This window comes from Saccopteryx bilineata, chromosome 3, assembly GCF_036850765.1.
Source record: "Saccopteryx bilineata isolate mSacBil1 chromosome 3, mSacBil1_pri_phased_curated, whole genome shotgun sequence".
NCBI classification, from domain to species: domain Eukaryota; kingdom Metazoa; phylum Chordata; class Mammalia; order Chiroptera; family Emballonuridae; genus Saccopteryx; species Saccopteryx bilineata.
This window is the reverse complement of record NC_089492.1, coordinates 233,813,390-233,885,478: the sequence shown is the minus strand read 5'-3', so window position 1 is coordinate 233,885,478 and position 72,089 is coordinate 233,813,390. Positions and strand designations below refer to the sequence as shown.

Here is a 72,089-nt window from a genome sequence, read left to right as displayed (position 1 = left end):
TTAAATGTCTTTTTATGTGCTATTGAACATTTTTGTATCTTTTTTTGGAGAATGTCTATTTAGATCACTTTCTATTTCCTAACTGGTATATTTATCTCTTTTTTGTTACATTCTAGAGTCAAGTGCCTTATCAGTTACATGATTTGAAATATTTTATCCCATTCTGTGGGCTGACTTTCTACTTTCTTGATTATATCCTTTGAGGTATAAAAGCTTTAATTTTGATGTGGTCTTTTGTAATTAAGTCCAGTTTGTGTATTTTTCTTGTCACTTGTGCTTTTGTCGTATCTAACAAGACTTTGCCTAACCCAAGATCACAAAGATTTACTTCTGTGTTTTCCTCAAAAGTTTTATATATTTTAAAATAGTTTTAACTTGCCTTGGCTGGATAGGTTGGTTGGCCAGAGCATTATCCTGAAGCCAGTTTGATCCCTGGTCAAGGCACGTACAGGAACTGATATTTCTATCTCTCTCTACTCTCTTTCTCTTTCTAAAATCAATAAAATAAAAATTAAAATAGTTTTAAGTCTTACATTTAGGCCTATAATCCATTTAAAGTTAAATTTGTGTTCAATATATTCCCCTTCTTTTAACTTAATTTGGAATATGTCATACCAAAAAGAAAAACTTTAAAAAGAAAAAAGATACTGCTATTATTCAACTTACTCTTGTTTTAAAAACATTTTATTTTGGATATTCCATAAATAGCAGTTTAAATACATCCAATGAAATTCCAAATGCATCTATGTAAACCCCTTTGAAAATAGGAAATATATATCACACTTAATACTATTTAAATATTTATTTTGATAAACATTGAATCCAACAGCTATTTATTGAACATCCACCTGTGTGTCAAGCGCTGTTTTGAGCCCTGAGGATTTTGTGGTGAATGAAACTCCATTTTTATGAAGTTTACATTATGGTGGAAAGAAACAAAGAATAAACAAGTGACTAAATATATCACCAAGATCATTTTCAGAGAGTGGTAAGCACTATGAGAGTATAATGTGTGGGACAACTCTTTTGGCTGGTGTGGTCAGAAAGCCTTCTGAGCTGAAGTCTAAATGATGAGACGGCACCAGCCTTTTAAAGATTTAAAGAAAAATCAGAAGAAACAGCAAGCAAGGAAACATGAAGTAGTAAAGAGCTTGTAAATCCCAAGACAAATAAACAAAAGCAGTCTGACCTGTGGCAGCACAGTGGATAAAACATTGACTGAATGCTGAGGTCACCGGTTCGAGGCCCAGGGCTTGCCTGGTCAGGGCACACATGAGAAGCAACTACCAGTTGCTTCCCATTCCTCCCCCTTTCTCTCTCTCTGTCCTTTCTCTAAAATAAATAAACAATCTCTTAAAAAACATAAAACACGTAAAAAAAACAACAACAAAATCTCTGAGTGCTTTTAGCCAAATGAGCTAAAAGTTGAGTTTGGGTTGGCAAATTAGAAGTCAGATCCTGTAGTGAATAGAAGGTAATTAAATCTGGGTGTGTTTTCAGGTTGCTTCTAGTTTCCTTCTTCAAGAAGAATCCCTCAACTAACATGGTATTAAGGTCTAAATTTTAAACCAGGAAAATATTCTGTAGTCAGAATTCTCATTTGGTATTCTAAAGAGGCCAGCTTAATGCATTCTTGAAGTTCTAACCTGATAGTTTAGGCATTGAGAGGGCAAAGACATTCCTTCTTGATCCAATGGGAGTTCAAACATTGCTCTTTTTCACTAAGAGAATAGTTCCCTCTCTACACTCCAACTGTTCTTGGCTTCTGTGAAGTGAATTAGAGGCAACAATTCCTAACAAAGGTTGTAGGCAAGAGCTTTCTTCATGCTGATATCCTGTCATTTACCAGGAGCTACCAGAGAGCTCATACAGAACAGGTCCCGGTGATATTCCTAAACTTGAAAAATTTAAGAGACAATTATAAGCACAATGCTCAGGCATAATAACACTGAATAACCATTATTTCAATAGCTTGAACCAATCTTCAGAGATGCTTTTGATTGCTAGCTGGAATCTGTTGGCCTTCTGCTGCTCCCAGAGGAAACAGATAACAAATAGTAAAGGTGAAGGAAAGGGAGCCTCCATGGCTGAAGATGATATGTAGAAACTTTGCAGCACTGTGTGTGTGCGCGTGCACCTGCGCAGAGATCTCAGCTCAGGGAGGTACAGGAGAGGGCTACAAGGGCTGGTTGCCCACCACCCCCGTGGGGAGTTTCTCTAGTGCCAACTTTGTAGAGATTGGGTATTCCTTTTAAATTTTAACCTGGGGGTCTGATTTCCTTGACATTGCACACAAAATTTTGCATATTGCCTAGGTAGAAACTACTATGATCAGATCTCCTGAAATACTTAAGAGCAAATCTCCAAAACCAAAGGCAGACTATTGGCTGCCTAAGGCTGTGGAGGGATAGTAGGAAGAATTTCTTTTAAGGATGAATAAATTGTTCTAAATTTAGATTGTGCTGGTGGTTGTACTATTGTGAATATACTAAAAAAAAAAAGAATTATAAACTTTAAATGGGTAAATTGATGGTATGTGAATTATATCCCAATAATTTTTTTTTAAATAAAAAGCATCTTTGACAGCCAAAAGACTAAGGAACATGGTTGTCTGGCATGAACCTTTGATCATATCCTATATTCTAATCCCAGTATACTCACTACTCTTGTGTACTGACTGCTTACAACGTGTCAGGCACTGTACTAGATTCTTCACATGTATTACCATGTTATTATATAACAAACTTTGAGGTAGGATGATTATCCTCACTAAACATGAAACCAACAAATGGGTAGCGACTGGATTTGAATTCAATTCCATTCAGCTCCAGAAACTCACATTCTTCCCAATATGCCACCAGTACTTCTCAAACTTTTCCAACTAAGTCCCTTTAATAGCTATTAGGATACCACTTTTCAGGGCAACATAGGGTCTTACTGCTCTTCCATTCTGCTCTAGTCAGTCATTACAGTTTATTAATTCTTCCTTCTATCTCCCAAACATTTCCTCTGCTGGATCCCCATGGCTAGGACTCCAATGCAGGCCTTTATTTCTCTCCGAGAGTATCACTGTAACTGTTGGCCCAGACTTAAAATCTCATCTGGTCTGGATTATCTGATCATATCACTCCTAGACTTGACAGCTTTTCATGGCTCTCCATTATGTAATCTGGTGCCATCTTCTCCCCAGCCTTCTTCTTTGTTTCCCACCCTATACGCCTAACCCTCAAACCATGTCTGACTACTCACTCAACCGTATGCCATGCATATGCTCCATGTTCTTCATGCACCTTAAAATTCATATCTTGTTCTAGTAATTCATGTTGCTAATTCCTTCTCATCCACCAAGTCTTAACCTTGAGTTCACTTCCTATAAGAAGGCCCCCCTGACCCTCAAACATCATGCCCTCTGTCCCCTCATGTGTCTAAAATTACCTATTTCTACCCCATTTGCAGTACTTATTACACTGAATTGTCATTGTTTATTTACCTCTTCTAGTAGTTTGTAAATATATATTTGCAGTGAGGGTGTTTTGTTTAGCTGTTTGCCCCCAGTACCTGGTGCTTAGCACATAAGTGGATCTATTGAAGGAATGTGCTTTGTATTTCCCAATAGATTACAAGTCCTTTTCTTTCCAGTGCCTAGCATACTTCTATTTTCTAAATACTTGTTTCATGATACTTTATGCTTAGCATTTACTTCATTCCAGGCACAGTTCTAAGTATATATTTAATACTCATTTAAAACTCATAATAAGTGTGTGAGGTCAGTGTTATCAATAACCCATTTTACATAAGGGAACTGAGGCACAGAAAGTTTCAGTAACAAGCTGTGTGACTCTGAGCACATAAACGGCAAAGCTACAATGAAAAACATGGTTCCAGTGCCTGCGCTCTGACGCTGTGCCATCTTGCCTGTGTGTGAGTGTCAAGTGAGGCAATGAATAAATAGAATCCCTTCCGACCCCTACAGGAGTAAAAGCCCAGGAGCTCTGAGCCTATTGAACAAGGTGGGATAGCAAGTGTATTAGGGACTGGAACACAATTTCTCATGGGCACAAAGTCATGGATTTCATTGGGAATAGTTGAAATACATACATTGAGACCTCAAGCACTTTATAGGCAGTATAAGCTATTGTGAGTTGGGGGTGGCAGAGCCTGATCTCAGCTGTGTGAAATTGACTCTGTTGGGCTGCCATGGAATAAAGCCCCCTCTCCCAACAAACCATGACCCCATTTAATCACCATGTGACCTGGACTCATTTCTTAACTTCTCTAAGCCTGTTTCCTTATCTGCTAAATAGGGATGTAATTGTTAGGGATCTTTTAGGATTGTGTGGATTCAATGAGTTCATCCATGTAAAACATTTAAAACAGAGCAGGACTTATAGTTAAGTTCTCAAAAAAAAATTAAGCAGGAAAAAGTGTTTCCCCTTGGGGAGAATCACTAAAGCCAGGTGATCATTTCTGTTGTTCATGAAGAGCTACCTGCACCTTTTCTAAATGAGTAGAAGAGGGAAGAGAACAGATCCAAATTTAAGCCAATTCTATGACTTTTCATCAAATTTAGGAATTAAGTGTTAGGGAGGAGAAGGCCATTGTGAATGTTTGCTGAAAGGAAATGGGGACACAATACAAATAATAAATAATCGCCTTAGTGATTCTCCGTGGCTCGTTGAGAGGTTCATGGCCATACTTTTATACTTAGAGAACACCTCTCTTTTGAGGAATTTAAGCAGCTTTTAAAACTAGAACCTTTCTAGCTCAAGGGGATTTTGAATTCTGTTAATAGTTTCCTTCTTTCCCTCAATCATCTTTTTTCCCTTGCCACTCTAACTACACACTTCCCACAGCACAGCTTTGAAATGCATTTCCACTAGTAAAATCCCTGAATCCATTTTTGTTTATATTGAGAGGAAATGGTTAAGGATGAAAGTAAAAGAAAACAGAGAAATACTCGGTCCCTTTGGCTGCCTACCATGAAAAATGCCAAGTGGCAGAGGCCTTGCTGAAAGCGACCCAGCCACAAGCACGAGGTTGGCCCACCACGAGATAATAATGCTTCCAGGGAATTTATACCAACAGCCTAAACTAAATGACCTTAGAAACTTTTCCCAAAGAAGGTCTTGCTTACAATCAGGGTTAGTTAAAATATTAGGGTTTTAAGCTCCCAAATCAGTCATCAAACAAGAGTCTGCGATCTCAGTTCACATGCGAAGGAGTCAGATATGTGAATAGTTTCAAGGAGTCAGATATGTGAATAGTTTCATTTATCTGGGAGGCTATATATAGCAGGATTATGAAGCACACTGGGGCTGAAGAGACCTCAGTTTGGATCCTGGCCCACTACTTACCACCCTAGTGATTTTGCACAAATTGCTTATTCTTGCCAAATTACTCTTTCTTTATCTTTAATATTAGGAATAAAGCGGTACCTACCTCATAGGGTTGTAGTGAGGATTAAGTGACAAGGTTTTTTTTTTGTTGTTTGTTTTTTTTTTTTTTTGTATTTTTCTGAAGCTGGAAATGGGGAGAGACAGACAGACTCCCGCATGCGCCCTACCGGGATCCACCCGGCACGCCCACCAGGGGCGACGCTCTGCCCACCAGGGGGCGATGCTCTGCCCCTCTGGGGTGTTGCTCTGTTGCGACCAGAGCCACTCTAGCGCCTGGGGCAGAGGCCAAGGAGCCATCCCCAGCGCCCGGACCATCTTTGCTCCAATGGAGCCTTGGCTGCGGGAGGGGAAGAGAGAGACAGAGAGGAAGGAGAGGGGGAGGGGTGGAGAAGCAGATGGACGCTTCTCCTGTGTGCCCTGGCCGGGAATCGAACCCGGGACTTCTGCATGCCAGGCTGACGCTCTACCACTGAGCCAACCGGCCAGGGCCTAAGTGACAAGTTTTTAACACATTTAAGTAACCTGCTCCGTAAATGTTAATTACCACTACTAGTTTTGCCAGCCCTCAACATTGACAGATGGGAACCAACACCTCACACAGCACTGTCTAGTACAGAGGCTGCAGGGCCATGCCATTTTTAGGTTATTTTCATTATGTCTGTACCATTAGGTCACCTCAGAGGATCTAGGCAGATCTAAGAACTCAACCATGACTGTCCAGGGCAAAGGAAGCCTAAAAGGGAATGACTTGAATCAAAGACAGTGATATACTACAAACAACAGTACCTATTAATAATACCTAGTATATTATCCTACTTAATCGTCACAATAGTCTTAATGGGAGTATCATTAGTCTCACTTTATAAATAAAGAAACTGAAACTCTCAGAGGTTTATCGGCCTGGTAAGTGGTGGAATTGGTATTTATTTCAGGATTATCAAACACTGAGCATTCTCTTTCATCTCTATCCTCAGGTCTTGGATCTGAAGGCTTCGGGCTTTAGCGATGTAATGTAGAAAAGCTCAGTATTTTTATTCAACATGAACTGTGGCAAAAGCTCAAAAGGTCGTTGCTCCCAGCAGCCCTTTACTCCACCTTAATTTAAGATCAGAATCCTCCTTAAGCACACTTCTCATAGACACATGCTTGGTTTGAAGAGATTCTGAGCAAGACCCATTTTAATTATATTAAAAAGACACCAAAAAGGCAGGACTAATACCCAAAAGTGTCTTGTCTATCCACACTTGGTGACAAATGCCTACCCAGCAGGGCAGAGCTTGCAGGGAAGCCTGAGAGGGGCAGAGCACCAAGCAAAGCAATGACGTGTCCCAAATAGCTCTGTGGCAGAATGTGTTTCCCAAAGGTGAACACAACAACATCTCATCCCACACACTCTTCTGCAATGTGGTCTTACAGCTCCCATCAAGAGGTGGAGCCCGTTGCACTTACCCTTCAATCTGGGCTGGTCTTAATGACTAGCTTGACCAACCAAATGTGTTGCAAGTGACAAGATATTCTGGGTGTTTCAAGGCAGAGTCATAAGCATTTCAGCTCCTGCTTGCAACTGTTGGACCACTCACCCTAAAATTCTTTGAGAAGCCCAGGCCACACAGAGAAATCATACATGGGGACTCCAGGTGACATCCTCAGTGGATTTCCCAGTCAGCAGCCAGCATCATCTGTTAGCTTTATGAGTGAGCATTTTGGATATCCGGCCTAGTCAAAGTCTTCAGTTGACTGCAGCCTTAGCCAAAACTGGCTCCATAATTTGTAGGACCCAGTAAAAAATGAATATTTTGGGCTCCCTGTTCAAAAAGTATTAAGAGATTAAAGATAGCAACAGCAGATATTGAACCCAGCCTGAGGCCCTTCTAATCATAAGGTCCAGCATGACTACACGGGTCACATGCCAGGAAGCCTGCTCTGGGCATGGTGTACTCTCTGCAACCATCTGAGAGACCCCCAAATTAGAACTTCCCTACTGAGCCTGTCAACAGCATGGAACTATGAGATACAGTGATAAATTGTTATTTTAATTCACTAAGCCTTGGGGTGGTTTGTTATTCAGCAATAGAAAGAACAATTCCACAAAACAGCTGCAGTAACCTTAAACAGAAAAGTGCTGTTTTGTACTCACAGGAGCTTGACTTTATACAATAAAACATATAAATCCCAGATCCAAGAGTAAGGCTTCCCTGGAGTCAGAGAGATATTTCTCATTTGGGCAGACCCTGGGAAAAGAAAGCAGTCAGTATAGTTGCCTCAGTAATAACTAAGAAGAAGAGGCATTACCAGTAAAATTAAACAGTTAAACAAAATATTCATACAGTTGTACTCTACAATTAGATTTGTTGGAAGGATGGAAAGAAGTTAAAGATGAGGGAGCTGAACCACTTTAGTTATCTCTCTGAGGTATCAGGGAGAATGAGAGTTTCCTGAAGATGTATAAATAGTTTTATTTCTAAAAAAATGAAAAAGCTGGATTCTGCAAACTTATAGTTACTTCAATGTGCATCCTAGGCTAGATTCTTGGAATAGCAGGTTAATGGAATGGTTTATGAATTACTAAGAAGAATTGATCACTAGGATCCCATATCAGTTCACTTGGAATAAATCATGGTAGCCAGAGGGCTTGGTACACAATAGGTAATCAAGAACACAATTTATGCCTGACCAGGGGGTGGCACAGTGTATAGAGCAGGGGTCCCCAAACTTTTTACACAGGGGGCCAGTTCACCGTCCCTCAGACCGTTGGAGGGCCGGACTACAAAAAAAACTATGAACAAATCCCTATGCACACTGCACATATCTTATTTTAAAGTAAAAAAACAAAACGGGAAGAAATACAATATTTAAAATAACAAACAAGTAAATTTAAATCAACAAACTGACCAGTATTTCAATGGGAACTATGCTCCTCCACTGACCACCTATGAAAGAGGTGCCCCTTCCAGAAGTGCGGCGGGGGCCAGATAAATGGCCTCAGGAGGCCGCATGTGGCCCGCGGGCCGTAGTTTGGGGACCCCTGGTATAGAGTGTCGGACTGGGACACAAATGACCCAGGTTCGAAACCCCGAGGTTGCCAGTTTGAGCACTGGCTCATCTGGCTTGAGTGCGGGCTCACCATCTTGAGCACAGGGTTGCTGATTTGATCAGAGACATGACCCCAAAGTCACTGGCTTGAGCTCAAAGGTCACTCGCTCTGCTGTAGCCCCCACCCCCATCAATGCACATATGAGAAAACAATCAATGAACAACTAATGTGTCGCAACTAAGGGTTGATGCTTCTCATCTCTCTCCCTTCCTGTCTGTCTGCCCCTATCTGTCCTCTCTCTCTCACACACACACACACAAAATAAAGAACATCATTCATAACTTGCGTTAGGAATTAATCTTATTTTTTTATGGACTTACTATGCTTTTCATAAAGAATTCAAGGCACTTAGAAAAGCATTTTATGGATTCCTTGAGGGAAAGAGAGAGAAATGTGGGCCACAGAATAACAGAGTTAAGTAACATGTAACTGATTCAACAATGATTTACAAATGTTTTATAAAAATCAGATGGAAGAGACCACTGGCCTATCTAGCATAATGGAAGATAGCATGGATTTTCATGTCATTGCTGTGCCATCTGCTAGCAATAAGACCTTGGCAAATACAGAACTCTGAACCTCAGTCTCCTTGCCTGCACGGAGTGAATGATGACCCGTATGAGATAGACTTGAAATAGTTAAAGAGAAAAACCCAGGTCAGTGGACTATGTTCAGCCCCCAGAGAACCTGAGCAGGTGGTTCCTCTGCCAGAGAGACAATTACAGTGAGAGGCAGGAAACAACCAAAGAGGAAAAGGGTTTTGAGCAAGAGGAGAGTCTTCCGGGCAGTACTTGGCTCAGAAGACAGCCTTTTTTTCAATAGACTGTAGACTGAGAAGGGTCACTGACATTCTAGAAGCCTCCAGAGGGATTTTAACTGGAGGGAGAGTCATGGCTCCTGATATATGGGGATCTTTTCTATAACTATTAGGTGTAGAAATAAAACATAATAATATAAATTCACCAACAGAGATATATGCTTGAAAGACCCAATTTTGGGCAGATTCAGAGAAACACAGGGCCTGGGCCTTGTGTTCAAGGCCCTTCAGTATAGACTTTGATGTTTGTTGTTTTTTTTTACTCAGTGGGAGGAGGGGAGGCAGAGACAGACTCCTGCATGCCCTCTTACCCCCCATTGGGATCCACCAGGCAAGCCCACTAAGGGGCTATGCTCTGCCCGTCTGGGGTGTTGTTCTGTTGTTCAGCAACCAAGCTCTTTTAGAACATGAGGTGGAGGCCATGGAGCCATCCTCAGCACCTGAGGCCAACTAACTCCAGTCAAGCCATGACTGCAGGAGGAGAAGAGAGAGAGAGAAAGAAAGAGAAAGAGAAGAGGAGGGGGAGGCAGAGGAAGCTGGTGAGTGCTTCTCCAGTGTGCCCTGACTGGGAATTGAACCTGGGATATCTACATACTGGGCCAAATGTCCAGGGAGACTTTTGATGTTATCTCCAAATAAGGTTATATATAGTTGGCTCTCTTAGAGATACACTTACAGACTTGAAAGAAGATAATGTTCATTATACAATTTTATTTTATTAAAATTATTTTTATTTATTTTTTATTTTAGAGGAGAGAGAGTGAGAGAGAGAGAAGGGGGGAGGAGCAGAAAACTTCAACTCCCATATGTGCCTTGACCGGGCAAAGCCCAGGGTTTTGAACCAGCAACCTCAGCATTCCAGGTCAACGCTTTATCCACTGCGCCACCACAGGTCAGGCACATTATACAATTTTAAATGTGCTTTTCACTGCTGGACAATACTGCCTATAATGTTTTATCAATTAATATTTTTAATAATATTAATAAATTTAGTAAGATAATCCTGTAATTATTTTGCACATAGCAAAACTATGTTGCTTTTACTATATGTTAATGAAACTGTTATTAAAAACCTTTTAATGTAAGAATGACCACAATTTTTGTAACCATATTTTAACCTTTTTAAAAAACATACCAAGATTCTCAAAAATTGTGCATGGCCTGTGCTTCTCTAAGCCTCTGGGAGAAGATAGGTGAAATCCAGGTTCAGAATCAGGACACAGAAAGCGGAGGATTCAGGCCAGGACAGCATAGGTGCCACTCCCTGGCTGAATTTGTCCAGAATCAGCGATGTGATTTGGCAATACCGGTCCTAGCTTTATGAGGTACCATTTGTGTGTTTGGAAGGAGTGCCTCTTTAGACACTAGTCTTCACCTTTTAAAAAGGAGGAGATACTGGACTCAGTGATCTCTAAGATATTTTTCTTCTTTAACATTTTGTGCAGTACCTGAATCGAGAAAGATGGCCCTCAATTTCTTATCCCAAACCTGTGGAACCAGAGGTTTTCAGGATTCAGAACTTTTCAGATTTGAGAAAAACATGCACATATAAAGTATAAGGTCTACCAGAAAGTTCTGTCCGTTTCTATCACAACAAGTTTCGACACGTAAGCACATGTTTATTTGGCGCATGTGTGCCTCTCTATTTTTATCACTTAATGTATACATACTGATGTAGCAAATTAACTAAAACAAAGTTGATTCAAGTTAGTCTTGCAGGGGTCCCCAAACTTTTTACACAGGGGGCCAGTTCACTGTCCTTCAGACCGTTGGAGGGCTGCCACATACAGTGCTCCTCTCAATGACCACCAGTGAAAGAGGTGCCCCTTCCGGAAGTGCGGCGGGGGCCAGATAAATGGCCTCAGGGTGGACGCATGCGGCCTCCGGTCCGTAGTTTGGGGACGCCTGGAAGACTCTTATGTGTGAAGCCATAGTGTACCCATGGCTACTGATAAAGTTCATTTACGCCACTGTATTGTATATGAATTTCAACAAGGAAGAAATGCTACAGAAGCATGTAGAAATTTATTGAAAGTGTTTGGTGAAGGTACAGTTTCTGATAGGACATGAGAAGATGGTTTGAAAAATTCGAAACAGGTGATTTCAACCTTTCTGATAAGCCACGTTCTGGGCTACCATCTTTGATTGATGACGATGTTGTTAAGACCATGTTGGAGCAAGATCCTTTTCTGACAACATCAGAGATCGCAGAAAGGCTTAATTCAGCTCAGCAAACCATTTCGGACCATGTTCGGAAGTTAGGATTGGTGTGGAAATATTCAAGATGGGTGCCACATGAATTAAGTCAGAAGAATTTGTATTTTGTTTTAGTCCAAAAACGGACAGAACTTTTCAGTAGACCTTATATATTTTATAACACTTTGGTGGGGTAGACAGCAAGACCCATAATTGTAATTAAACATTATTTCTACAGCAAAACATGTGAATATTCATACTGAGTTGGAAATACAGACTACAAATAGCCATACAACATCTAAGCTTGGTTCAGGTTTTGCAACTAAATGAATTCAGGTCAGATTAGATCTTATAAGAAATAAGTTACAAAACAAAACAAACAAAATAAAAACACCACAAACTTTTAGCTTTTAGAGCATTTCAAAAGATGTCTGAGTTATGTAACTAGCCCCAGAATCATTCTAAAGGTGTGTCTTTATAGTAAATGAAATTTATGCATATCTAAATATGTTTTAATAATTCTTAAACTGTCAATTGTTCATTTTAGAATACACCTTGCTCTTTGCATTTTTATCATTAATTTCTTTTTTCTGTAAGTTTTCAAGGTAAAAGAAATCCTTTAGGTATGGAAAAAGAAAGATAGCTGGTAATTACAAAACTAGTTTTCCATATACAAGGATACCATGCTGTTTTTAAATACCAAAACACCAGTCTATTTGTTGGTATTTAGAGAAAATAAAAAACTTCCAGTTTTTAAATTCTCGGTTTTTTGGGTTGTAGCCAAAGAATTATAGACTGCTTTAAAATATCAAGTCAAACAAAGGTGCATGTTTTAAAAATGTTCTGACCACATTCCCTCCCCTGTTTAAAATCTCTTCCAAGGTCTGTTAGCTTTGTTTTCAATTTCCATTGCCCGAGTTCCCAGAGTGGTTGTCAGCTTTTCTTATGCTTATTAGGCATTTGTAGTTCCCCCAGAGCCTGTTTTCATCAGAGGGGTACTTTTATAAGGCAAGGTGGGAGTTAGAGAGGGGTGGGAGGTGGGTGGGCGTAGGGATGGTGAGAGGCGGCACAGAAAGTGTGTAAGATGTGCTCAAGGGAATGGGGTAGGAAGCAGTTAAGATGGGAAGAAAATAGAGGGAAGTGTCAGGTTCAATCCAGTCCTGTCCCTGGAGCATAACCACCTTTCCTTTTTCAGGGCTACCTTCCCTCAACATTCTTTCCTTTTTATCTTCCAGATTAAGATCCATTTTCTCACAGCCTGACTTTACCACACTCCTAGGATAATCTATTTTTAACCAGGATTATCTTTCCCAGAAATAAGCATCCTACCTAGAGAGAGTAAAGGCTCAAGGGTACAGAATGCCTAGCCCTGGACCCTGGTCTTTCCCACATAGAAGAACATCCAAGGACCAAGTGTAGAGGACAACGAGGACATAGCTCAACCAAGTATGGCGGTACCAATCTTGCCATTTTGCACTGAGGGTGCCATCCCTGCGATCCTGAGTGTCCATCATACTCAATAACTGGTATTTGTCATTGATCTCCTAGTAGACTAAATGAGATCTTAGTCAAAAAATCCCAATGGGTTTACTCCAGTTTCTGTCTTCATTAATTTATATCAGTGGTGTCAACCTGGTCCCTACCACTCACTAGTGGGCATTCCAGCTTTCATGGTGGGCAGTAGCGGAGCAACCAAAGTATAAATAAAAAGATAGATTTAAACTGGTGGGCAGTTAGAAAATTTTACTACTAACAGATACAAAAGTGGCCGGTAGGTATAAAAAGGTTGACTACCCCTGATTTATATAGATATAGAACATGAGCTTTGAAGTCAGGCTGAGACACCTTGGAGTAAATATTTAGCTTCCTTGAGCTCAGTTTTCTCAACTATAAATGTGGATTTAAAATACCCACTGCCTATAAATTGGTGTGTAGTAGAGAAAAAGAGCATAGCATGCCAGCAGTGACAATGCATTTTAAATGCTTAATAAATGTTATTTTTTCCCTGTTTTTTCTTATAGAAACTTGTGGCTCCAGAAAACTGAGAGAGAATATAAAAGGTAGACAAGGGAAAGGAGATGTGGGGCCCCTGAAACTACAGGTCTTCTTAGCTGGGCCTGAAGAAAAAGTTGACTTTTTCAGGTAAAAAGGTGTTAGAAGGAGAGAAAGAGACAATCTACTGGACTCTAATTATTCCCCCTTCCCTCTGTTTATCTGACACTTTAGACATATCCTTGGCCTTTCTCTCATTTCTATTGCCCACATGACTCTTCTGACAGAAACATGCCACAGCAATAAAGTATCACCTTTGTGACTGTCCTCGAAGGCAGCGGGGCATGCAGTCAATAGTTAGCGATCATACTAGAGTCAAGTTGACTTTGTTTCCAGTCTCAGCTCTGCCATTTATTGTAGCCATGAGCAAGTCTTGAAGCCTCTGTTTCATCATCAGTAAAAGAGTATAATCTTACCTAACTCACAAGGTCATTAATTTGCACACAAATATTTCTTGAGCACCCATTCTTGTGTCAGGCCCTGTATTAAATTATTATTATTATTATTATTATTTATTTATTTATTTATTTATTTTAGAGAAGAGAGACAGAGAGAGAGAGAATTGGGGGAGGAGCAGGAAGCATCAACTCCCATATGTGCCTTGACAAGGCAAGCCCAGGGTTTTGAACCGGCGACCTCGGCATTCCAGGTTGACGCTTGATCCACTGTGCCACCACAGGTCAGGCTCAGGCCCTGTATTAGATGTTGGGGATAGAGTTCACAAAACAATATCATGTCCTTACATACCTTGCATCCTTTTGGGAGAGACAAAGAATATACCAAGAAACATAATTATGTCAAATGATGACTAGTCAGATGGTTGACTGGAGAAAAATAAAGCCATGTAGAAGGATGAGGTAGAGGGTGAAGGATCAGGTTACTCTTTTATATAGGTCTGAAAAACTTCCTTAATAGGTGCCTTTTGAGTAGAGACTAAAGAAAGTAAGAGAGCCAAGTGTGTTCCAGGCTCTTGTAAAATTTAAATGACATAATGCAGATAAACTCTTAGCCCTGTCCCTGGAATACAGTGGGTACTATATTACTGTTAGCTGTTTATATTATTAAAGAAGGGTTGTGTTATAGTCAGAGCTATAAGTAGGTGAAAATCTTTCTAGTTCCACTCAAGACACATCCAAGGAACCCCTCTAACCAGTGTGAAAGAGAGAGGTGATGGCTCAGGGGACTTGGTAGACACAATTTTTTTGCTGGCAATAAAATGCCAATTCTACAAGCAAAAGTACTTCTGTGGTAGTGAGATCGTTTAAGCCAGCAAAACAAGAGTGGGGAAAGACATGCTTCATAGGAGAGTCTTCAGGTTCCCATTCCTTGTTACAAATATTCTCAACTCTGAAGTTTGCATGTGTGAGTGATTCCCTGTCATCAACAATAATAATGGTAGTAATGACATTTAATTATGCCATTTATAGGTTTATAAAAGCTCTTCTTTCAAAGATCTTGAGCGTTTTTATGGACATGACCTAATTCACCTTCACAACTTCCTAAGGACTGGTCTAGCCCCATTTAATAGATGAGGAAACTGAAGTATATGGAAGCTAAGTAACTTCTTCAAGGTCAAACAATTACCTAGACAACTCCAGTCTGGATCCCAGACTTATTTCAGGTCAGTTCTCTTTTGACTCTTCATCTCTGGATGACACGGTGGGTGCAATGAAAGGAAGCCATGATGTTAGATGTCAAATTGCCCACCCTCTGCTTATCATATAGTCAGTGATCAGTAAATTTTTGTTTTGTTTTGTGTTTAGCAAGTGAGAGAGAGGAATAGACAGGGACAGACAGACAGGAAAGGAGAGAGATGAGAAGCATCAACTCATAGTTGCAACACCTTAGTTGTTCATTGATTGCTTTCTTATATGTGCCTTGACCTTGAGACTCCAGCTGAGCCAGTGACCCCTTGTTCAAGCCAGCAACCTTGGGCTTCAAGCTAGTGACCTTTGGGCTCAAGCCAGTCACCATGGGGTCATATCTATGACCCCATGCTCAAGCCGATGACCTCGGGGTTTCAAACCTGAGTCCTCAGCATCTCAGGCCAACACTCTATCAGGCAGTAAATGTGTGTGTGTGTGTGTGTGTGTGTGTTTGTTTGTTTGTTTTTCTTAAGCTGGAAACGGGGAGAGACAGACTCCCGCATGCACCCGACCAGGATCCGCCCGACCGGGATCCACCCGGCACGCCCACCAGGGGGCGACGCTCTGCCCACCAGGGGGCGATGCTCTGCCCCTCCAGGGAGTCACTCTGCCAGAGACCAGAGCCACTCTAGCGCCTCTGCTGGGGCAGAGACCAAGGAGCCATCCCCAGCACCCGGGCCATCTTTGCGCCAATGGAGCCTCGCTGCGGGAGGGGAAGAGAGAGACAGAGAGGAAGGAGAGGGGGAGGGGTGGAGAAGCAGATGGGTGCCTCTCCTGTGTGCCCTGGCCAGGAATCGAACCCAGGACTTCTGCACGCCAGGCCGACGCTCTACCACTGAGCCAACCAGCCAGGGCCAATGTGTGTGTGTTTTTAAGCTCTTTAAGCATTCTTCTTGAATGCTACCAGAATATTAAAAACCTAGCATATCTTTCTGTTCTCTGATAGCAACCTTGTACTTATATGTCAGGATAGTGTCAACAAATACAAAGCTCAGTTGATGCAAGAAGCCTAGTTTGGTAATTCATACACTTACATACAATTATTTGATTTTTCTCTATGAAAATAAGGACATAGCAAGGGAACTCATTTTTATTGATCACTTTCTCCAGGCTAGGCCTTTTACATACATTATATGTTATTTAATCCTCACAAACTTTTGCAGGAAAAGTGATTGACCACCCTTTACAAATTAAAAAACAAGGTATCCAAAAAGTTAAATACTTTATTAATGTCACATGGCTTGTAAATAGCAAAGCTGCGATTCAACTCTACATCTCTCACACCCAAATCGTAAATGTTGTAAAGCCAAACTGCCAATTCATATTGCCACACTCAAAGTACCTGCAGCTTGATGACCCAAAATGAGTCCTTTATGACCCTTTTCTCCTTTTATATTAAATATTAGCAAAAGAATAAATTTTTGAAATTTGAGTAATACAATTTTTAAGTTTCCTCTTGAAAGTTTAACAGGTTGTCATATAAAGCTAAAATTTGTAATTTTGCAAGTTCAATCTGGATTTTAATTATCTAGTCTATTCCTTTGCTCATCAACATGGACAATTAGTATCTTTCTAGGTAACATTTTAGTGAACTTCTTTTTCCTATGGAGGTGACAGCCTGGGTTTTATAGGCAGGTACCTCTGAGACATGAGGAAGGTCTGAAATATGGACTTCAATGACATCAAGAGCTTACTAGGTACCAGAGGAAATGTGTTGTAGTTAAATGTTGCAGACTTTGGAAAGAATTTCACTTATAATTCAATCACTCATAACATTCACATTGGTAAAGTGATAATACCAGTAGATAAATTATGTGTATATAATACCTTAACCACTAAAAGGCTATACAAAAAATATTATACTAAAAAAATTGCTACAGATAATAAAAATGAAATAAATTGGCCCTGGCCGTTTGGCTCAGTAGTAGAATGTCAGCCGGCATGTAAAAGTCCCAGGTTCGATTCCAAGTCAGGGCACATAGGAGAAACACCCATCTGCTTCTCCACCCATACCCCTTTCGCTTCTCTCTCACTCTTTGTCTCTCTCTTCCCCTCCTGCAGCCGTGGCTCAATTGGAGTGAATTGGCCCCAGGTGCTGAGGATGGCTCCATGGCCTCCACCTCAGGCGCTAAGATCTCAGTTGCTCAGCAACAGAACAACACCCCAGATGGGCAGAGAATTGCCCCCTAGTAGGCATGCTGGGTGGATCCCAGTCGGAGCACGTGAGGGATTCTGTCTCTCTGCTTTCCTTCCTCTTACTGAGTTAAAAAAAAAAAAAAGAATAAATTGACAAGTAACTGAATGAAAGCATTAAAAATGAAACCAGAGAAATGAAACAGAATGAATAGAAAATAAAAATAAAATGGCAAGTTATGACCTCACATATTAATGATTACATTACATGTAAATGGTCTAAATACACCAGTCAAATGACATGTTGTCTATAAGAAACTCACTTCAAATATAAAAGTATAGGCAGGTAGAAAGTAGAGATAGAAAAGATATGCCAACATTAATCAAAAGAAAACATGCATTTCCATACTAGTATCAGATAAAGTCGACTCAAGTAAAAATAAAACTGTGAAAGACAGCGAGAGACAATATGAAATGATAAAAGGTACACGTTTTGCGAGTGCCCATGGATCATACACCAAGCCCATATCCTGGGCCGTAGAAACAAACTTCAACAAAACCACAATGAAACCAAATTAGAATAACAGAAAGACTACAGAAAAATCTTCAAGCTCATGGAAACTAAACAAAAATTATCTAAATAATCCCTGGGTTACTTTTAAACATACCTTCAGTTTCTCCAGAAGCTGAGCCTCCTGGAGCTGGTAAACAGGACTTTGAGGAGGCGGGCAGACACAAGGCACTGCACAGCCCTGCCGACCGAGCCGTGCTCCACAGTCGGCAGGTGTCAAGGCTATGAAGAGACATTTACAGTGGTCCCTCGTCTATCGTGGGGGGTTAGGTTCCAGAACCCCCGCAATAGGCGAAAATCTGTGAAATAGCGACCTTATATTTATTGTATTATTTACATATATTTTAAGGCTTTATAAGCCCTCCCCACACTCTTATAAACCTTTCCCATACCTACTTTGCTTATTTTACCACAAAAATAAGTAAAATAATAAATATATAAAAATACCTATATACTGCAAAATCCTGCGATATAGTGAAAAATCCGCAATACAAAATTAGATATATACAATTTAAAAATCTGTGATACAGTGAGACCGCGAAAAGTGAACCGCGATATGGTGAGGGACGACTCTATTCATATCATTTTAAAGTCATTATAGTATTGATGATGTAAGCAAAAATCAATGGCTGTGTGTTATAGTGATTTTTAAGAAATATATGTTTACTTTTCATCAACAGAGGCTCCTAAAGCTGTTGGAATTTCCCATGATGAGAGCACTAAAGTGAAAATAAATAAATAAATAAATAAATAATTTTGGGGTTGAAAAGAAAGTCTCAAGAGAAATTTAAAAAGCACATTGAAATAGCTGACCAGGCGGTGGCGCAGTGGATAGAATGTCGGACTGCAATGTGGAGGAACCAGATTCGAAACTGAGGTCATTGGCTTGAGTACAGACTCATCTGGTTTGAGCAAGGCTCACCAGCTTGAGCTCAAGGTTGTGGGCTTGAGCAAGGGGTCACTCGGTTTGCTGTAGCCCCCCTCCCTGGGTCAAGGCACATATGAAAAAGCAATCAATGAACAACTAAGGTGTCACAATGAAGAATTGATGCTTTTCATCTATCTCCCTTCCTGTCTGTCTGTCCCTATCTGTCCCTCTCTCTGTCTGTCACAAAAAAAAGGTACATTGAAATAAATGCAAAGTCAGCCTTGGCCAGTGGCTAAGTAGATAGAGAGTTGGCCTAGCATATGGACATTCCAGATTCTATTCCCTGCTCGGGGCCCACAGAAGTGATCATCTGCTTCTCCCTCTCCTTTTTTCCTCTTCCCTTCCAACAGCCAGTGGCTTGATTGGCTCATGGCTAGGTTGCTGAGGATGGCTCTGTGGAGCGTGACAGCCTCAGGCCCTAAAAATAGCTTGGTACTCCAGCATTGGCCCAAGACATGGTTGCCAGGTGGATCACAGTCAGGGTGCATGCAGGATGGGTGTATGCGGAATCACAGTCAGGGTCTCCTTCCTTTTACAAAACTCAAAACTTTCTGTTTTGAAACCATCCTTTCTACCTCTTTCTTCTTCCCTAAACTATGAGTGGATAATATTTACTTATTTTTCTATGCCAACATCTAGCTTAGTGTTCAATAAAAGTTGTTTGAACAAACAAATGACTGGAGAGAGCAAGCTATTTTGCTGAATGAAATTGAGGTCAAACCAATTTTGGCCTGGGATCAGAAAGTGTTTAAGGTGATCCAGCACAAGGTGCCCAGGCCCTTCCCTAGAGGAGGACACTGCACAGGCACAGGTCTGAGCAGCTGCCTCGTTTGTCTCATAGGAGAGCCTCCCTGTATTTACGGCTGCCAAAAGTGGTGTTTGCTTATGAACATGAAAGGAGATAAAACTCCACACATATAATTCCATATTTCTGTACTCAGTAAAAATAATTTCTCTAGTTCATTAAATCAAATCAGTCTTCCCCTTATCCTTTGTCTCAGCTATCCAACTTTTCCTACCCTTTGCTTCATTCCCCCATTAATCGATTCAAACGACTGTAGAATCAGAGTGCGGAAGGACCATAAAGGTCATCTAGCACAGCTTCCCATTCAGTGGCTGGACACGCTAGAGTGAGTGCAGGAGTGAGCTGCCAGTGTTTCCCCCACAAGAGACTCAGCTCAGAACTCAGAGAACAACACGGTTAAGAAACAAAACGTAAGGCATAATCTGAGTAACTAAGGAAATGACATAAGAGAGAGTCGTAAACTCCCCCCCCCCTTGTTTTAATTTCATTTGTTGATTTTAGTGAGAGAGAAATGGAAAGAGAGAGAGAGAGAGGAACATTGATCTGCTCCTGTATGTGCCCTGACCGGGGATCAAGCCGTCAACATCTATGCTTCAGAATGATGCCACCCAGCCAGGGCTAAATTCGCCCCTTCTAAAACAAGCATTTCTACTAACCACATAAAGGTGGACCTATTGAAAACTAGTTAAAGTCAAAAGTTGAAAACACGTTTCAAAAGGTAAGTGTGATGAGGCTGGGTCTATTCCTAGAAAACTGAAAGTATGATAAAAGCCTTAGGTATACAGTCTTGACAATGTATGTCCAGGATTCTGCAGTTATGTTTCAATCTCTGTGTTTTTCCCCCTCACAGTTGATAACACAGTGAATTGGTTGACATGTCCAATATGCTGTCTAGTTATATTTCTCAGTGGGAAGGAGTAAGTGGATCTTTAGTTTCCATATACATGTCTCTCATGAGCATGCTAAATTAGTCTCTCAGCATTTCATTATATCTTGATGTACTTGTAATTCAGTTTATGACCCTTTAAAGGGGACAACCCTTCCTGGAAAATCTGATGACTGGACTTAATTAGTGCCACCATCTGGTTAAACTCTCTAGATAATTAACGAGCTTGAGTTGCCCAGGTCACAACTGACTTTACCCCAGGCCTTTCCATTCAGATGACAACATCCTAACAAAAGATCACACTGCCTGAACAGATGCTCTTCAGATTTACAAAGTCCCGATAACCCCACTGAAAATTGAAAATATCATTAAGTCGAAAATGTACTTAATAGACCTAACCTACAAAACATTATAGCTTAACTTAGCCTACCTTCGATGTACTCAACCCAATATCCAGAAGATGCCGGGAGGACAGCACCCTGCCAAGTATGGGTTGTTTATTCTCGTGATGGAGTGGCTGACTAGGAGCTGTGGGCTTGCTGCTTGGCTTTTGCTACGGAGAGGCAACACTAGTAACGAGGCTTCTTTTCTAGTCTTTGCTTGGTGCCTTTAGCAGTGCTAAAACCTGCCTTCTTTCCCTTTACTTTTCCTTGGTGCTTGTTCTATCCCTTTGAAGTATGCTGAGAAAATTTAAACTTTGTTTTAGTTAAGCCAACATTAAATAACTGAAATGGGAAAGTAAAATTAAATAAAAGAACCAAGTAGCAGCAACAATATTATCTCTACACTCTTAAGATCCTTTTGTGATGGTGACAAAGAACAAGCTGTACAGGTGCAGCAATCATCACCCCCACTGCAAACCGCACTGGAGGGGCAACCCCAGGGCGGGGAGCCGCTGAGGACCTAAAGCTGCTTGTGAGCGGCAATTAGCCTCCCACTCAGAAGTCAGCAGGGCCAGGCTGACTGTGCTCACCGGCCTCATTTAGATGCATAAGAACCCGCATCAGGACAGCCTACTTAATAGCCCTAATAGTGCGTGCTATCTGTCAGGATGCTGGATTAGGAAGGGAAAAACAAGTGGGACCTGTTTGTCAAGGTCCTAAATTGGGAATTTTCCTGGTTAATACACACAACATTGAGTACCAGCAATATTACTAGTGGCAAGAGTGACAGGATCAAAAGCTTGACTCTTGATCTGCTATTAATTATTAGATCATGTATTCCCAAAGTAGGCTGGCAGAATTCACATTTCTAATTTAGAAACAGTCTTCATTTTAGAAAGTCTTCATCTTACCTAACCATTAAGCTGTGTGTTTGGCTCAAATTACATTTTGTTGAAGCTAATTTTGCATTAATTAGAGAATGTTTAAACCTTGAGAAGGTTATGGGTATGTTTATAGAAAATGTAGATTCCAGAACTAAAATGTTCTGGGCGATTGCTTGGAGGTGATAATTGAAAATGTTAGATTCTTCAAATAGGTGAGTCAGTCTTTTCTACGGTCTTCATGGGGAATACTAAACAGCACATCTGGAAGGCTAACTGAAGGCTTTTGAGCATCTATAACAGGGGTAGTCAACCTTTTTATACCTATCGCCCACTTTTGTATCTCTGTTAGTAGTAAAATTTTCTAACCGCCCACCAATTCCACAGTAATGGTGATTTATAAAGTAGGGAAGTAACTTTACTTTATAAAATTTATAAAGCAGAGTTACAGCAAGTTAAAGCATATAATAATAATTACTTACCAAGTACTTTATGTCAGATTTTTGCTAAGTTTGGCAGAATAAATCTGTATAAAACAACTTACTATAGTTAAATCTATCTTTTTATTTATACTTTGGTTGCTCCGCTACCACCCACCATGAAAGCTGGAACACCCACTAGTGGGCGGTAGGGACCAGGTTGACTACCACTGGTCTATAACCATGGCTTCTAGAAGGATGATAATTGATATAAGGTGACCACCAAGGCCTAACAGACTAAACATCTTTGCTTATTCTTTTCTTCAGCCTGAGATCCACCCTGGGTCATACCATGAGATACCTTCCTTCCAATCACCCAGGCTGAAAGACAGGCTAATTTTCTTCACCTTCCTCTTTTCCCACCTTCTGATGATTTTGCTTTGAAATTTTTCTATGTTTGTTTCTGTCTCCTCCTCGCCAAACATACCTACTGTCAGTACTCTACCATTCCCATTAATCATTACAAGAGCCTCCGAACTAAAAAACTCAACAACTGTTGATAGTTGTTATCTCTGGGCTAGAGAGTTAGAGGCACTTTTCCATTCTAGATACACATTTATACAGTCTTTGAAACTTGTATCTGGTACAAAATACTTTTGTAATTAGAAAAAAATGTGTTTAATTATAAAAGGACCTGGGAGAGGGAGATGTTACTCAGAGAGGGTTTTCTGATGTGATGGGCAGGAGTGGTAGGAACATTTGAGAACAAGCACATTTCTGTAAGTTTTTCATGCGTAACATAACCCGGAACAAAACTTTAGTTCCTGCAGCCGCTAAAGCAGCACAACTGTCTTTTATAAATAGAAAAACTCAAGTCTGGATTCTTATATAATATCATCTGCAGATGGGATAGAATAGGCATGTTAGTCGGGGGCCTTAGAACCAGGCAGGTTAGAAAGAAAGGGGAGTGAGGAACGAGGAACAGAAAGTCCTAAACAACTCATTTGTTCTTGAAGGGACCCTCAGCGTTAGACCTTATAACAGGAATTATCTTGTTTCCAACACTCATCATTTAGACTCACTGGTTTATGATCACCAAGGAGGGTGAGCATGTTTTCCTGACCCACCTCCCCTTTCACGCGTCACAGGTGCTATTTATGGAGCTGCCCCGGTGAGCCGCCTGACCCAGCGTCCAACCCCAAGGAGGCATTGTGTACTTTGTGACATCCTCTCTCTAATCTTGGACAGTTTTCAAGACTAGCCAACAGCTGCTACTAGTTTTTAAGAAAAAAAAAATGCTTAACAGGAGAAGGGAGACAACAACTCAGAAGACTTGGGGGGGGGGTCTTTACCTGGTTTCCTCACCTCCTATTAGACTCAGGCTGGAAAAGCAGCACACCATTCTCACAGCCCAAACAAAGCCTGAAGGCTGAGGTTGTCCTTGGGCTGTGTGTCAATATCCTCTTAACTCCTCTTCTCTGCAATTAGTGCTTATGGGGACTCTGGAATTAGGCCATAGGCTTGTGTTTACTGAGGTATAGAGAGGTATCTGAAAGCCTTTACCAAGCATGCCTTCATTAATGAGTGCTTACAATGAGCTCCAGTAAGTACTGCCTGGAGTAGTTACAATGAGAAAACAAGACATCCTCTTGTTTCAACAAATGTTTGTTCATTCAACAAATGTTTGTTGAATGACTAGTAGACCATCATGGTCAAAAGCATTAGTGCTGGAGGCTTCACTGGGATTCAAGTCCTACTTAGCTGTGGGAGCTTTGCAAAACTCTTATTGAAAACATCTGATTTTTAGGCCAGACCCCCTAATAACAATGTGCTTGATCAAGCCATTTTACTTCTCCAACTCTCAGTTTTCTCATCCATAAAGTGGGATAATTATACCTGTCTTGTCTACCTTACAGGGTTGTCAGTGGGATCAAATGAGATAATGTCATAAAGGCACTTTGTAAATTAGACTATACTATACAAATGCAAGCTATTATTATAGTTAATTCTAGTGACTACAGAAGAACAAACTGGTAGAACCAACAATCCCATTGTCACCAACCTGAATCTTACAAAGCAACTTCCCAAATCTACCCACTCTACCTTCTAGGCACTTCTACCTACCTCCTCCCATGACTTTAGTAAAAGACAAGAGGAAGAGGGTAATAATTTTCCTAATTAACTTTCTCAATTAGAGTTCTATGAAAATGTATCCAAAAGAAAAGGGGAATGGTAGCAGAGTGTGTGCTGTTTTGTTTAGGCCAGCTCTTTATTCCCCAGCTAATTTTGATTTTATTTCTGTGTTCTGAGTCTAAGGTGACTTTACACTGTCATTTGAGTGTACATCAGCAGGCTAGGATCTGGTCTCCTGTTTGCCACAGTTGGCCAGGTGAGCATGCACGAATTACAGTTCCCTAGTGCCCTTACTGTCTCCCATCTGTAAATTTAGGAGTTATAGTAGATCACCCTTCCAGTCCTTAGGGTCAATAATTCATCTGGAATTGGGTTCCCTGACGCTGCTGCCCACTTATAACTACTTTCTTTAAACTTTTTGGTAGTGGGCATGTGCAATTTATGCTGAGATGAGATAAAGAGCCAAGAAAAAGCCACAAAAACAGTAATCACAGGTACCTGCTAAGCTTCTTCCCAAATCCTCTTCCCATCCCCTCTTCTCTGGAGTGGGTTCAAAAGGCACTTTTAAGCCTGACCAGGCGGTGGTGCAGTGGATGGAGTGTCAGACTGGGACGCAGGAGGACCCAGGTTCGAGACCCCAAGGTCACCAGTTTGAGTGCAGGCTCATCTGGTTTGAGCAAAAGCTCACCAGCTTGGACCCAAGGTCACTGGCTCGAGCAAGGGGTTACTCAGTCTGCTGAAGGCCCGTGGTCAAGGCACATATGAGAAAGCAATCAATGAACAACTAAGGTGTCACAACAAAAAACTAATGATTGATGCTTCTCATCTCTCTCCGTTCCTGTCTGTCTGTCCCTATCTATCCCTCTCTCTGACTCTCTCTTTGTCCCTGTAAAAAAAAAAGGCACTTTTAAAAGATGTAGAACATTGGAGGGAGTTGGGAGTTTGGAGTAGATTTGGAGTATTAGCTCCTCATCCCCCTTTATATTTTCTGCAACATGGGCAAGCTAATTAGCTCCAGTCTCAGTTTTCTCATCTTTAAAATGCGGCTAACATTTGCCTTACTTTATAGGCTGTTGTTGGGAGTAAACTGCAAATGTCAAAGTGCTTTGTTGTTATCATTTACATTATAACAAAGGTTGATTCTGGAATCTGAGGGCATGACTAGGCATTTAGATCCATGCCTGCTGAAACCCCAGAATAGAATCATAATTGCCCAAAACCTAAAATAAAAAGCATTTCCAGTTGCCTATCCACCCTTTCCCTCTCCACAGCAGTTTTTTCCTAGGACCTGTGTAACGAGTTGGCTGTCAAATATTCCCATTCTTAGATGATTCAGGCTTACTTTCTTTAAAGTGCCTCAGATGTCTAACACATAACTACCGCTGTATTTAGAAACTGCTGAGCAGAGCCTGGAATTTAGAACTGCTTCCTGCAGCCAAGCTCCATAGGTGCAAGGCACAACTGCCAGCCACTTCTCATTGCAAATCAGCTTGATCCAATTGCACTGACAGCAGCAGGCTGCATATAGGTCTGTAGCGGGAGTTCATATGGACTGTGCTAAGTGAGTTCACATGTTTGAGGAGGACTAGCTAGCTAAGTCGTATCGCCACTTAGCCTAATTGCCCTCAATGGGTTTAGGCCTGCCCAACTGGAGGAAGAAAACTTCTTCCAAAAATTCTGTGAATAAATTTTCCTCTTAGCACTCCTCACTCTCTCCCCTGTGCGATCTCCTTCATTCTTAATGACTTCTAAATCGCTGTCTTCAACCTAGATGTTTTACCTGAGGTTTAAGCTACCATCTGTTTACCGCTCATCTCACTTAAATATCCCGCTGGCACCCCAAACTCGACAGGTGCCAGGCTGAGGTTCTCACCCATGCATTCACAAACCAGCTGCTCCTCTCCCGGTGCACCACCTCTACTGCCAGGAAGCCCTGTCTTAGTCAGTGACACTCCATCCACCCAACTGTCTAAAACTCCAAGACAAAGGGATGGCCCTTGACATGTCCTTCCCACTGTCAATCTTCCCTCAAGCCCTAGCAGTTCTACTTTCTAAATATCTCCACAAATCATCTACTTTGTTTCTGCTGCCACTCACCTAATTCAGGTGGTGATTATCTTTTTTTGCCTGACTTATTGCAAGAGCCTCATAACTGGTTTTCTTCTATTCCTGCCCCCTTCTAATTCATGTTCCGCAGCAGAGATGTTCTGAAGCCTGCAAGTCTAAGCATGCCACTTGTTCCCTTGCTTAAATGTTTAAATAGCTTCCCAGTGCTCAGGGAAGAGAACTCAAGCTCCCTTGACACGGTCTTCCAGGTCCTGCACGATCTGGCCACGCCCACCTCTCTAGCCTTACCTCTCACCATGCCCTCCCTTTCATTCCATGTTCTGGTCCAGTGGCTATCAGCCCTGGCTACATGTTAAAGTCACCTGGGAAGCTTTTAAAATAGACCCAAGGCTGGGCTCTCTCCAAGACCAATTAAATTAGAACCTCTGGCAGGGGAGCCCTGCCCAACTGTTCCTCCCGCAGAGCACCATGTCCTCTCCCATCTTCTCCCTTTTGCGCATGCCCTTGGCTTTGCCTGAAATACTTTCCTTGAACCTTTCCTGCCCTCCTGACTCCTGGCTGACTCGTTCACCCTTCAAGCCTCACCTGGGGCATCATGTTGTCCACCTGCCAAGAAGTCTTCTCCAAGCCTGGTGCTTCAGGTCTGGGTTAAGTGTCCTCTCCTATGTGCTTCCAGATCAGTGACCTTGTCCTTTCCCTCTGGCAGTAGCACCTGTCACACTGTCATCCTCACCTGTACACGCTGACTTTGGGCTCTAGGAGGGCAGGGACAGGGCCTGCCTTGCTTACCCTTTATCCCCAGCATCTAGTACAGTATCTGGCACAGTGACTATATAAAGTTACCCTGGTTGTTCAGGACTTGCCCAGCTCTCACAGCAGCAGGGGCTCTAGTCATACCCATTTCTGAGTTCCTTTATTTAGTCATTCACAAAGTTTTCCAGCAAATATTTGAGAATCTGATAGGTGATTGGCATTCATCACCCTGAAGTAAACTGGATTTCCTCAAATAAAAATTCCCCACGACTGGATTCTGAGATATATCTGAGGAGCGGCAAGGAAAGGGTTTCATAATTTCAGTCTGTGTGGGTCACAGAACCGCAGTCAGAGGACCGAGGCAGCCTCCTCTGTTTGCACTCACTCCACCCCTCTTCCACCCGGAACCAGGCCAGGACTCACTCTCGATCCCTTTTAGGGATTGCTTCTCCGGATGCCTGAGACCTTGAATGAGAAAGACTAAAATAATTAAGGGCTTATAGTAAACTCTGAGCTGATGACCCCAATGATAAAAACTGACTTCTTAAGCATCTAATAAGTAAAAACACGGTGACTATCACTCAAACCCACCCAGCTCAGGTGGCCTCTGTTCCCTACCCACCAGCGCTTTAGACACCCACAAGTAGACAGCAGACAGTCAGAGCCCAAAGCCCATAAGCTGGTGTGCAAGGTTCCCAGGCAGCCTGTAAAGCTCTCAGCTCCTCTCCAGCTTGCTCTGAGCTGGTTCTATCCAGTCAGAACTCCATTCCACCACCAAGAAGACCTGGCAAAATTCCAACTTCCTCTCATATAAATGAGCCAAGGCGAGTAAAAACTAATCAAATGGGAGTGAGAGAGGACGGAGAGAAGAAAGAGCAGGGGGCAAAGGCAAAGAGAAACTTTAATTATAATAGTGAGAGTAATGAGATTGGATAAAAATGTGTCAGTGTTTTTAATGTGCCGGGCACAGTGCTGAAGTAATTTAATCCTCAGAAAAACACCTTAAATCCTAGTCACTGGTGTGATAGCAACCCCCCCCTCCCCCCGCCCCGTGTTCTTAGCCACGATGCCAAAAAATCTGTGCAGGGAGTCAAGTTGAAAGGAAGCTAACGGGCTTGGGCACTTATGAAAGGTTGAGTAATTGGATTACCTACCTTACTGGGGGTGGGGCAAAGGAGGCTTTGAAGGTATAAAGCAGGGGTCTCCAAACTACGGGCCCCTGGGCCGCATGCACCCCCTACGCACCCTGAGGCCATTTATCCACCCCCGCCGCACTTCCGAAGGGGCACCTCTTTCATTGGTGGTCAGTGAGAGGAGCACATTGACCATCTCATTAGCCAAAAGCAGGCCCATAGTTCCCATTGAAATACTGGTCAGTTTGTTGATTTAAATTTACTTGTTCTTGATTTTAAATATTGTATTTGTTGGCCCTGGCTGGTTGGCTCAGCGGTAGAGCGTCGGCCTGGCGTGCGGGGGACCTGGGTTCGATTCCCGGCCAGGGCACATAGGAGAAGCGCCCATTTGCTTCTCCACCCCCCCCCCTCCTTCCTCTCTGTCTCTCTCTTCCCCTCCCGCAGCCAAGGCTCCATTGGAGCAAAGATGGCCCGGGCACTGGGGATGGCTCCTTGGCCTCTGCCCCAGGTGCTAGAGTGGCTCTGGTCGCAGCAGAGCGACGCCCTGGAGGGGCAGAGCATCACCCCCTAGTGGGCAGAGCGTCGCCCCTGGTGGGTGTGCCGGGTGGATCCCGGTCGGGCGCATGCGGGAGTCTCTCTGTCTCTCCCCGTTTCCAGCTTCAGAAAAATACACACACAAAAAAAATTGTATTTGTTCCCGTTTTGTTTTTTTACTTTTTTTTTTTGTATTTTTCTGAAGTTGGAATCGAGTAGGCAGTCAGACAGACTCCTGCATGCGCCCGACTGGGATCCACCCAGCATGCCCACCAGGGGGCGATGCTCTGCCCATCTGGGGCATTGCTCTGTTGCGACCAGGGCCATTCTAGCGCCTGAGGCAGAGGCCACAGAGCCATCCTCAGTGCCCGGGCCAACTTTGCTCCAGTGGAGCCTTGGCTGCGGGAGGGGAAGAGAGAGACAGAGAAGAAGGAGAGGGGGAGGGGTGGAGAAGCAGATGGGCGCTGCTCCTGTGTGCCCCGGCCAGGAATCAAACCCGGGACTCTTGCACACCATGCCGACACTCTACCACTGAGCCAACTGGCTAGGGCCTGTTTTTTTACTTTAAAATAAGATATGTGCAGCGTGCATAGGGATTTGTTCATAGTTTTGTTTTTTTTTATATTCTGGCCCTCCAACAGTCTGAGGGACAGTGAACTGGCCCCCTGTGTAAAAAGTTTGGGGACCCCTGGCATAAAGGTTTGAAGAGAAAAGAGTGGTCCCAAGCTGGAGATGTTTGAGTGGGAGCCGCAGAGTATAATGATGGAGGCTAAACTATGGCTCTGCTGGTATCTGGGTGGTATAGTGGGGAAGCGAGGAGGAATTAGGTTTCATCAAAGTAGGTGATCAAGTCATCAAAGATGACAATGGGGGAAGGAGTAGGGAGGTATGAGCTTCTACAAGTAGGTATTGAGCTCTGCTACGTCTTAGGTAGACTTTAGACTCTGTGGAAACAGTAGTGAACAGGACAGCTAAGCCTTGTGATCATGGAGCTTATGTCCCTGTAGGAGTGACAACACAAGTACACAAGAAAAATGCCAGAAAGTGATACATACTGATGAGTGATGGAGGGGCTACTTCAGGCTGGGTGAATGGACAAGGTCTCCTTGAGAAAGTGGCATTTGAGTGGGATGTGAAAGGCAAGAAGGACTAAGCCATGCAGAAATCATGGGGGAGAGCGTTTTGAACTCAGAGAACAACCGGTGCAAAGGCCTTAAGTGGGAACAAGCCTGGAAGAAGAGTGAGGCCAGGGTATCTAGAACATAAGGAACAGCCAGAGAGTTGTAAGGAATGAGGTCTGAGAGGTGGGCAGGCCTGGCTCATGTGCGACATTATCATACACAGTTTGCTGTTTGAATTTTAATCTTGGAACAGTAGGACAGCAGTGAAGGTTTTTAATTAGAAGAGGGATGATCTGATGTGTGTGTGTGTGGTGTGTGTGTGGGTGTGTTTATTTAAGTTATCTTAACAGGGGAGTGGCAGTGGATTAGTGAGGAGAAAACAGGGGCCCCAGCGGAAATAAACCATCTTTCACAAGAGGTTGTTGGTTTTGATTTTGTTTTTGTTTTTCTCAAAACTTGAAGTAGAGCTCATTTCTACGGGTCAACTCCCAAGGTCAAGAGTAATATGAGAAGTCTGTCTGCTCCCTGTGGTTGTTTGTGAAGAAGTCAGAGAGAGGCACAGACCAAACCTCTTATTATGGAGGAGAGGGTGAGTGTGTTTTTCCTTCCCACTGAAAAACAGACAGAGGAGAAGCGGATTTGTTTGAATCTCTCCCTGCTGAGGATGTGCCTCCCACTGTACCTCCTCCCAAGGTACCTGGAAATCCTTTCCCAGTGTCTTTATTCTTCCAACAGTTTAACAAATTAAGCCCTGCACAATTTCCTAAGCTGATTCTCCCAGGGCTCCTGCTTGGGGAGTTCCCTTTCCTGTCATAGGAACCAGCACTCACTTGTTTTCCTTTCCTGCCCCCAACAGCAGGGCAATAGAGGTGGGAGTCACTTCCCTGTGTCCACACTGCCTCCTTAAGCTTCAGACTGTCTCTCTGCAGCCTCTATTCCTCCTGCTCCTCTGGTGGTGCAGACTCCTCGTTTTCATCACATTTCACTTGGACAGCATGCTGGAAGGAGGGAAGGGGTGATCTGGGTGAGGGCATCCCCCAAAAATGTCTTTTGCACCGACAGCCGTTGTCCTAACTTTCCAAGCCCAGAGCAGTAGGCAAATGTGCCGTGTCCCAGTCTGGGTTCCAGAAATAACCTATCATGAAGTTTCCAGCAGGGCCCCAGTAAATGTGGGTGATTCAGAGCAGGGAGCCCACTTTTTGGACTCCTTCTTTAGTTCTGGTTGCCATGGCACCGCACTGGAAGCCATTATACAAGAGTGGCTTATGCTGAGTGAGGATATACTATGTGCCTGGCTCTGTGCTAAGACATTTTCTTTTTAAGCCCATCTTATAAGATCCACATCATCTTCCTACAGAGAAAGAATCTTTATCTCCATTTTTTTTTTTTTTTTTATTACTGAAAAGGGGGTGAGAAGCAGGAATATAGAGAGATGAGAAGCATCAACTCGTAGTTGTGGCATTTTTAGTTGTTCATTTATTGCTTCTTACATATGCCTTTGACCAGGGGTGGGGGGCTCTAGCCAATCCAGTGACCCCCTTGCTGAAGCTGGCAAGCCTGCGCTCAAGCTCATCCCACAAGCTCAGGGTTTCAAACCTGGGACCTCAATGTCCCAGGTCAATGCTCTATCCACTGTACCACCACTGCGCAGGCTTTATCTCCATTTTTATAGAGGAGGCTCTGAAGTTTGACTAACCTGCTTGCTTAAAATAACAGAGACAGGATTCTAACCCAGATAGCCAGTGGTGGGATTCAAGTAATTTAACAACTGGTTCTCTGCCCTACTGACCATTTTAAGCATTACAAAACAATATACTGAAAGGTAGTTTATTATTTCATGCATTTAATACTTAAATAAGAACAATAAAAGAGGAACAGAAAACTAGATTATGTTATAAGAAACAGTTCTAAAATATTAATGAAAAAATATTAAATAATACCTGACAAAAAACAATAAAATTGTTATTTAAGATATTTCCATATTGCTTCTTGATTGGTGCACTCACTTGCAATTTTTTCCACCTATAGATGGAATGAACATTACTATGGGCACTTAGAATACACTGTTGCACAGATGAATGTTAAAAAAGAGTAAGGAATGTAAATTTGTAATCTCCACATTGGGCGGCTGCCCAGGCGCCCACCTTAGAGAGAACAAGTGCCATTTTAACAACCGGTTCACTGAATTCAACAAAAAATTAGGTATTGGTTCTGTCAAGCTGGTGCAACTGGCTGAATCCCACCACTGCAGGTAGCCAGGTTTCAAAGCACCAAGGAACTTTCCCATGACACGCATACCATGGCCTCAACTTTTGTTTTGCCCTCACCATGATTTTAATCTCAGGGTGACATTCTGATGAAGTGTACTTTCAGAATTTCGATTCCAAAATTTTCCCACCATGGACTCAGCTACACTAAGATGCTTTCTCAGTGTGGGCTCTAGGATGTTGTGGAGGACATTCTCGCGGACGATGTCAAATCTCATGTTCCCAATTTCTCACAAATAATCTTGTGTTCTCAATTAATGGATTTTTTTTTAAGTGAGAGACAGAGAGAGGGACAGAGGGACAGGTAGGGACAGACATACAGGAAGGGAGAAAGATAAGAAGCATCAATTCTTCGTTGCAGCACCTTAGTTGTTCATTGATTGTTTTCTCATCTGTGCCTTGACCAGGGGGCCTACAGCAGAGTGAGTGACCCCTTGCTCAAACCAGTGACCTTAGGCTCAAGCCAGCAACTTTGGGCTTCAAGTCAGTGACCTTTGGGCTCAAGCCAGCGACCTTTGAGATCAAGACCAGTGACCATGGAGTCATAGACATGACCCCACGCTCAAGCCAGCAACTCCTCGCTCAAGCTGGTGAGCCCGTGCTCAAGTGGCGACCTCGGGGCTTAGAACCTGGGTCCTCAGCATCCCAGGCCGACGCTTTATTCACTGCACCACCACCTGGTCAGGCTCAATTAATGGATTTTTAAGTACCACACTTGGAAATGTTACCAATGGTTAGAATACAGATGTAATATTGACACTTAACTGTTCTATCTAGATTTTTGTCTGTTTGTTTTAAACATGTATTTATTTTACTATCAGGAAGGAAGAAAAGAAGGACTAGTTGGACATAAAACAACAATGGAATACAGAGAAAAAAAACAAGAAGAAGAAAAGAAAAAAATGATTTAGACTTGTCTCCAGTCATCTAAGCTAATAAGCGCCCTGTGCAGAGGATCTCAGTACAGTCACACAGACCACCCTTAGACTTGAGTTCTTGCCGATTTAAGACCACAACTTCCTATCTGTAGTGCATGGTCAGCTTATCAAAGATTAGTGGGTTGAATTAAATGTGGTCTAGGATACACAAAAAGTACTGATGTTTGGCTACTGTGAGGTTAACCGTCCCACAGATTTATTCCCTGTTGAGGTGTGAGATAATTTTTAGTGAGACTTTGACTTTAGACACTTGAGAAGAAAACTGATGTCATGATTCTCTGAGTTCCTGAGGAAACATATGGAATTTTTTGGCTATATCTTCTTGGCTTTTTGGTTCATTTGGCATATCTCCATGCTAAATTTGAAAGCAATGTCAAACATAATTATTATATATGTAGAAATTCATCTCCCAGGGACTTGTATTTCTCATCTAGAAAATGAGGGGGTAGACCAGATGTTCACACAGGGTTTTCAAGCATTTGTGCTCTCTAGTTTATGTATTTTGGATATTGTATTTCATGTTCTGTTTACTATAAACTGAAAAAAGTGAAAAAGAATAATATCCAGCCTTCAATTTCCCAACCACCTTACAGTTGACCAACAAATTGCATGTCTAAAGGATTGTGTTACATTGAAGAAATAAAAGGAACAGGTCAGCATTCTGAGAAGATGCCTGGATTATGGCCTTCTCATTGACCCTCATGCCCAGGCATTTACAATGACAGCCCTATGTCAAAAGGATTCTTCTGTGCCTTTTGAATGTATATGTAAGAGGGGATTAAAATAAGGTACTAAACCAGAGAAAACTGTGGTAGTCAAGCTTCATTTGTGTGTTCACCCAGAATGGGTTTTTTATTTTTTTCTGTGTTTTCTTTTTTTAAAAAGAGACCTATAAATGACAGTTACACAGGCCTCTTTTGTTTTTAAAGTCATACGATATTGCAAATAAACTTTCCAATGCTCAAGCGTGTGTGAGGTGATGTTTAGTGATAAAACTATGTACTGGTTAAGAACAGAAGTCTTAGATCTCTGTTTTGCCATTTAATTAGCTGTGTGACCTTAAGGAAGTTATTTAACCTCTCTGAGTCCTCATCTATGAAAAAGAGAATATTAATAGTTTCTTCTTCTTTCCTTTTTTCTTTCCTCCCTTCCTTTATTTTTTCCTTTCTCCTATCTTTCTTTCAGTAAATACTTTTTTGAGCACTTGCAATGCATGACTGAAAGCTCTGGGAATAAATGCAGCAGTGAACAAACATAACGTTTTTTTTTTCTTATGTTCCAAAGGTTCTAGGTGAGTGAAATAGATAATGAATAAATATGAATGTCAGGTGCAATGAGCAGAGTAAGGGATATGAAGGATGGAGGGAAGATATTTAAAAGGAGTGGTCAAGAAGGGTCCCTCAGAGGTGGTGACATCTGAGCTGAGATATGAACTCAGTATAAAGAAGAAAATTTCAGGTGGGGGAAACAGCAGTTGCAGTGACCCTAAGGTGGGAGGTATACTTTGAGTGACTAAGGAAGAGTAAGGTCAAGTTGGCTGGAACATTATCCTGTGCCAAGCCTTTAGATTTTACTCTAAGTAGTTGGGAAGCCACTGGGAAGTTTTAAGTAGAAGAGTAGTAACACGATCTGATGTATGTGAAAAGGATCAACTTTCCAGATGTTTTAACATTTGATTTGACTGTGTATTTAAAGATTGACTTCTCAGGCATGCAGTAAGATTGACATGAGTTTATGAGGCACTGTATGTGAATTGCCTAGCTGAGTGTTTGGCAGTAGATTCAAGAGGTAACTCTTATTATTTATACTATTAGTGAAATTAATTAATCATTACTAAGGTTCTACACAGATGATGATAGAGCATCTATCTGGGGCCTAGAGAAACAGGAAGATAAAAACCAATGTGTCTCAAGCACTCACTCTGCCTGTACTTGTTTAGCCCAGATAAAGTATAGAACAAAGCAGCAGGCTTTGAGTAAGGGAAAGCAATGACATTGGATTCAAAACTAGTTTCTCTACCTTATATCAGTCTTGTCATGGTTCCCAGTCTAGTCACAACTTAGGGGTGATGTCACTATTAAAGTGCACATTTTAAACTGGAATGGTGACATCAGGCCCTACTCACTCAATTTCACTTTGATGTGATTTAATGGACCAGATAAACTAGCTAGTCACCCCAGTGGCTTGGATTCTGATGGCCTAGGGTTTTGACCTCAGCTCAACAAATTACTAGCTGTGTAGCTTTGGGCAAGTTACTCAGATTCTCTGTGCCTCAGGTTTCCCATCTCATAGATAATAGTGATGACTCTCTCTAGTGTTTGCATAAGCTAAAGCAAGGTAATGTATATGTAATGCTTTATCTGACATAACTATATTATTTGCACAGTTAAATTAATAGCCAACCAGAAGAACTTTGAAGGAGTGAAACCCAGGGCTGGTAAGTGTTCAGAAGAAAGCAAAGGGCCAAAAATGGTATGTGTACAAAAAAAGGCAGGGACCAAGTAGAAGTCCTAAGTACAGTTAACTCTTAAGCAGTGTGGAGGAGGAGGAGCACTGACCCCCTCAATCTGCTGGAAATCCACATGTAACTTTTGACTTCCCCAGAACCTAGCTACTAATAGCCTACTATTGACCAGAAAGAAGCCTTTCTGATAACATAAACAACTTATTAACACGTTTTGCATATTATATGTATCACATATTGTATTCTTACAATAAAGTAAGCTAAAGAAAAGAAAATGTTATTAAGAAAATCAGAAGGAATAGAAAATACATTTACAGCATTTATTGAGAAAAAAGTCTGTGTATAAGTGAATCCACGCAGTTCAAACCCCTGTTGTTCAAGGGTCAACAGTACCCTGAAAAATAAGGAAAAGCCTCCCATTTAGTCTAGGACAAAGGGATGAGGACAGAAAAGGTGTTGGAACAGTACCAAAGATATGTACTGCCTGCTTCTCAATTTTGCAGGAGACCCTGTCTGGCAAAATAGTATCTTCATACCTAGGCATCTGGATATGGAAAAAGCCTTTGTTTCTCTGAGGGAAGATGATCTCCATCTATGCTTCGCAGCTGCACCTTGCTTTAAGCTAATCTCATAAAGAAATTTGGTAAGACGGGTTAAGAATGGAATCATTGGTGTTGGGAGCCTTTAGAGCACATTTATTTTAAACCCCTCATTGATCAGATGCAGAGTTTTCTGTCCAGAGAAGTTAGAAGACTTGCTCTTGGTCACACTGACAGTGTATGTCACAGCAGGGACCAAACCCACCCTGCCTTATTTTTAAACTAGTGTAATATCCTCCAATTCTGTCTCTGCCCAATGGTATATTAATAGGTAGAGATTTGACTGTCAAGAAGAGTCACAATAGAATTTCTTTTAAATTGTTGATTACCTTGGAGTAGTGCTGTTTGTTAGAAATATAATGCAGACTACATATGTTTGTAAAAATTGTTTAATAGCCACATTTAAAGAAGTAAAAAGAAACAAGTGAAATTAATTTTAGTAAAATATTTAACTCAATGTATCCAAAGCATTATCCTTTCAACATGTAATATAAAAATATTAATAAGATGTTTCACATTCTTTTTGCATACAAAATTTTCAAAAATCTTACAGAATACAATCATTTGAACTAGCCATGTTTCAAATGTTCAATAACCACAGTTTAATAGAGTCAGCCATATTAGAAAGCATTGCCCTGCATAAAGAATATGGCTTAGTTTTTCTCCTACAATTTAATTTTTTTTTTTTTTTACAGAGACAGAGAGAGAGTCAGAGAGAGGGATAGACAGGGACAGACAGACAGGAACGGAGAGATGAGAAGCATCAATCATTAGTTTTTCGTTGCACATTGCAACACCTTAGTTGTTCATTGATTGCTTTCTCATATGTGCCTTGACCACAGGCCTTCAGCAGACTGAGTAACCCCTTGCTCGAGCCAGCGACCCTGGGTCCAAGCTGGTGAGCTTTTGCTCAAACCAGATGAGCCCACGCTCAAGCTGGCGACCTGGGGGTCCTGAACCTGGGTCCTCAGCATCCCAGTTCAATGCTCCATCCACTGCGCCACCGCCCGGTCAGGCACAATTTAATTTTTTAAGCATTGTTAGAGGTTGCGGGTTCAGTCCCCAGTCAGGGCACATATGGGAGTCAACCAATGAATGCCTAAATGAGTGGAAAAACAAATCAATGTTTCTTTGTCTTTCTCACTCTCAACTTAATAAATTAAAAAAAAAATCTTTGTTACAAGTATTCTAAAACATCTTTCTATATTTATTATAGAATGGGCAATTCAATTTAATTTTTTAAAATTCCACTTCAACTCAATTTTATGCATTTATTACATAAAATGAGGAACAAACATCTGTGATATGTTTCATTTATCATTAGTCATTTCTTCACTGAGACATTTATCAAAAACTTTTATTGAGCATTTCCTATGCCAGGCACTGGGGACACAGAAATAAATATGACAGAAAATGTCCCTACACTTATGGAGCTTCTACTTTAGTGGAGAGACAGAAAAACAAAACTAAACTTCTTTCAGTTTGGGTGGTCTGAATTTGAGTTGAGCCTAACTGACAGAAGGAACCAGTCATAAGCAGGTTTTCAGGAGTGGGAACAACTGGTGAAAAGCTGCTAAAACATTTTTTAAAAATCTAACTTAAGTTTTGCAAGTTCTCACCATGGAGGCAGAAGTTTCAAGTGATCCAGCAAAAATGTTTGATCAGCATGCTGCAAGATGATGGATAATAAAGAGCCAAACATTGAGGAAGGGCCATATAAGGAATTCAAACAAGGCACCAAGAAAAACAGATAAATGTGTAAAGGACAGAATCAGAAAATTTATAGAATATAAAAAAATCAATGAGAAAAATGTTTGCCAATCAAGTTAGCAAAGATTTAAGAAAATGGTTCTAATTTCTTTGCAATTATGGTAAAAAGGGGAGGTGTGGGGCTTTTTCACATACTGCTGGAAGGGGTATAAATCAGTAAAACCATTTGAGAAAGCAATGTAGTGACATAGATCAAGCACTTTTAAAATATTTATTCCCTTTTACTTGATAATCCCATTTCTAGATTATTATAAATATATACCCGCTTATAAGCTTTATTGATTTGAAAAAAATTATTCTACATGCAGAGTTTTCATAGAATTTATTATATCAGCTCCAAATTAGAAAGATTAAAATACTTTCAAATAGTCATATTTTACAACCATTAAAAAGATATTTATATCCATATGCAAAAGAATGACATTAGGCTCCTTCCCCACACCATACACAAAATTAACTCAAAATGCACCATAAACTGAAATGTAAGAGTTAGAACTCTAAACTTCTTAGGAGAAAATATAGGAATAAACTTTCTGACTTTGGCCTAGGAAAAGTCCTCCTAGATATGAGACTAAAAACACAAGCAACAAAAGTAAAAAAAAAAAAATGAACAAACTGAACTTTATCAAAATTACAAACGTTTGTGTTTCAAAGAATACCACTGAAACAGTGAAAAGACAATTTACAGAATGGGAGAAAATATTTGCCGAACATGAAGAACTTATATCAACTCAAAAAAATAAAAAGTAACATAATTAAAACATGGACAAAGGTTCTGAATACACTTTTCCCTAAAACAGGTATAAGGGTGGCCAATAAGCATATAAAAGCACACCTAACATCACAAACCATTAAGGAAATGCAAATCAAAACCATAGATATCATTCTAAACCTTCTAGGATGGTTATACTAAAAAAGACAGATAATAAGTGCTGACAAGGATATGGAGAAATTAGAACCCTCATATGCTACTGGGAGGGATTATAAAATGGTGCAGCCACGTCAGGAAATGGCATAGCATTTCCATAAGAGGTTAAACATAGAGTTATCATATGACCCAGCAATTCCACTCCCAGGTATGTACCATGAGAAATAAAAACATATAGCTGCACAGAGATGTTTACAGCAGCATAATTCATAATATATAAAATGTGGAAACAACACAAATGTCTATCAGCTAGTAAACTGATAAACAAAATGTAGTATATCCATATAATAGAATATTATTTGGCAATAAAAAGAAGTGAAGTATTGATATACACTGTAACATCAGTAAGCCCTTAAACTATTATGTTAAATGAAAGAAGCCAGTCCTCAAAAAACCATATATTGTACAATTCAACTTCTATGAAATATCCAGAACTGGCAAATCTATAGAGACAGAAAGTAAATTTGTTGATGCTTAGGGCTGGGGTTGGAGTGGAATGGGAATGGGGAGTGACTGCTAATAGGTACAAGGTTTTTGGGGGGATAAGGGAGGTGAATGAAAATGTTTTCTAGTTGATCATGCTGATGGTTGCCCAATTCTGTGTATATACTAAAGCACATTGACTTCTATACTTTAAATAGGGAAATTGTTTAGTATGTGAATTATATCTTAACAAAACTGTTAAATACATTTGTGTAAAGTCTATTAATGGAATAAATGTTAATATGTGTTACTAATTTGAAAGTTTTAAACTATGATTATAACTTATTTGGAAAAGAAGTAAAAAACTCTTATATAACTTCTGTTAAGAAATCCACTACTTGAAACCATGTCAACACCATAAATTAAAAATTAAAATTAAAAAAAAATCCGCTAACTGCTAAAGAAGGTGGGTTTGGATGATGGAACTATGTTTGCTGTTTTGTTTCCTTTGATAAGCAAGCCTTAATTTTATAGCAGGGGTTGTTGTTGTTTTTTTAATGAAAGAAATGAGATCTTACTTCTAAAACAGTTTTAATATTGCCAAACAGAAAACAACTGAAGAGAGTTCCAACTGTCCTTCTATAGAAAACAAAGTCTGGTTGAGACCAAAAAGACATTTTTTTTGTGATTCCTCCTGCCTTTTGTTGTTTTACTCCTCAATCCCTTAAAAGAAAATGATTTAGTAAGCAAGTGAAAGCCAGAAGTGTGCTGTGCTTACATCCGGCAGCTTCATGCCCTGGGGGTGAAGGACGGGGCACTCGGACAGAGAAAGCGACTTGCGGTGGCATTACGGAGGCCTCTGCCCCAGTTGGGGCAAGAGCTAGGGCCCATGCCGGGTCCAAGGAGCAGTTTTATTTTTTCCCTGGGCACTTACTATGTGCTTATCTCTACTGAGGAAACCAGCTTTTCCTTCTTACCTCTGGGGGTGGGGGGGGGAGCCAATGCTGGCTCACATCCGTGGATGGGGTTACACTTCCCAGCTGGCCTCTCTCCAAGCCAGCCAGTTGTCCATCTCTATCTTAGAGAAACAGCTTTGACAAAGTCCTTGGCCCACATTAGAAATCCCTTTTCTTTTGCTTTCCCAAACAAAATTAATTTGAAATGGTTGGGTTAGTCTGACATTTTTTTCCACTGAAGAACATAGATTTGTTCATGTGAGGAAGGAGGTTTCCTGGAGACAGTTCCCAGGTCCCTTGGGGTCCACATCGCTCCCAACACTGACAATTTGCACTGTACTCAGATGCACACACCTGAGATGGACAGTTCTCTGGGCTGTGGTTGAAAGACCTGGGGCTGCTTAGCGGACGGAAGGGAAAACTGAGGACCATTCTGAGAGTTGTCTCAATGAGCTGTTAGCATGAGAAAGCTTTATATTGGAATATCTCAGAGGAAAACTGGAACCAATGTGGAGGAGTTGTAATGAGACAAATTGCCTTAACATCAGAAAGAAAGTTTGATGACTGGAATTTTCCAACATGCAACAGGCTTCACCGTTGAGGAGGAGGTGAGTTTCACCCTAGGAAGTCTGTGTAACAAGTTTGTTACAAACATCACCAACTTGTGAGTGCAAAAAAAAAAATTTTTTTTAACAATTATATGGTGCTTATTATATGCCTGGCTCTGTTTTAAGTACTTTACATATACGATTCCTGGAATACTCACCACAGCCTTTGAATTAAGTGTATTATTATCCCTAATTTATTGATGAGAAAAATAAAGCTCAAAGAGGTTTGTTCACTTGCCTTGGGCTACATTGTGATGCAAACCCTGGTAGTCTAACTCCAAATCCATACTCTTAACTACTGTAGTGAGGTAGTATTTGTGTTAATATCCCAAGTATGACTGTAGGAGTCTACATGTCAAGTTATAGAATCATGTTTTCCTCACTCAGAATGGGTCATTTCTAGGAGTCTCCGTGGAGTGCCTATCTACACTGACAACCTAAAGGATAAGGTACAAGCACGTGTCATGCACCATGGCTTCCTTTCGGGGATGTCTCAGCTCTCTGCACTGTTCAGTCAGCCTCACTGCTGCCTCTGCCAACTATACTAGTTGTGAGAACACCCATGTCTGCACCAGGGGGCTTCCTCTTAATGCATTCTAGTCTCTACACCTTGAGGTGCCTGTAATTTTCTGGGTTTTGAGCAGAGTTGTGAAGAATTATCTTACATCTGTGAGTCCTCAAGAAATAATAGTTTTGACCAGAATCTACTATATCTCAACAACAAGATGTTTCTCCGCAACTGGCCCTCATCTTTTGGGTTATAGAGTTTCAGAGACAGTTCAACAGTTAGAAGTGGATCATATGACATACTATCCCTCTCTGTCATCTTTACTTCTTTCTCAACTGTCTCTTGTCACTTGGACAACCAAAGTAAATAAAACTCTCTTTGCCCCAACTACAAAACAGTCTCCACACAATTGGTGAAGAGACCTCTGTGAAGATGTCACCTAGTTTCTTCCCAGCTCCTGCTTAGTCAAAAAGGACCTGTGAGGTTGAAGACAAGATGGTGATGGAGTAGGCAGATGTACCAACTTCCACCACCCAGAACCAAAGTGGATTACAAACTAATTTTAAGAACCACCATCTGGAAAAACCAACTTTGGACTACACTAAGAGGACTCTTCAACCAAGGAACACTGAAGAAGCCACACTGAGACTGGCAGGAAAAGCAGAAACGTGGAGAGGGCTGCCCAGCTCCTGGAGCGAACGGCAGCCGGGAGAGACTCACGTGGTGGGAAGTGAGTTTAGCAGAGAGGGGAGGGTCCTGAATCCCAGGAGCAAAGCCCCAGCCTGCAGCCCGAGAGCCTAGAAGAGGCGTATGGACATTATTTAGCTGGAAACAAGACAGGATACTGTTTGTGAGAAAGAGACTGATTTCTCAGACCCAGGATTCTTCTTAAAGGGACTGCGCAGAACACCTCTCCCACAACCACTCACCTAGGGCTCTGGGAGACAGGGAGAGAGGAGAGGACTGGAGTAGCAGGAAGAAAGTGTAATCTAGGAGGCACAGGGAGAAACAGTTTGAGAGACAGTCCCCCTAACTCCTGGGACGAGTCATTCCCTAAATCTGAAGTGAATATTTCCCCTGGAAACAGCAATACCAGCAAAGGGAAGCAGGACAGCAGCCAAACAAGCTCTCCCACGGCACTCAGAGCAGAGTCACTTAGAAGGAGGGAGCTTTTGGGACTATAGTAGTGAGTGTTAGGGTCTGAGCTGCAGTGCCCCACCTACACGGCTGAGGGCCTGCCTGAGGGCGGGCGGCAGCGGGACGCGGAAGCACGGTTCTGTCAGCAAGGGCGGAAGCTGGCTGGCCACCACTGGGCCCAGGTGTGAGCTCGGTCTTGCCCAGCTGGAGAGGAGGGGGCGTGCAAAAGCAGTCAAGCCCAGCTGCAGGCTGCCTGCAATCCAGCCTGCAGGAGAAAGGCAGGAACCCCAAAAAGGGGTGGAGACCGGCCCTTGAGCAAGGGTGCAGGAGCACAGCCTTGGCCCACCCGCCAAACCGAGGCTTGTGGCCTGACTTGGGAGCCGGCTCCTCCCGCAGGGGTGGAGCCAAAAGCCCAGAACAGGCAGGTTCCCACTACTGAGCTTGGGCATGCAGTCCCACCTGGCCTGTGGAGCCGAGGCTTGCAGCCATCCCACAAGTGGGCTCCTCCTGCAAGGGCGGGGCGGAAGCCCAGAAACAGGCAGAGACCCACAGCTAAGCAAATGTGCTCACCCCTGCCCTCAGGGCCGAGCATAACACCACACGAGGGGGCGGGGCAAAGGCCAAGGCAACCGAGGCTTATACACCCGAGCTTGTGATCACAGCCACTCCCCTGAAGGAGAGGCAGAAACCACAGCAACAGTCCCAGTGGGCAGGCACTGGTGACGCCCATACCCAAACACCCTAGGCAGCAACAGCAGAAGGGGTGGCTGACCTGCAGACAGACCACACCTAGGAAACACAGAGGCCACACCCAGTGGACTCCAGTGGCCAAAACCTTCTTTTACACAGACAAAATGAGAAGACAGAAATGTAACACAAATGAATCAAGAGAAATCCCCAGAAAAGGACCTGAATGAGTCAGATATAACCAAATTACCAGATGCCGAGTTTAAAATAATGATTGTTAAGATGCTTAAAGATATTAGAACAACAATAGACGGTCATTACGAACACCTAAATAAAGAAATAGCAAATATAAAAAAAGTCATTGAAATAATAAAAAAGAATCAGTCAGAAATGACAAATACAATATCAGAAATGAAGAACACAATGGAAGGAATTAAAAGCAGGATGGATGAAGCTGAGAATAGAATCAGTGAGTTAGAGGACAAGATAAATAAAAGCACAGAAGCAGAGCAGAAAAAAGAAAAGAGACTCAAAAAGTCTGAGGAAACTCTAAGAGAGTTCTGTGACAACTTGAAGAGATATAACATCTGCATCATAGGGGTTCCTGAAGAAGAAGAGAAAGAACAAGGGCTAGAGACTTTGTTCAAACATATCATAGCTGAAAACTTCCCTCAATTAAGGCAGGAAAACATCTCACAAGTTCAAGAAGCACAGAAACTCCATTAAAGAGAAACCCAAAGAAATCTACACCAAGACACATCATAATTAAAATACCAAAGCTAAGTGATAAAGAGAAAATATTAAAAGCTGCTAGAGAAAAAAAGACTATCACCTACAAAGGAGCCCCCATAAGGATGACTTCCAACTTCTCAACAGAAACACTTGAGGCCAGAAGGGAATGGCAAGAAATATTCAAAGTAATGCAGAACAAGAGCCTACAACCAAGACTACTTTATCCAGCAAGGCTATCGTTTAAAATTGAAGGAGAAATAAGAAGCTTTCCAGACAAAAGAAAGCTCAAGGAATTCACTACAACCAAACCAAGGCTGCAAGAAATACTAAGGGGCCTGTTGTAAACAGATCAAAGGAAAAAAAGAATATAGCAAAAGAGGAATACAGTTTTAAAGAATAAAATGGCAATAAACAATTACATATCAATAATAATCTTAAATGTAAATAAATTAAATGATCCGATCAAAAGACATAGGGTAGCTGTGTGGATAAGAAAACAGGATCCATACATATGCTATCTACAAGAGACACACTTTAAAACAAAAGATGCACATAGACAGAAGACAAAAGGATGGAAAAAAATATTTCACGCAAATGGAGATGAAAAAAAAAAAAAGCTGGGGTAGCAATACTTATATCAAACAAAATGGACTTTAAAACAAAAACTATAGCCTGACCAGGCGGTGGCGCAGTGGATAGAGCATCGGACTGGGATGCTGCAGACTCAGGTTGAAGACCCAAGGTCACCAGCTTGAGTGTGGGCTCTTCTGGTTTGAGCAAGGCTCACCTCAAGCAAGGGGTTACTCGGTCTACTGAAGGCCCACAGTCAAGGCACGTGTGGGAGAGCAATCGATGAACAACTAAGGTGTCGCAATGAAAGACTGATGATTGATGCTTCTTGTCTCTCTCCATTCCTGTCTCTCTGTCCCTATCTGTCTCTCTCTCTCTCTGTCACTGTAAAATTAATAAATTAATTAAAAAATAAAACAAAGACTATAGTAAGAGATAAAGAAGGTCACTACATAATGATAAAGGGAGCAATCCAACAGGAAGCAATCCAACATGTTATAAATATCTATGCACCTAATATAGGAGCACTTAAATATATAAAGCAGACTTTGATGGATTTAAAGGCGAGATCAACAGCAATACTATAATAGTAGGGGATTTCAATACCCCACTAACATCACTAGATAGATCCTCAAGAAAGAAAATTAACAAAGAAACAGCAGACTTAAAGGACATACTAGATCAACTCGATGTAATAGATATCTTCAGAATCTTTCACCCTAAAGCAGCAGAATATACATTCTTTTCAAGTGGTCATGGTACATTCCTAGGATAGACCACATGTTAGGGCACAAAAGTGGTCTCAACAAATTTAAGAAGATGAAATCATATTGAGCACTTTCTCTGATCACAATGGCATGAAACTAGAAATCAACCACAACAGAAAAACTGAAAAATACTCAAACACTTGGAAACTAGATAGCATGTTATTAAATAACAAATGGATTAACAATGAGATCCAAGAAGAAAATTTAAAAATTCCTAGAAATGAACAATAACGAGTGTACATCAACTCAAAATTTATGGGACACAGCAAAAGCAGTCCTGAGAGGGAAGTTCATAGCATTACAGGCATACCTCAAGAAGCTAGAAAAAGCTCAAATAAACAACTTGACCCTGCAGCTAAAAGAACAAGAAAAAGAACAGCAAGTAAAGCCCAAAGCTAGTAGAAGAAAGGAAATAATAAAGATCAGAGCAGAAATAAATGACATAGAGGCTAAAGAAACAATATAGAAGATCAATGAAACCAGGAGCTGGTTCTTTGAAAAGGTAAACAAGATTGATGAACCTTTAACCAGACTCACCAAGAAAAAAAGAGAGAGGACTCAAATAAGTAAAATTAGAAATGAGAGTGGAGAAATATCAACTGACACAACAGAAATACAAAATATTGTAAGAAAATACTATGAAGAACTGTATGCCAAAAAACTAGACAACCTAGATGAAATGGACAAATTCCTTGAAACATATAATCTTCCAAAAATTAATCTGAAAGAATCAGAAAACCTAAACAGACCAAACAGACCGATTACAACAAATGAGATTGAAACAGTTATCAAAAAGCTACCAAAAAGAAAAGTCCTGGGCCTGATAGCTTCACAAGTGAATTGTACCAAATATTCAAAGAAGAACTAACTCCTATCCTTCTCAAGCTATTTCAAAAAATTCAAGAGGAAGGAAGACTTCCAAGCTCCTTTTATGAGGCGAGTATAATTCTGATTCCAAAACCAGGCAAAGACAACACAAAGAAAGAAAATTATAGGCCTATATCCCTGATGAATTTAGATGCTAAAATCCTCAACAAAATATTAGCAAACCAGATCCAGCAATATATGTAAAAAATCATACACCAGGATCAAGTGGGATTTATTTTTGGGAGGTAAGGTTGGTACAATATTTGCAAATCAATCAATGTGATTCATCACATAAACAAAAGAAAGGAGAAAAACCACATGATAATTTCAATAGATGCAGAAAAAGCATTTGATAAAATCCAGCACCCATTCATGATCAAAACTCTCAGCAAAGTGGGAATACAGGGAACATACCTCAACGTGATAAAGGCCATCTATGACAAACCCACAGCCAACATCATACTCAATGGGAAAAAATTAAAAGCAATCTCCTTAAGATCAGGAACAAGGCAGGGGTACCCCCTTTCACCACTCTTATTCAACATAGTTCTGGAAGTCCTAGCCACAGCAATCAAACAAGAAAAAGAAATAAAAGTCATCCAAATTGGAAAAAAAGAAGTAAAATTATCATTATTTGCAGATGATATGATATTGTATATAGAAAACCCTAAAGTCTCAGTCAAAAATTACTAGACCAGATAAATGAATTCAGCAGGGTGGCAGGATATAAAATTAATACTCAGAAATCAGAGGCATTTTTATACACTAACAATGAACTGTCAGAAAGAGAAATTAAGGAAGCAATTTCCTTTACCATTGCAACCAAAAAAATAAGTACCTAGGAATAAATTTAACCAGGCAGATTAAAGACTTGTACTTGGAAAATTATAAAACATTGATAAAAGAAATCAGGGAAGACACAAACAAGTGGAAGCATACATTGTGCTCATGGTTAGGAAGAATAAACATCATTAAAATGTCTATATTACCCAAAACAATTTATAAATTCAATGTAATACTGATTAAAATACCAATGACTTCAAAGATATATAACACATATTCCAAAAATTTATATGGAACCCAAAGAGAACACAAATAGCCTTAGCAATCTTGAAAAGGAAGAATAAAGTGGGAGGTATCACACTTCCAGGTATCAAGTTATACTACAAGGCCATTGTACTCAAAACAGCCTGGTACAGGCATAAGAAAAGGCATATAGATCAATGGAACAGAACTGAGAACCCAGAAATAAACCCACGCTTTTATGGACAATTGATATTTGACAAAGGAGGTAAGAGCATACATTGGAGTAAAGACAGCCTCTTCAACAAATGGTGTTGGGAAAATTGGACAGCTACCTGCAAAAAAATGAAACTAGACCACCAACTTACACCATTCACAAAAATAAACTCAAAATGGATAAAAGACTTAAATGTAAGCCGTAAAACCATAAGCATCTTAGAAGAAAACATAGGCAGTAAGCTCTCCAACATCTCTTGCAGCAATATATTTGCCGATTTATCTCCACAGGCAAGTGAAATAAAAGACAGGATAAACAAATAGGACTATATCGAACTAAAAAGCTTCTGCACAGCTAAAGACAATAAGAACAGAATAAAAAGACAAACTACGCAATGGGAGAATATATTTGACAATACGTCTGATAAGGGGTTAAGAACCAAAATTTATAAAGAACTTGTAAAACTCAATACCAGGAAGACAAACAATCCAATCAAAATATGGGCTAAAGAAATGAATAGACACTTCTCCAAAGAGGACATACAGATGGCCAATAGGCATATGAAAAAATGCTCAACATCACTAATCATTAGAGAAATGCAAATTAAAACCACAATGAGATGTCACCTCATACCAGTCAGAATGGCGCTCATCAACAAAACAACACAGAATAAGTGCTGGCAAAGATGTGGAGAAAAGGGAACCCTCCTGCGCTGCTGGTGGGAATGCAGACTGGTGCAGCCACTGTGGAAAACAGTATGGAGAGTCCTCAAGAAATTAAAAATCGAACTGCCTTTTGACCCAGCTATCCCACTTTTAGGAATATACCCCAAGAACACCATAGCATTGTTTGAAAAGGAGAAATGTACCCCCATGTTTATGGCAGCATTGTTCACAATAGCGAAGATCTGGAAACAGCACAAGTGTCCGTCAGTGGATGAGTGGATTAAAAAGCTTTGGTACATATATACTATGGAATACTACTCAGCCATAAGAAATGATGACATCAGATCATTTACAACAACATGGATGGACCTTGATAACATTATACTGAGTAAAATAAGTAAATCAGAGAAAACTAAGAACTATATGATTCCATGCATAGGTGGGACATAAAAATGAGACTCAGAGACATGGACAAGAGTGTGGGGGTTACAGGGTGGGGGGGAGAGAGAGGGGGATGGGGGAGGGGAGGGGCACAAAGAAAACCAGTTAGAAGGTGATGGAAGACAATTTGACTTTGGGTGATGGGAATGCAGCATAATCAAATGTCAAAATAACCTAGAGATGTTTTCTCTGAACATTACCCTGATTTATCAATGTCACCCCATTAAAATTAATTACAAAAATACTATTGTTAAGAGGAAATGAAAGGACCTGTGATATTGTCAGCACAAGCAGGAAGATATGTGGTCAGCGGTGCTGGGGGAAGGAGCACTGGACCCAGTCAAAGGTTGGAAAAATGGTAAGGTCTCTTCACTTTTAAAATTCTAGAATTGTAAGTCTCAAATAGTTTTATAGGAATGAAGTTAGTTTATTGATGCTTTTTCAAGTAGTCTCTACTGGGTAACATAGTAAGCTATTGTTTCTAGGTAAAGTTTTAGCAGTTGTTAAATTCTGCTTCATTTATGGAAGGTAAAGTGTGCAGTAACTGGCTATTTGTGCAGCTCACTTTTAGGCAAGTGAAAAAGTTGGGATAGGGAAGCCTGGGGTCAATTTATTGATGGGGAGCAACTAATGGCTTTGTCTAATAAGCCACTTCCTTGAGTGATAATTTCAGAAATGAACTTCCTGTGTATGCTTCCCAGTTTCTCTCATGCTTTTCAGGAAAGCAAAGGTAAGAAGGCTTCACTTAACTTTTTAATGTCTCTATACTGACCAAGAAGTCTTCTTACTGTCTTTTATGATTAACGTGAGGGGTTTGCAATATTCAGAGTCTCTTAAAGGGTCTATGATAACATTTGACTAAAATAGGGAAGAGACAGGGACAGGAGTGAGGCACATCTCATTGTGGTTATGAAGAAAGGGTCTAGTATCCAACCTCAAAATAGCCTCCAGTGATTACTCCTCTCTGGTATACATGTCTTGCATAGTGTCTATCCCCATATTGAATCTGTGTTTTGTCTCTGACTAGTAAATATGGCAAAAGTGACAGTATGTAACTTCATTGGGTAGGTCATGGCTTCCACCTTGGACTCTTAGATTGCTTGCTCTGGGGTAGCCAGCCACCATGTTGTGAAGGGCGCACAAGTAGCCATGTGGAGGGGCCCACGTCAGGATGAACTGAAGCCTTCTGCCAAAGCCAGCATCCACTTGTCATCCAAGTAAGTGAACCACCTTGAAAATAGATTCTGTAGCCCCAGTATAGCCCTCAAATAACTGCAGCACTTGTTGATAGCTTGACTGCAACCTCCTAAGAGATCCTGAGCCAGAACTGCCCAAATTCCCCTTTATTTAGAGTCTATGACAAATATTGATGATTTAAGCCACTAAGTTTTGCGATAATTTGTAATGTGGCAATTGATAACCCATGCAAAGAGCAAATTTGATCATGGGAAGGTCTTCTAGCATAAGCCCTGTGAATTGGACACCTTCATTCACTGTATTCTGGGGAAGCCAGAAGGGCAGTTTTCTCATTCTGTAGTGGAAGTTGGCAAACTAGGGCCCGTGGGCCAAAGCCAGTCCTTGTTGGGTCAAATTTGCCCACACCATTTGTTTACATCTTGTCTAAAGCTGATTTCTTGCTTGCTACAATGGCAAAGTTGAGTAGTTGTGACAAACTGGATGGCTCAAAAAGCTGAAACTATTTACTATTTAGTCTTTTAAAGAAAAGGCTCTCAGACCCCTATCCTATAGAAATCTACAGTCTAATGGAAAAAGGTCTTTCACATAAACAGATATCCCCCGACACACACACACACACACAAGATCCTAAGTGTACACATGCTCACATGCTACTTCATCTAATGGAGAGCTCTCTCTACCTTCTTCATCTGACAAACCGCTACTCATCCTTCAGAACTCAGTTCAGATGCCATCTCCTTCCATCCAACCTTTACCTGGTGAAATCCCTCTTCTCTAAAGTTGGCTTATATACATTACCTCCTGCCCTTCCTCCCCCAAGCTAAGCAAATTCTAACAGCAATGTTTTCATAGCTCTTTTAGGATTCTGATCAATCACGTGATGGGGTTTTATTTAGTGTCTTTCTCCACCACTGGACTATGAGTTCTGTAAAGACAAGGACTGTGTTATTTGTTTTATAACCCAGAGCAATATACCTTTGTTCATTCATTGCAAATACTTACTGAATGCTTATTGTTTGCCAGATGATTTGCTGACACTGGGGTATGCAGGAATTGGGAAAATGCTGTACTTTTCTGTTGGAACACTAAGTGGATGGTTTCTGTTAAGCAGGAAATACCTGCTTTGGAGTTTTGTGTTTTTTGGGTTTGTTTTTTTTTTCTTTTTTTTTTTGAGAGAGAGAAATAGAGAAAGGGAGAAAAATGAAAAACATCAACTCATTGTGGCACCTTAGTTGTTCAGTAATTGCTTCTCATATGTGCCTTGATGGGGGCTCCATTGGAGCTAGTGACTCCTTGCTCAAGCCAGCGACCTTGGGCTTCAAGCCAGTAACCATGGCTTGAAGTCTATGATCCCACACTCACACCAGCAACCCTGAGCTCAAGCTGGTGAGCCTGCACTCAAGCCAGATGAGCCAATGCCCAATCTGGCAACCTTGGGGTTTCGAACCTGGGTCCTCAGCCTCCTAGGTTGACGCTCTGTCCACTGTGTGCCACCACCAGTCAGGCCTGCTTTGGAAGCTTTCTGATGACTTGTACTATGATTGGCATTTTATTTCTAGAAATCTCCTGGAAAATTCTGCTATTTTAATGATCAGGTAATCCTGGTTTTTCATTGAGTTATACCATTTGCCAATTTGTAGTCATCCTGAGTCATCAGTTTTACATTCTTAGGGGCCTGTAAGGGGAGACATATTCAACAGCAAAGTTATTTCCTTGTCTCCAACTGTTTTTTTTACTTTTTTCTTGCCAAAGTCAACAGGAGTACGAACTATCTGCAGTTAGTGTGTGAGATGGGACCCTGGTGCCTTCCTTCTGCCTTACTTGTCTCCAGCTGTGATCTCAGCTATGGATTAATTGGTGCAAATCTTGGGTGTCACTGAAAGAACTGGTTTAAAGAGACTGTGGTAGTGACTAATGATGCTGGCTCTGGCTTAAAGAAAGCTATTACCCCCCTGTAGTATTAATCACTTAATTGTAGGCTACTCTCCTTTCTAAGAATGAAGACTATGGAGCTCCAAAGCTGGTTCCTTTTAAAAACACATAAGTAGTAGTATGTACCTCTTCTCCACTCTATTCAGGTCACTCATTTGTGCTTGGTTCAGCTTTTCTCCCAAAAGATGTGGGTGCTTTATGGTAGAGACTGGGAGTGAGGGCATGGGAGGAGTCTTCTGCTGAGTACAATGACAGGTGTTGACAGCAGGTGTGTCCCTTGCTTAAGGGATTTCAGTTCAGCAATTCTCTTCCGAGGGAACGGTGCAGGGTGAAGTGATAAGGCATGAGTGTCAAAGTGGGTGGGAGAGGGAAATGGCAGTAGACCCACTCATGTTTTTCTGAAGATTCACCCTCATTCAATAAGTTCTGATGAAACCAATTATGTGCCAGACCTTGCTAACAATCAGGTCCTGGAGTTTACAGTGGTGAAGGAGACAGACATGGTTCCTAAAATAGGGGAGAGACAAGGGCAAGTGTGTGGCCCAGTCCGCCTGGAACAGAGGGGAAGATCAGAAAAACAGCATAACTAAAATGATTGCAAATTGTGTTGCTAGTAGAAAATAAAGAATGGACTGATATAGAGAGTAACTGAGAGTTGAGGTGGGCCAAGACATTTATTATCTGTTTTTTAAAATAAATTTTTATTAATTTTAATGGGGTGACATAAATAAATCAGGGTACATATGTTCAAAGAAAACATCTCCAGGTTATCTTGTCATTCAGTTATGTTGCATACACCTCACCCAAAGTCAGATTGTCCTCCATCACCTTCTATCTGGTTCTCTTTATGCCCCTCCCCCTCCTCTTCCCCTCTCCTCCCCCCCCCCCCGCCAACCACCACGCTCTTGTCTATGTCTCTTAGTCTCGTTTTTATATCCCACCTATGTATGGAATAATGCAGTTCTTAGTTTTTTCTGAACTCTACTGGGTATATACCCCCAAAACTCAGAGACATTGATACGTAAAGACACATGTAGTCCCATGTTCATTGCAGCATTGTTCACAGTGGCCAAGACTTGGAAACAACCAAAAAGCCCTTTAATAGATGACTGGATAAAGAAGATGTGGCACATATACACTATGGAATACTACTCAGCCATAAGAAATGATGACATCAGATCATTTACAACAAAATGGTGGGATCTTGATAACATTATACGGAGTATAATAAGTAAATCAGAAAAAAACTAAGACATTTATTTTGAATGGAGTAATCAGAGAATACCTCTCTGAGGATGTGAATGATTGGACTTAAAGGATTGTGGACACAAGGGATAAGGAAGCCAAGAGAGAATTCCAGGCAGAAGGAATGGATTGTGCAAAGGCTCTAAAGCTGAGGTCAATGCAAGCAAACTGAAATAAGCGAAGCTGTTCTTGGGGGACCAACAGCCTCCTGGCTGAGCTACTTTCTTCAGAAAGTATCCACTGCCCAGACCCAGTGCCTTCCAGTGCTTCCCTTTGTTTCATCCAAACAGACTCCTGGTAGGAGCTTGAGAACCTGCTTAGCCAGGATCCACAGCTTATCTGGGGTCTCAGCCTTCAGTGATAGCTCTGAGGTAGACGAGCATATATTCATCAAGAAAGGAGGACACTTAGGGACTTGGGTCACTTCTCTTTTACTTTAGGGTGAGCAAACCTTGGTAAAGCTCGCTGTTACAAATTTCTTAAATTCTCTGGATTCAAGTCCTAGCTGTGCTGCTTAGAAGCTGTAACTATGCACTTGACTTAACTGCTCTGTGCTTCAGTGTTCTCATCTGTAAAATAGGTCTTAAAAAAGCATCTGCTTGGGCCCTGGCCGGTTGGCTCAGCGGTAGAGCGTCGGCCTGGTGTGCGGGGGACCCGGGTTCGATTCCCGGCCAGGGCACATAGGAGAAGCGTCCATTTGCTTCTCCACCCCCGCCCTCCCTCCTTCCTCTCTGTCTCTCTCTTCCCCTCCCGCAGCGAGGCTCCATTGGAGCAAAGATGGCTCGGGTGCTGGGGATGGCTCCTTGGCCTCTGCCCCAGGCGCTAGAGTGTCTCTGGTCGAGGCAGAGCGACCCCCCCGGAGGGGCAGAGCATCACCCCTGGTGGGCGTGCCGGGTGGATCCCAGTCGGGCGCATGCGGGAGTCTGTCTGACTGTCTCTCCCCGTTTCCAGCTTCAGAAAGAAAAAGAAAGAAAAAAAAAAAAGCATCTGCTTCCCAGGATTGTTATGAGAATTTAGTCAATGTTAGCTAAATGATTAGATCAGTACCTGGCACATAAATGCTTAACAATTGTGTTGTTGTTATTAGCATTGTCATAATTAGTATCACACTTAAGCTGTTGTATCCTCTGACACCTCAGATGGCAGAGAAGGTGGTGTTATGCATTCTTCGCTTGCTGGTCTCCATTTTCTGGAGTCAAAGTATAGTCTTGATTATATAATTCAATTCAGAAATCTTTTTTTTTTTTTAATTCAGTGAGAGGAAGCAGAAAGTCTCCAGCATGTGCCCTGACTGGGGATCCACCCAGCAAGGCCACTAGGGGGTGATGCTGTGCCCATCTGGGGCATTACTCCATTGCTCAGCAACCGAGCTCTTTAGTGCCTCAGGTGGAGGCCATAGAACCATCCTCAGCATCCAGGGCCAACTCACTCCAGTCGAGCCATGGCTGCAAGAGGGGATGAGAGAGAGAGAGAGAGAGAGAGAGAGAGAGAGAGAGAGAGAGAAGAGAGAAGGAGGGGTAGAGAAGCTGGTGATGGTTGCTTCTTTTTTGTGCTATGACTGGGAATCAAACCTGGGACATACACATGTTGAGTCGACATTCTACCACTGGGCCAATCAGCCAGGGCCCAGAAATAATTTTTTATGCCAGGCACTGTGTTGGACCCTTTGCTACATCATTTCTTTGATCCTCTCAACAATCTTTACAAGCAGGTAGTATTATTATCCCCATTTTATAGATGCAAAAACTCAGGTTTAAAGAGTTTAACTGACCTACCAAATGCCATGACACTAATGTGATTCCTAGGTCCACTGCTAAGATTCTGACACAGGTCTGGGTAAGGCCTCAGGATCTGTAGTACAAGTACCTTCCCCAAGCTTCTCAAATTTGATGAGGGTGACTTCTTCACTGTACTTTGGAGGACTATGACCATAGCCTAGGTCAATGGTTTTCAACCTTTTTACACTCATGGCCAGTGAAAATAGGAGAATTATTTTAAGGATTGCTAAGGCAAAGTAAAATAAAATAAATAAAATAAAAACCATTATTAGTATTTTGTGCATTATTTTTTAATTATAATACTATAAAATAAAATTTCTCTTAAATAACCAAATGAAAAATAAAAAATATATTTTTTAATGGAATACAACTGGCCTTAGCCAGTTGGCTCAGTGGTAGAGCACCCGGTGTGTGGATGTTCTGGGTTTGATTCCCAGTCAGGGCACTCAGAAGAAGTGACCATCTGCTTCTCTACTCCTCCCCCTTTTCTTTCTTTCTCTCTCTCTCTCTCTCTCTCTCTTCCCCTTCCAAAGCCATGGCTCCATTGGTTCGAGCACATTGGCCTGGGTGCTAAGGATGGCTCCGTGGAGCCTCTATCCCAAGTGCTAAAAAATGCTCGGTTGCAAGCCTGGCCCCAGATGGGCAGAGCATCGCCTCAGACCAGGGTTGCAGGGTGGAGCCTGGTCATGCATGTGGGATTCTGTCTCTCTATCTCCCCTTCTCTCACTTGGAAAAGAAGACAAAAAAAAAAAAAGAAGAAGAAGAATACAACTGAAATTTCTAGAGAGCAATATTTAATTCAAGTAAAGCTAGTCTGAAATATGCTGTTGCTTTTTGGAAGAACACTTTATAACCGAGGCTGCAGTTTTGTTTCCAAGAGACAAAGTGCTGTATTGACATCCCTTCAGTTTCTCTGTGTGCTTTTTATTAGTGATGGGGCCAAAAATGTCTTCTAACACCCACTTGTGTTAGCTTTGTAACTAAGATACAGATATCTTTTTTCCAAAGATATCGAAAATTGTGACAATGATTGCATTTTATATTTGGACAACAGAGTGACATCAGAAGATAAATCTTTTTTCTTTTTCTCAATTAAGGAAGCAGGAGTTGATATATTTTATGAATTGGTTGTTGATCCAGAGGTTACCTTTATGGAGATCCTCATTTTGGGGGTAATAATGATCAAAGTTTTGAACTAACACTCTTAAATGTTAACTTATTATATTATATATGAATTTCTGGTTAATATCTGCAGTAATCAAAAAGTCTTAGAAAAGTAGAAACATTTCTACATCTGCTTCCTTTATGTGACTTTCCCAAAGAACAAGTTTCTTTTTTAATGCATCCATCTTATTTCTTAATGTAAAAATGTTTGTTAAACCCCTGAAGAAAAATATTTAGTTCATTGAAGAGGCTAAATATATTTATCATATATGCAAGCTTGGCCATCCAACAAAATATATCCATCATATATGCAAGCTTGTTCATTCAACAAAAGCTCTACTAATGCCGAGTTTCACTGTCGCAGAAACTGTTTCACTTCTTCTCTCAGCTTGAAAAGGTGTGAGAGAACCCTTCCTCTTGAGAGTCACCTCAGTTCCATATAAAGAAAGAAAGTTGAGGTTGTGAAATCCATGCTTTCACCTAGTGTTGTGAACAGAATTCAAACTTTGACTATGAATATTGTTAATGATATTCACCGTGTCTTTCATCATTGTGTTCAATTCAGGGGAAGTTTCTTTGCAACTAAATGCTGCTGGTGAATCATACACAGCATGGACAATATTTCTGGATGTTTGACGTCCTTTATTTTTGCAACTACCCCTAAGTGATATCCAGTCATACCTGCAGCACCATCTGTACACACTCTGACACATTTACTCCAGTCTAAGCCTTCCACTTGGAAGTACTTATTAAGAGCATTAAATATCTCTGAACTGGTGGTCCAATCATGTAGATTAAGACACAGAGTAGTTCTTTCCTTAAAGTCTGTCATTATACCTCATGAAGCAAAGTAGAACAGCATGGTTACTCACATCAGCTGATTCATTAAGTTGAACGGCAAAACATTTAGATTTCTTTATCCTCTCTACAATTTGTTCTTCAATACCATTGGCCATATCAGTAATTCTTCTCTGAACAGTATTATCCAAAAGTGATATAGCCTCAAGTTTTTGTGAGATTTAAGGGCCCAAAATTTCCTGAGTGACATCTAAGAGGCAAAGCTTTACTAATTCTTCACCAATAGTTAATTTTTTTTTTCATTTTCAATGTTCAAAGGGCATAGAATAAGATGCTTAAAGCAGCCATTTGTCACTAGTCATCATTTTCTTCATTTGAATTTTCTGACTTCATTTGGTTATATAATCTTTCAAAAAAATCCAGGGGCTTCTCAATAAGATTGCTGTGTTTGGAATGCAAATGCCAAGTTAGTTTGGAAGGTTTCTTTGTATTTGGCAGAATTTTAGAACAGACTACATGCAAGGGCTGTGGCAACGGTTCACTACCAGGTGCTACTGTGAAACCAAGTTCTAAATACTCCTTATTGTACTGCCTAACGCAGTTTCCTTTTCTCTCTTTCTGGTTTCTGTTGCACCTTCCAAATGATCAACACATTTCTTTTCCACTGTTTCTTTTAAACGTGAAGCACTAGTACATGGTTTACTTTCGAAGTCATCATGACTTCTCTTTTGACTGTTGTTTTCACTTTTGAAGAAGGTTAAAATGTTTTGTTGTTTATTTCTTTCCATGATGTAGGGCTTAAAGTTTACATCACAATGACACTAATACATACGAGAATTTATTTGCAAACAATATGGACACATTCTGAACAGGCGAAGACATGCACAACTATTTGTGCAAGCATGAAAAAAATGTGTACTACTGAGAAGAAGGGGGGACGGAAATGGAAACATGCAACAGATAAAGTTTTATCATACTGTGCATGATAGTGCATTATAGTGCAAGCAGGTACTTGGTTTCTGAATGCCTTGAAGAAAGGAGTATCAAACAGTTTATGGACCTGTTTTAAAACAAGCATGTGAGTACTACCCATTCATGTTCTGTTATATACACGATATGGAACTGTATTATCATACTAAGTAATTCAATAAAGATTACTGAATAATTATGAACTGTATTTGGCACCAAACACTGTGTATAAAGGGTTATGGTTCTGTAGTATCATGATAAGCTTGCAGTTTGGTTTTTACCACTTGAAATGAGCTAAAGATACAGAATGTTTTAGACTATTTGCAAGCTGGAAGGATTCTCATGGATTATCTAGTAATTAGAGGTTGGCTTCATCTCCTTCACTTTACAGATGAGTGACTTGAGACTCAGTGAGGAAAAAAAATCTTGGCTAGAATATAGTGAACTATGTTTCAGAGATTGCTAACTGCTTTAGGTATATTTTATTAAGTTCTCCCAGTTTTGCTGATAAGGAAAGTAAGTATGAAGAGATGAGTCATATGTTCTAGATTAGACAGCTCCTGTGTTTTAGAGACAAGGTTAAAACCCCTATCTCCCAAGTGCCAGCCAGAGCCCTCCTGCACATGTGACACTTCGACTCATGACCCCCAGATGTGACATAGAGCTGGCAAGGTCTTCTGTCCACACATTCAAGGTTGTCTCTAATCCGTAGGTCTCACCTGCCTTCTGCTTCCTTGGCTAGTGCCCAGCCTAAGATTCTCCTCTAGGACCCAGACAAGAACCCCAGAAGTTGCAGAGGCAGTGATCCCAATACCTGTTACCTCACCCTCAAATTGGGATTCTGAACTTCAAACAGGGTGGGTGCTGCTGAGTTGTGACAGGGTAGGTTCCCACCTTGGGATGCCCTCTCAGGGAACCTTGGATAGATGTTCACACTCTCACCTAAAACATATTCATGAATAGGACCTCATTCCCAGGGGACCATGGCTAGTGAGAGCTTTCCCAAGGGCTGTCAGCTTTAAACTCTACAAGGATATGCTGTCATTAGGAATCTAAGTTAAAAAGTCGTATTAACAGTGGTTGTAGTAACGAAGTCAGTTAGGACTCTTTTAGTGACATTTGTCAGAAAATCTAATCCAAAATGACATGACCTAAAGGGGTATTAACTGAAAAATCCAGATATAGAGGTGATTTCAGGCATGGCATGATGCAAGAAATGAAACGCTCCAAGACTGTGTTCCTCTTCATCTCTCAACTCTGCTTACTCTGTGTTGACTCCATTTTTAGACTATCTGACTTGGTTCCTGAACCATCACTATCACCAGAGGAATACAATGTTCTCATTGGCCAGGACTTGGTCACATGATACTTCTGGATGGGGTGAATGGGAAAGAGTATATAGATCACCAGATAAAATTCTACAGGCTCTCACCTGACCAGGTGGTAGTATAATGGACAGAGCATTGCCCTGGGATGCTGAGGACCTAGGTTCAAAACCTTAAGGTCTCTGGCTTAAGCGTGGGATCATAGACAAGACTCCATGGTCGCTGGCTTGAGCAAGGGGTTACTGGCTTGGCTATTGCCCCCTAGTCAAGGCATGTATGAGAAAGCAATCAATAAACAACTAAGGTGCCACAACTATGAGTTGATGCTTCTCATCTCTCTCCCTTCCTATCTTGTCTGTCTGTCCCAATCCCTCTCTCTCTCAAAAAAAAAAAAAAAAAAAAATCTATGGGCTCTTACTAGAAGTAGAATGAAAGGATGCTACCAAGAAATTTGACAGGCCCTGGCTCTGGTCTTGGCAGAGTGACGCCCCGGAGGGGCAGAGCATCGCCCCCTGGTGGGCAGAGCGTCGCCCCTGGTGGGCGTGCCGGGTGGATCCCGGTCGGGCACATGCGAGAGTCTGTCTGACTGTCTCTCCCCGTTTCCAGCTTCAGAAAAATACAAAAATAAATAAATAAATAAATAAATAAATTTGACAAACATTTGAGCTCTTATTATGTGCCAGATTCTGTGCCAAGCACTCTTTTTATGTGTGTGTGTGACAGAGACAGAGAGAGACAGAGAGGGACAGATAAGGACAGACAGACAGGAAGGGAGATAGATGAGAAACATCAATTCTTTGTTGCTGAACCTTAGTTGTTCATTGATTGCTTTCTCATATGTGCCTTGACAGGGGGGCTATAGCAGACTGAGTGACACTTTGCTCAAGCCAGTGACCTTGGGTTCAAGCTGGTAAGCCTTGCTCAAACCAGATGAGCCCACGCTCAAGCTAGTGACATTGGGGTTTTGAACCTGGGTCCTTTGCGTCCCAGTCCAATACTCTATCCACTGCACCACCACCTGGTCAGGCTGTGCAAAGCACTCTTAATGCACAATCTCATCTTTATAAACAACTCTGTGATATGTCTAAATATTACCCTATATAATAGAGAAGAAATGGAGGCTCAGAGAGGTTAAGTGACACATTCCAGGTCACGCAGCTAGTAAGTGAGGGGGCTGAGTTTTAACCAGTTCTCTTTGCAAGAGTCATTCTTGTTCCATTTCATGCAGCTGCCTTGGCACTAGTGTCCTCTAAGTCATTTAGGCTGGAAACATCAGTCTTTTCAACATCTCCTATTCATTGTGTACATTCAATTAGTCATCAAACCCTACCCCCACCAGATCTGAGCTATTTGTTCCTATCTTTTGTCCATATGACCACTAGGTAAGGACTTGATCACTTCTTCTTGAATAATTACAACAGCTTATACTTTCCTCAAAGAACACACATTTGTAAATTAAAATGAAGGCCATTTTAACTTACAAACTCATATTAAAAGTTAGAATTACATAAAAAATCTATATTGTCTGGCATTCTTTGAAAAATAGAAATATTGAAGCCTTGGCTGGGTAGCTCAGTTGGTTGGAGCATCGTTCCTAACACTCCAAGGTTGCGTGTTTGATCCCCAGTCAGGGCACATATGAGAGACAAACAGTGATTCCATAAATAAGTGGAACAACAAATTGATGTTTCTCTCTTTTTTAAAAAAATTCAGTGGGAAGAGGGGAGGCAGAGAAACAGACTCCTACATGTGCCCCTACCGGGATCCACCCAGCAAGCTGACTAGGGGGCGATGTTGTGCCCATCTGGAGCATTGCTCCATTGCTCAGCAACTGAGCTCTTCATTGCGCCTGAGGCAAAAGCTATGGAGCCAACCTCAATGCCTGGGGGCCAACTTGCTCCAACTGAGCCATGGCTGAAGGAGGAGAAGAGAGAGAAGTGAGAGAGGGGAGTGTGGAAAAGCAGATGGTTGCTTCTCTGTGTGCCTTGACTGGGAGTTGAACCTGAGACATTCACATGCTGGGCCGACACTCTACCACTGAGCCACCCAGCCAGGGCCGATGTTTCTTTACTCTTTTTCTCCCCTTTCCTCTCTCTTTCTAAAATTAATCAATAAAAAAGTTTTTAAAAAATAAAATAAATATATTAAAAAAAGAAAAATAGAAAAATTTATTAGCACTGGCCCCACAACCTACATGGCACCAATTGCTGAAGTTGTGTAGCATCTGTGCACTGATGAGAAAGCATTTGTGGTTCAGTTGGCCAGGTTCCAATTGTATCTTTGCTCCTCCTTGCTCATTTAAATTCTTTGCCTCCCATCTGTAGGCTTCTGAACTTGCAAACCTAGTACCTGGTCTCTTCCCATTTCAATCCATTTTTCTGTGATCACTGGAGTTATCTTCCTAAATCATGATCTGATTATCCCATTTTCATATCCAGAAACATTTAGGAGTTCCACACTGCCCATAGACATACTACAAGCTTGGACCCAAGCTCCTTTTTCAGGCCTATATCCTGCTGAACAAACCTCCACTTACTCGACTTTGCCACTAGTTTCTGCAACATGCTGACAATTTCCTCTTCCACTTGTGTCTGCTCAAATCTTATTCCCTGGTCCTCACAGTGTCTCCTTACATCTACTCATTGAGTTATCACACAACTTTCAGTGACCAAGTCAACTCCTACTTCCTCCAAAAAGGCTTATTAAATCCCCAAATCCCCTCCATCGGTATTAATGTGTTCCTACTCCATACATGATCACTGCATTATTTTTGAACCCCTCATGTGAATGATTTATCATCATTATGAATATTTTTATAATCAATCAATCAAGTAAATATTATGGAACACTACTATGTGCCAGGCACTTTTCTGAGTGTCTAACCCTCACAATGGCTTTTTGATGCAGATTCTGTTATCATTACCATTGTACATTGAGACCACAGAGAGGTGAAGTCATTTGCGTGGGTTCACACAGCTGGGAAGCAGTAGAGTCAAGACTGGAATCCAGGTAGTCAAGCCCCAGAGCTCAGGTACATATTTACCACCTTACATATGTATCCAGCACACATTTGCAAGAACCTGGTATAGGCTAGGCACTGTCAGAGGCATTGCAAAGGTAAAGATGAATAGCAGCAAGTTCTCAGCCCTCAAGGAACTCACAGCTGGTGGAGGGGGACTGACGTGGTACCAACAAGGGGAATCGGTATCACAGGTGCCATGATAGAAGTATAGAAGGAACGTGACTCTGTCCCGCAGGGAATGGGCCACTGGTAGTGACTTTCAGCAGAACCATGAAGTGCTCTGGTATGTGTTATAACAGTGGTCCCCAACCCCCGGGCCGTGGACCGGTAGTGGTCCATGGGCAATTTGGTACCAGTCCGCAGAGAAAGAATAAAGAACTTACATTATTTTTGTTTTATTTATATTTAAGTCTGAACGATGTTTTATTTTTAAAAAATGACCAGATTCCCTCTGTTACATCCGTCTAAGACTCACTCTTGACGCTTGTCTCGGTCACGTGATACGTTTATCTGTCCCACACTAAAGGCCGGTTCGTGAAAATATTTTCTGACATTAAACCGGTTCGTGGCCCAGAAAAGGTTGGGGACCACTGTGTTATAAGAAAGATCACAATGATTTCCATGTGGAGGATGGGAAAGAGCTCAGAAATGTGGAGGAGATAAGGACATTATTGTAGCAGTTCAGGCAAGAGCTAACAAGGAGCTGGATTTGTGACCATCACCGCTCACTAGAGAGCAGGATCTATGTCATTTGTGTTTGTGAATTCTATTTATTCCGTGAAATGTGTCTTCAATGGTCGTGAGTGGACTTCCATTATGACCAGGCCCATTGTGTGCTTGTGCTGAGGACATAGCAGTGAACAACACAAACATGACCCGACCCTCCTGGAGCACATAGTCTGGCCAGGGGGACAGATGATAAACTACAGATGACAAAATTGATGAATTTTGGTTTTGGAAGGTGCTATGAGAAGATGACAGGACGTTACCTTCTGCCATGACTAGCAGACAGCCTTAGGTTCAAAGCGTGGCTCCTCCACTGCTCAGGTGAGAGGTCTTGAGGTCTCAGGCTCATCAAGCCTTAGTTACCTCATCTAGAAATGTGGCTAGCAACAGTACCCAGCAATAGGATAGTTAGGGAAGATTAAAGTTAATGCTGTTGCCTGACCCGTGGTGCAGTGTCTCGAGCATCCGCCCAGGAAGCTGAAGACCCCGGTTGGTCTCTAGCTAGAGCATGGGCTCATTGGCTTCTGCGTGGGCTTGCCAGTTTGAGTGCAGGGTCACCAGCTTGAGTGTAGGACCATCAACATGGTCCCGAGGTCACTGGCTTGAGCAAAGGGTCACTGGCGCAGCTTGAGCCTCCAATCAAGCACGTATGAGAAGCAATTAATGAACAACTAAAGTGAAACAACTATGGGTTGATGCTTCTCATCTCTCTCCTCCTCGTCCCCTCTTCCTGTCTCTTTCTTAAAAAAATAAAAATAAATAAAGTTAATGTTGTAGGTGGAAGTGCCAACCAGTGCTTGGCAGGCAACAAAAGCTCAGAAGGACCAGTTGACTCTCCCACTAGGTGGGCACAATGAATCCAGGTGGGCTGAGTTGTGTTCCTGACTTGGAACCTATCAGTCCCTGGCAACACGCCAGGAGATACTGGGAGATGCTGACTTGCTGCATATGTAGAATGTCCTGTGAAGAAGTCCTTCAGGGAAAGTTCATTTTTGTGAACAGCAGGTCTGCCTTCGCATTGTAAAAGGCATTGCCCTCCCTCTGTTATGCATCCCCAACTGAGCGTCTTCTCATCATGTATAATAGTAAACAACCCTGGGTTTTCGGATCTCCCTATAGTTCCTCTCTCAAGAGAATGACATTCCCTGGCATATTACAAAATATCCTTTTTTGAACTTCAGAGGCCAGTGTGTCCGTATTCCTGTAAGTCCAATGCAATCTATACTCATCAGGGCTTTCCTCTAACAAGGTTCAGGACTGGTCATAAACTCCCCTACACATTGATATCTCCATCTAGTTGTCATGGATTGAATGCCTATATGCACCAGTCACTGTATTAGAGTATGTGTAGGGCCAGAGGCCGCCGCCATCTTCCCATTGAATTTGAACAGATAGTAAAGAAACAGTGGGGCCAAAAAATGGTGGACCATTCCTTTATTAAAGTATCCCACTGGCTGAGGAGCAAGACAAACAGGGAAAACACTTCCCTTTCACTCAGGGCTCCCAAAGCCACTGACACATGATCCGGTTCCACAACCAGGGGAATCTTCTCGGGTTCCTCCTTGGATCAAAGGCCTCACCAGTCTCAGCAGAGCTCACAAAAGCCCCTCAGCTCTGTTTCCCATCTGCACACCTTCTCCCTTCTCTGCACATGACTTCTTCTCCCAGTACCCTGTAGTCTGTCTGCTCTCACTCTGGAAACATAGCTTCTTTCTTTCTCCTCTTCTTCTCTCTCCTTTTCAAAACTTTCTGGCACAAAAAACCCTCCTCCCACAAACCTTAGCGAAACAATGGCCCCTCCCAAGCAGGAATGCAACCCACAATTTGCAATCAACTGCCCTGCTCTGAGGGCAAGCACACACGTGGCTGCCCAGTGCCATAATCTAACAATAAAAGTGAGCAAACTCAAAAAATACACATTTTACAAACTCATTTGCCCAACAGTATGAAAAAGAATAAGACCCAGCCTGACCAGGCGGTGGCACAGTGGATAGAGTGTTGGACTGGGATGTGGAGGACCCAGGTTTGAGACCCCGAGGTCCCCAGCTTGAGTGCGGGCTCATCTGGTTTGAGCAAAAAGCTCACCAGCTTGAGCCCAACATCACTGGCTCAAGCAAGGGGTTACTTGGTCTGCTGAAGGCCCATGGTCAAGGCACATAAAAAAAAAAGAATAAGACCCACTTGCTACCTCAAAGGCTTCCTAAACTTGTGAGGAATTAGAGAAAAGAATGAATCAGTGCCATCTGTGTTTAACGGGCTAGAGTCAAAGTGGCACAGCCATAGGGTGGGCTTACTGCGGCAAACTGAGGGACCTTGCCTCGGAATGCATTCACACTGTGTCAGACAGAGGCCAAACCTTGATGTCTGGCCTTTGACCTACTGCTTAATGATAATAACTGTCAGGTATGGAGCACCACTATGTCCCTGATATAAAGTGTCAGATACTTACATTGCTTAATTTCATCCTCCTGAAAATCCTATGAGGTTTCAGAAGAGTGTCTGACTCATGGTGAATGTTCATGATATATATATATATATATATATATATATATATATATATACACACACACACACATACATATATATATGCTATTATTTTATAGTGGATAAAACTGATATGAGCTCCAAAGTCATAAAATTCAAGCATATTTCTTAGACAGGTTCATCAGGAGGCCCAAAAGGTAGCTTGGGTTTCCATTGCAGGCAGAGAGGATAAGTAAAAGTGGATTCATACAGTGGAGTACTACGTAGCAGGTAGAAGCAGTATACTAGCTACACGCAGAGTGCTAATGGAGAAGCAGGACATGATCGTTGGCTCCGTCTGAAGGGGGCTTCTCAGCTCCAGCAAGCTGTGACAGATAGAGTAGAATGACTCATTCTACCTCTGTCCCTCCTTTCTCCTGCTGCTTTCCTGACTTACAAAGACTAGAAAGGTAAAATCCACTGTTCCAACTCCCTTATGAGTTCTGGGTATGATTAGAACCAACCATTCAGATGTGCTTGCAGAAGGCTTAAATTGTATAGAATTAAGTGGGGATGAAGGTGAGGTCACCTGTTCTAACCATGTTACTGATGCAGGTCTGGCGGATACAGAGCCAGCACTGATCATGGCAGCTCCCAGATCCTGAGTTGTGACTAAGGTGGTAGGAGCCTAGAGCGAGCAGTTAAGATACCCTCTGGGTTTTGGGTTGGGTATCATTCCTGGGGACCCAGCTTACAGGCATGTCCTCCATCAGTTTTGCAAGCATCCAAGGCTCTGTACGGGCATACGTCAGAGATACTACAGGTTTGGCTTCAGGCCCCTCGCAGTAAAAGGAGTCTCACAGTCAAGTGAGTTGTAATCTTTTTGCTGGTGGAGGGTCTGCCTTCAGTTTGTAAAGAATGCAACATCTGTGAAGAGCAATAAAATGAGGTATGTACTCCTTTCCTGCTTACTATAGCCAGAACCTATTTCTCTTAACGTGTGTGTGTTTTCAAGATTTCGGTGTAAACTCTGATTTGTGAATATAGACTTGAACCAAGCACCTAACCCATCTGAGCCTGGCTTCCTCACCTATAAAATGATTGGATGAAACCACTTCCCATGGTTTAACGGGGGGGATTCCATGGAATATCATTTGCAAACTGCCTGTCATTTAGCAGCTGCTCAATAACAGAAAACTATGTAGCATAAAAAGCAACGGTTTTGTAGAAATTGTGTTCAAACCTTGATAATGTTGCTTACCAGCTGTGTGACCACCTAAAACTTTCTGAAGCCTTGGGAGGTATAAGTGATAAAATACCAATTATTGCCTTGCCTTTTGGTTTGTGTACTGATTTTGGTAGAACTAAAGAACTAGCATATATACAGATGCCTGGCACAGTGCTTGTCTGGCATATCGTAATCTCTTCTTCAATGTTAATTCCCTTCTTTATCTCCTATTTTCCCAATTCATGGTAATGTTTAATATGCTTGCTGATAACGAGGATAGATGCAAAGAAACTAATTAGGTAAACAGTTTAAAGGATGCAGTTACACATCCAGCCATGTGCTCCCTCCTAGGAGACTGACACTTTTTTTTTCCTTTGTAATCCAGGAAATAAAGTTGTATATGCCATTTCAGCAGGTGTGCCTGGGTGTGCTGGAGACTGTTCTGTGCACATCTCTTTCCTGCTACCAACTGTCCTTTCTTCTGCCGCCAGAGCTGTGGCTCAGCTCCGTTTCACAAGCTCGGACCTGTGCTCTGGGCATCTGAGAACTGCCAAGTGAGATAGGAGTGGGCTGGGGAAGAGAAGCCCTCTGAGATCCTTGGGGAAGTATGAAGAATGTGGAACAGAGAGGAGGAAGGGATAGTGCTGGATGTGTAGTAGGCCTGTTGGTTTGTCAAGAGTCGTAGCAGCCTGATGTTATGCATGGAAAGGTATGGTCAGATACAGACTATGAAGGAGAGTTGGAGCTCGACAATTGTTGATGGAATAGGGGAAGAAGTGGTTTATTTTAGGGTTATTCTTTAGCCTTCATTGCTGTGAGATAGACTGCTTGGCAAGAAGTGTAACCAGTGGAGTTCACTGAAATGCTTTTGCAGAAGTCATCAGTAGGCATTCATGTTGAGTACTGTCCACTGTGTGCGCCAGTAAACACACAGTGGAGGGTGTTCTGTTTTTTTTTTTAATTCTTCCCAAAACCTAGCAGTGGTGATTAACACACATGATTGACACACCACCTGTAATGTATTGTTCATATAGGCAAGGGCATCTGTGGAGAGACAGGAAACATGTTGAGTGCTCATTGTGTTCCTGCCAAGTATCTTGCTAGAGTCTTAGGATATAAAGATAAATAAAACAGTCCCTACACTCAAGGAACTGACATTCTAGAGACAGAGGAGGAGGCAGACATCCAGCTAACACTAGTTGAGTGCCTAGTGTGTTCATGCATTTATAAGACTCTGGGGGTATAACAGTAAGTGAGACTTGGTCTTTGCCGTTGAAGATCTTATAGGCTGTTGGGTTGGGAGGTGGGAAGGAACTGTCAGATGGACAGGCAGTTACAATCTGGTGCGCTTCAAGCTGGCGTGGGTCGGAGCTCAAGGGGCTATGGGAGATCTGATAGGCATCCTTATCTAGAATGTGGGGACAGCGGGGAGGGGGCTCTCCAGGGTAGAATATTAAGTTCAGAAGAGGTGGGCACAAATGAGCCAGGTGACAAGGGGGGGCCAGTGTGTGTGTGTGTTTGTTGCTAAGGGTGGGGAGAAGCCATTTCAGGTAAAGAAATCTGCATGGGCACAGGAAAGGACCTGGGGCGGAGAGGACCTGGCCAGTTCAGTGTTGCTGGAGGGTAGGGTGCCAGGCCCGGAGGGAGTGGTGGGAAGTGAAATTTGAAGCAAGTTGGGACTGGATTTTGCTAAAACTTGTTTGTCATACTAAGAATCTCAACTTTATTCTGAAGGCAATGGGAAACCACAGAGGCATTTTAAAAGTCAGATTGAATCATTAATTCCTCAACTGTTTGTTGAGTGCTACCTATGTATGTATTCGCAGTGGGACTGGATTCTGGGCATTTGATGGTGTGTAAGACAGTTCTTGCCCATGTGGAATTTCATGATCTAACGGGAGACAGATCAAACAACTGATTTTTTTAAACAAAGAGAATGTATTAAGGCAGTATTTACATAATTAAAAATTAATTAAAAATCATCATATACTACACAGTCACCTAAACTAAATATACACTTATGAAACATGGCAAGTGCTGTGAAGAGGACTCTGAGCCAGCTGGTGGCAAAGTGCCAAGTAATGGCTAATAATACTAGTCACAGACATTTAATAAGTGATCACTGTGTAGCTGTCATCATGCTTCATGCTGATTATCTCATTAAATCTTCAGAGCAATCAGATAAATGCGTTTTATTTCCACATAGGGACATACCTCTGACCCCAAGGCTTGTACAACTCATCAGGGTTGCATTTTGATTTTCAGCTTTTGGTATTAGCAACTGTGATGTTATACTGAATATGCCCTCCTCCCAAAGTTCCCCATCCTAATTTCCAGAAACTTATATGATAAAGGGGACTTTGCAGATGTGATTAAAAACCTTGAGATGAGAAGATGATCCTGATTATCCAGGTGGGTCCAACGTAATCACAAGGTTCTGTGAAAGAGGGAGGAAGGAAAGTCAGAGAAGATGCGATGATGGAGGGAGAGAGGTTTGAGTGATGTGCTTTGAATATGGAAGAAGGGACCACTAGCTAAGGAATGCTGGAGGCCTCTAAAAGCTGGAAAAGGCAAGGAAATAGGTTGTTCCCAGAGCTACCAAAAGGAACAACACTGCCAACACGTTGATTTTAGCCCTTAAGATCTACTTCTATCTTCTGACCTCTAGAACTGTAAGATAACCAATCTGTGTATTTTAAGCCTCTAAATTTGAGTTATTTGTTATAGTGGAAGTAGGAAACTTATAAAGCAACTTTTGGGGGCACTTATCTCACAACAGCTGGACCAAAGCCCTCCATCAGAATATTCTATTTTGCATAATAGAAGGTAAACTAAGGAAGTGTTTTAGGGACTTGTAGAAGATCTCCAGCTGGGGGAATGAATCTGAAAGCGAAAGTCGAGGGAAGGAAACAAGAGATGGTGTTTGAAGTGAAGGGACCTGCAGAAACGAAAGCACAGGGCGGGGCACAGAAGGCACTACGGGGGCAGGGCTCACAGTCTGGTTTTGCTGAACCCGTCAGGCACATCAGCAGGGCGGAGTGTGACAGAAGGCAGGGAATTCTGGCTGCAGTCAGACCATGAGGCATAGAGTGCTGACTAGGCATAATTATGTAGCGTCTTAGGAAGCGTTCTCTCCATAGTTGGGAGTGGTGGAAGGATAGAGGCAAGGAAACCAGTTCTGAGGCTTCCATAAATCTGAAGTAGGCTGGTGGCAGTGAGCAGGGAGAGGGGGGTCTCCCTGCTTCCAGTAATACTGAGATAAACATTCCTGTACACCAGCAGTTCTCGAAAGTGTGGTACCCAGACCATTGTGGTGTGCTTGAAACCTTTTCAGGGAGTCCTCTTGGTTAAAACCACATTTCACTCTCAGCCATTCAGTGTATAGTAGAGTTTGTCAGAGGCTCCATGTGTGAAATAACTACAGACTTAATGCAAAAGAAAAGTTGGTCTTTTTTCTATTAAGAGAGACTTTAAAAGAGACATAAAAAACTATGTTATTTTGTTTGTTTTGGAAAATATTTTCCAAAAAATGTTCTTTATCCTAACATATAATGATGCTTTTTTTCTAAATGAGTACATGTATATTTAGACATTCCTTAGTATTCATTTCTAATAAGGTAAATATTGATAGATGTAAGTCAGGGGTCCCCAAACTATGGCCCGCGGGCCACATGCGGCCCCCTGAGGCCATTTATCCGGCCCCCACCGCACTTCCGGAAAGGGCACCTCTTTCATTGGTGGTCAGTGAGAGGAGCACATTGACCATCTCATTAGCAAAAGCAAGCCCATAGTTCCCTTGAAATATTGGTCAGTTTGTTGATTTAAATTTACTCATTCTTTATTTTAAATATTGTATTTGATCCCGTTTTGTTTTTTACTTTAAAATAAGATATGTGCAGTGTGCACAGGGATTTGTTTATGGTTTTTTTTTATAGACCGGCCCTCCAACGGTCTGAGGGACAGTGAACTGGCCCCCTGTGTAAAATGTTTGGGGACCCCTGATGTAAGTCATATAAACAATAGCCCTTTGGGATCTTCAGTAATGTTTTGGGAGTATAAAGAGGTCATGAAACCAAAAATTGTGAGATCTGCTGTTGTACACAAATCTTTGGTCCTGTCTCTGTTTATTTGCTTGGGATAAAATATTAGACTAGTCAAAGGGTCAGTCTTTCAAATTCCGAACTAAGCAAGGCAGATGCAGCTCTTCTCAGCTGACAGAAGAGGCTCAGGGGGGTTTAAGGCAAGTGCACAAGTGCACACACCTTGTGTGACTGTAATGAGAGCTGAAAGCCTGTGTTTGTGCACAGATCCCGGGCTTTTCCCATTTTTCTGCGTGCAGAGAAGGGTTTGGCCTGCTGGAAGGAGGCCTCAGGAGTCCAGGCCCGGTCTTCAGGCTGCAGCGATTCCGAGAGAGAGGGGGTGTGTTCCAGGCTGAGTTTCTCAGCCCGTGCTCAGGGCTCCCTCTAGAGGCTGAGGGCGGGTTCTACACCATTCTTGCTTTCTACTGTGCTGCTGAACTTTCAGCACAGGAGTTGAAGTTCATGGCAGCCTGATGCCTTGAAGCAGACGATGGGCAGCAAGCAGAGCTCCATTTTCACATAAGGAGGCTGTGGAGTTGAGAAGCAGTATGTTGCAGTGATGAAATCACTGAACTGACCTGCATCTTGCACAACTGGAGTCACTTGACCTCTCTTGGTTTCAATTACTCAGAAGGAAATAGCCTATGTGATCTTATCACAAAGATCCTTCCAGCTCTAGCAGCCTGTAATTTTAGGTGCTAATTTTCCCCATATCCCACACCAGAGAGAGACGATGTCAGGGAGAGGTTTGGTTCCCTAGGATGCTATCTCCCAGAGCTCTTCTTACCTGTATGTGTTTGATTTAACATGAACCTGACTTCAGGATGAGTCTTTGTAATTACAGAGCTCAATGATTCTGTCCTTTAGTGCAGGGGTCGAGAACCTTTTTGGCTGAGAGAGCCATGAACGCCACATATTTTAAAATGTACAATAATTCCGTGAGAGCCCTATAACAACCCGTGTACCTTACGCATTATCCAATAAAAATTTGGTGTTCCCGGAGGACAGCTGTGATTGGCTCCAGCCACGCGCAACCATAAACATGAGTGTTAGGAAATGAATGGATTGTAATACATGAGAATGTTTTATATTTTTAACATTATTATTTTTTTATTAAAGATTTGTCTGAGAGCCAGATGCAGCCATCAAAAGAACCACATCTGGCTCGTGAACCATGGGTTCCCGACCCCTGCTTTAGTGAGTTCATTTTTGAAGATCTCTTCAAAAATAATTTGAGCTCAAACGTTGCTAGCTTAAAGCCCACAGTTGCTGGCTTGAGCCCAAGGTCACTGGCTTGTGCAAGGGGTCACTGGCTCGGCTGGAACCCCCCGGTCAAGGCATGTATGAGGTGCAATCAATGAACAACTAAGGTGCAGTAATTAAAAGTTGATGCTTCTCATCTCATCTCTCACCCTTCCTGTCTCTGTCTCTGTCTCTCTCTCTTTTGCTAAAAAAAGAATCAAAATGTTGTGCATTTATATGGAATAAGAGAGCAAAAAAAGAAAGACTGAATGATAGCTACATGCAATATGGATACACCTCACAAACGTAAGGTTGAAGGAAAGAGGCAAAACACTTAAAATACAGTAGTATGTTTCCTATCAAAAAAAGTTCAAACACAAACAAAGCTAAATGATATGCTACAGTG

General features: G+C 41.7%; 1 long non-coding RNA gene across 1 annotated transcript; it reads left to right on the top strand.

The window, feature by feature from the left end:
* Positions 1-20,169: 20,169 nt before the first annotated feature.
* On the top strand, positions 20,170-34,464 carry LOC136331065 (uncharacterized). The gene is made up of 3 exons (XR_010730439.1): positions 20,170-20,356; positions 30,411-30,537; positions 33,037-34,464. It is a non-coding gene; the product is annotated as an uncharacterized lncRNA (long non-coding RNA).
* Positions 34,465-72,089: the final 37,625 nt, after the last annotated feature.